Source organism: Tenebrio molitor, chromosome Y (assembly GCF_963966145.1).
Source record: "Tenebrio molitor chromosome Y, icTenMoli1.1, whole genome shotgun sequence".
NCBI classification, from domain to species: Eukaryota; Metazoa; Arthropoda; class Insecta; order Coleoptera; family Tenebrionidae; genus Tenebrio; species Tenebrio molitor.
The window spans coordinates 48,739-120,827 of record NC_091056.1 but is presented as its reverse complement, the minus strand read 5'-3'; the positions used below and the strand labels follow the sequence as shown (position 1 = coordinate 120,827).

Below are 72,089 nucleotides of genomic sequence, written 5' to 3'. Positions count from 1 at the left end.
AAAGATGTATGGTAACGAAATTGTTAACAATATGTTGCCACAATTTCAAGCTCCTATTGGTGATAGCACTGGTCCGCACAGAACACAACTGATTTTGGAAACGTTAGATTTGCACAGAATTCAACATTTTCAGCTACTTTCACGATCTCCGGACCTCAACCCCATTAAACACGCATTGGAATCTTTTTGGAAAAGCTCTGGTAGACCATTTGCCTTATCCAGAGAATATTCGGGAATATTCCCTATTTTATGGCAACAGATCTTAATTCGAAGTATGTCACGTCGTATTCGATAAGCTACACGGGTACGAGGTGGATTACCGTTATTAGAAATTAAAACAAAAATTATTTAATTTCCTTTTCATTTTAGTTAATTTCAAAAATTGTACTTTTTTTGGTTTCATTCTGTAATGATTTGGCTAAATATGAGTGGCATTAAACATTTGTATTAATTATGTTCCTTTTTCTTCATTTCTTGTTCACCAAACAACAATATCCTTAACTTTTTTGGAGCAGTGTATGTTTGTAGCTTCCTAAAATATTTAATACTCCAAAGAGGTTTGTTTTGAAAAAAGGAAAAAAACTAAAAGTTGAAGAAGTAAGAATGTTAATTTGTGTAATTCCTTTCAAGCAAATTATCGGAAATTTTTGTATTGTAAACCAAAAATGTTATATACTTTTAAGTAATAACTTTTAATTTTTTAGATGAAATTTAAAGAGTATGTCATTCATGATCATACATATTATAAGAATTTATCTTATGATGATTTGGTCAATGATATACATATCAAAATTGCAAAGCGAAGTAAAGGAACTAAGACAGGAAAACAAAAGATTAAAATTAACAATTGGTCGAAACGAAAAAACTAAAGAGCAACTAAAAAAGTTGCTGAAAAGCACTGGAAATCTCAGTAAATCTCAACAACAAAATTTGCGAAAAACCGTTGATGGTAAATACATATTTTAATGGTAATATTTATTAACCAAATGATTTTTAGGGATACCTTCTCAAATATTAAATCGAATTGAAAAAAAATTAAATAGCCAGACAATTACGAAAGTAAAATTTTCACCAGAGTTGCGAACATTTACTTTGACCCTGAACTTTCTTTCACCAAAGGTTTATCGTTATATTCAAAAGCAACTTAAATATTGTTTGCCTCATCCCAACAGCATTAGTTCCTGGTTTTGCAATATAAATGGAGATGTGGGTATTAATCAGGAAGCTCTTGACGCAATTTCTAGGCACATACACAAACAGCCAGATCTGCTGTTAAGTTGAACGTTTGATGAAATTTCTATAAGAAAACAGGTTGAATTTTACGGCAGAAAAAATAGAGGGTTTGTTAATTTGGAGAATGGCTATGACGTAAGTAATGAAATAGCAACAATTGCATTAGTTTTTATGGTAGGGGCCATCAATTCTAATTGGAAGATACCAGTGGCATTTTATTTTGTAAACCGTTTGTTAGCCGAAGATACAGCTAATTTATTAATTCAAGTCAGTTTCCATTATATGTATTAAATATTCATTAACGTATTTTATATTCTTGTAGGTATTAAACAAATTATCATCCACAAGAGCAAGAGTAATTTCAGTGACTTGTGACGGCCCGGCAACACATCTTAAAATGTTTGAATTGTTGGGTGTCTCGTACAAAATAGATAATTTTGTTTCTTCTTTTGATTTAAATAATCAAAAAGTATTTTTTATGCTAGATGGTTGCCATATGATGAAATTAATGCGAAACCTTCTATTTGATCTTGGAATATTGTATGACTCTAATGGACATGTAAATGACTAATAGGTAGCCATTATTTGTGTTAGGTATAGATAATTTGTTTTCAGAAAATCGACGTAATCTACAGGCTGTTTGAAAATTGCTAGTACAAAAAAAACCTGGTAATTGGTGATGGTGAGTTGAAGTCATCGGCAAAAGAAAATTCTAATAAAAATCCTCTAGTTTTCGAGATAAAAATTACTAAAAATTGGGTTAAAATTGTTAGTGCACCACTGAGTTAAGGTATTTTAAAAAGACACTTCACGTTGTTAAGCAATAACGAAATAAAAAATTTGATGTTCTTAAACTGTCAATCTGTGGTTGCCAAGATTTTGCAAAAAAATATAAATTTTTCATATTGTTGTATAGTCCTTCATTATCACTACGATCATCACGCTTGGTTACCAAGGTTTAAAAAATATTGCCCCGCCTGAGGCGTAGAATATGCAGGAATAGGGTTACTTTATCCCTTTTGTTTTAAAAAATTAAAAATTGGTTTCTTGGATTTCTTAGGGCTTCCAGATGCCACAGTTTTTTTTTGTACTAGCAATTTTCAAACACCCTGTATATACGAGTATAATATAAATGAATCGCCGTTCGTTAGTCTCGCTAAAACTCAAAAACGGCTTGACCGATTTGAATATTTATTTTTTTCTTTTGTTCGCTTTAATACAGGGGTGGTTTAAAAAGAAAAAAAATTGGAAAAGTTGCCTAGAAAATTGGAAAATTCGGGAAAAACTGAAAGTGCTTTTTTCTATGGGAACGGCTAGAACGATTTGACTAATTTTTTTTAAATGTTTGTAATAATCCGTATGAGGTTTTTATGTAGAGAAAAAATGGTAAAGTTGCCCGGAAAATTGGAAAATTCGGGAAAAACTGAAAGTGCCTTTTTGTGATGGATATGCATAATAACTATTTTTTTCTTTTGTTCGTTATAGTCGTGAAAAAGTTTTCAGGAAAAAAAAATCGGGACAATTACAAAGGAAAGTCGAAAAATTCGGGCAAACTGCAAAAATCATAATTTTTATATGCATTCTCGATCATAACTGACGATAAAAACGACATATTTGTTAATTCTTTTTCTTTTGTTCGATATGCCCCGGGGTGGAAATAACTCAATTGAATGTTTTCAATAGACAAAAAATTTGGAAGATTTGGAGAAAAATCTGGAAAAACTAAATAAAAATAATTCGGGGAAAACTGAAAGTGCTTTTTTGTATGAACTCAAGACCATAAACTCAGGATTCGAACGATGGTTATGCGTAATTTTTTTTGGTTTTGTTTGTTAGGGTTTTGGATAAGTTTTCGGAAAAAAAATCGGGACAATTACAAAGGAAAGTCGGAAAATTCGGACAAATTTCAAAAATAATTTTTGTATGCAGTCTCGATCATAACTGACAATAGGAGCTACTGTCGCGAGCAATATATTATGGTCGTCAATGTCATTTCAAAATTTGGTTAGATTGTCTCAAATTTTAAAAATTTCCCTGCCTGATTATGGCCATGTCAACAAAGTGTCAAAAAATGAGAAAAAAATGGCAATTAATGTCATACAACATGATGATAGGTTATCTAGGGTTATGTATGATATTTACGACTGTTTTACAATGGAGCATTTTCGATTGCGTCAAAGAATGACCTTGGCGACCAAAATTTATTTCTCGCGACTGTACATATTTGCTTGATGCTTTTTTTTTTGTTTTCAATTGAGAAAAAATCTGGAAGATTTAAAAAAAATCTGGAAAAACGCAATCCAGTAAATTAAAATAAAATTACATTTGCTTTTACTTTTGTGTTGTTTCGCGATCTGTTCAACAAATGTAGTGGTTGTTTTATTTCTATTCCAATTTATTTGCCTACATGCACAAATGTCATTTGACATCTGATTGTGAAATTGGGGATCAAACCAATCGCATTGTTTACTTGAACATCGATCTTGCAATCAAAATCGAAATGTACAGTCGCGAGCAATAAATTTGGTTCGTCAAGGTCATTCTTTGACGCAATCGAAAATGCTCCATCGTAAACCAGTCGTAAATGTCATAACCTATCATCATGTTGTATGACATTAATTGTCATTTTATTCTCATTTTTTTGACACTTTGTTGACATGGGCATAATCTAATCAGGCAGGGAAATTTTTTAAATTTGTGACAATCTAACCAAATTTTGAAATGACATTGATGACCAAAATTTATTGCTCGCGACAGTAAATATTGGGTGATTCAAAATAATTGTGGATAAATCTGGCAACTATGTACGAAAATTTATGTGGCAACTGTGTAGGGTAGGATAGAGTTGACATTTTTTTGACAGTTCATAGTCGCGCAATTTTGAAAGTTGTCAAATCAATGTGTAATGGAATTAAAAAAATCAAATGCACGTTTATGAAATGTCATACAAATGTCAACTGTATCCCATTCACACAGTTGCCACATACATTTTCGTACATAGTTGCAATACTTATTCACAATCATTTTGAATCACCCAATAGAACTGCTTGAGATTCATCGTGATTTAATGGAAGAAAATAAATCATTTGTTTGGACATGAAATTCTGACTTAATTTCTGGAACAAAACCGCATGGTTCCAACTCGATCACATTCCAGGTTACATCACACATTTCCAGCATTTCAGCAGTGTAGCTTTTCACAAATTCACAAAACGATCACAAACAAATTTAAGTATTGAAATTTGACAGGACAACGTCTGTCGGGTCAGCTAGTATATTATATAAAAGAATTATTTAAACTTCAGGAAAAAGAAAAGCTTGTGTTAGCAAATAAATTGACAAAATATTATATTGAATTTAAAAAACAAATAATGAAAGTTAAACTTGCTACACAAACTTTGTCATCAAGTGTGGCCGATGCAATCGATTTTTGTCGTGATATTTTAAAATGACCACAATTTGAACATTCTGAAGCTACTACAAAATTCATCCGATACTGCGATAGGTAAAATTTCTATCAAATATAGGTAATTTCTGTTGCAATGATTTTAGATTTTTTATTTTAGATTCTTCGCTTTGTCTAATTCTCGTAATCTAGTTGCCCGCAATTTCAAAGCACCTATCAAAGAAAATATTGAATCGTTTTGGTTGCCCTTTTTAGAAGACGTTTTTTTTTTATTTTTCACACATTAAAGTAACTTTTACCCTACTAGTCCAAATGATCCTGATGATGATGATGATGACCCCGAGGAACAAGAGGAAAATTCTCAAGAGGAATTCCCGAATTCATAAACTCTGATGGATTCAGCTCATCTATACCGATCGATCCAGATCATTTGGATCCGTCTACGTTACAAAGAGATCAAAAAGAGTAAAACAGTAAACTTCTACTGCATCGTGGACTATGACCACCGGGGACACTACGTAAAAAAAACGCAACCTATTGCTCTACCTTTGTGGTGGTGTGGAAAAGAATAAAAAGTACAAAAATAAAACAAATTCTCGATTTCCCCACGTTGTAACTACGAAACTATTGATCTGACAAAAAAACATAAAGTACAAAAAATGTAGAGAATTGCACGCTCTACATTTTCTATAATAACTTAGATAGAGGTATCTCGCACGGATAATGAAATAATCGCAGAAATGTGATTTTCCACCCCTATTCTCCAGTATGGCGGGGCGAGCGGCAACCCCCCAAGGTCGCAAACTCGGCAATATTACTAATATGCCTGATAGAAAATACCTGCCAAGTATAAACTTTTCTGTATCTTTTGCAAGGTGGAGCCATTTTTATGCCTCTATTGACTGGACTATACTGGCATAGGCGCAAAACGTCTTTCATTGGCTTTTTGACACTGATAACAAGTATTTCAGGAATCTACAAAAACTGTGTAAAAGCAGGGCCACTACAGTAAATTTGTATTTTGAAGTAAGAACAATTTATATTCAAATAACAGAAATTTCTTATACAGTATGTTATTGAAATGAGTGAAGAAAATTTAAACGGTGATAGAACTCATCAAAACAAATTACTTTTCTATTTACCATTTTTTCGAAAAATCTTTCTAAACCCAGGAAAATTTTAATTAGTTTGATCGTAAATTCTAGTACCCGCCAATGTTGCCGTGTGTACATTAAAAGCGAAAGAAGATAAGAACTTAGATAGTCAAGCAAAAACCAATTCTTTATTCGTAGTAAGTGAGAGTGACATTGAAGTTACGCACCACGCTTGATCAAGGACACTAACCTTTAAATTAAATGTTCGAAATGACGCCCTGCGTAATCGATGTACGTTCTTGTGTGCCCTTCGAGCCACAGAAGCTTGAGTTCTCATCAACATGTCAGAAGTTTATCGAATTGTCTCGGCGTCAACTGGACTCTCATACATAATCTGTTTTAAATGGCCCCATAAAAAAAGTCACAAGGGTTTAAGTCCGGTGAACGAGCTGGCGATAAAAATGGTCAATTACGAGCTATTGAAGAAGCCATTGACAAAATGCAATTCGACGTGGTGGATCTTCTGATTTTAAGTGTTGAACGTGTTGAAGATGATACAAATGTAATTCCTGTTCGGGCAGCGTTCTCCAAATTGTAAAACTGGAAATGTCAATTCCTAATGCAAGTCGTCGGCAACTGACCTTCGGTTCTTCGTCAACAGGACAGGACAGGATCCCTTAAATGCTGGACAGCATTCACAAAGGTACGTGGATAGGGAACTTGGCGACCGGGAAATCTCTTCATGTACGAGTACCTACATACAAAGGCCTGGTTGCATCAGCATTTGATAAAACTTCGCAGTAGATGAGCACCATGTCTGTTAACTCCGGATTAGTGAACTTCAAAATTTTTAACGATAATTACGGGAAATTCACTTTCTAATAAATTGTAAACACGGCCGCATGCAGGTGAAGGACGTGACTAAATTGTTTCAATAAGTTTTTGCAAGACCTATCCGCCTGGGATTTGCCATATTTACTTTTTTTGCGTTAACGTTTTTCGTATGAAGCCGTTGTTCTTTCACCGTCCCATCCATAAACGACTCGATGACACGGAATACGGTGAAAATAAATTCGAACATAAATTTGAGTTTTCGAAAAAAATGGTAAATAGAAAAGTCATTTGTTTTGATGAGTTCTATCACCGTTTAAATTTTCTTAACGCATTTCAATAACACGCTGTAGATATTTGCTAACGTACAAGATGAGTCAAGAGCACCTTGAGCTTTCTTTTTCAAGCATAAGAAGTAAAGGCGGATTTAACAATAATCCCAGTGCTAAGCAATTTATTGCAATTTTTAAATGCCTTTTAGTTCATCACAAATTGACTCATTTAAATAGTAATTGTGCTGATGACATAACGACACCAATTTTAAATGTAAACTCTAAAAGATTACGAACAACGCAGGAAAATTACTACGGTTTTTGTAGCAATGAAGAAATTGATTGCAGGGATATATCATTTTCGCCTTACATTGATAATATTATTGAGTACATTGCAGGTTTTGTTGTCCGCAAAGTAGCAAACCGTATGAGCTATGCAATTTGTAAAACTGCGTTGTATGGAGAAGAAAACTCGGTTGAAAGTTTAATTTCATACAAAAACAGAGGTGGTTTAAAATATCCATCTAAGACCATTTTCTCAATAAGCAAAACCGCTGAAAAGATCTGCAAAGAAATATTAAATTCACCACCAAAGTTTAATAATTTGATGCCGTATTTAATAAATAAATTATTGAATAATATGGATTAAGATTTATTTTCAGACTTGAAAGACCACATATAAGATGATGTAAATTTTGAAATCGATCATTACTATTGGTTAATAAAACAAATAGCTGAATTATACTTTAAAATTAGAATTCAACATGAAAATAAACTTTTTAGTATGAACTTAAAGGTAAGTAATTCTCGACATATATTAAGAAAAATAATATTGTTTAGAAACGAATAAGCATCATTGTAATTGTAACATTAATGTAGAAAATGAGTTAGTTTATAATAAATCATAATGAGCGATAAAACATTATTTTACACCATTTTTAAACCAATCCCCTCTAAAAACCTATATTTTTTTGTTAACTAAGGGCCAGTTCACCAACGTTTGGTAAATTTAATCATCGAATCAATCAGTAGCATTTAGCAACCATTGCTGTTATCGTAGTAACAATTATTTCTAACTATCCGTTAAATCTAACTAACGTTGGTGAAATTGGCTCTAAATTATTTTTTTACGGGCCAGTTTCACCAACGTTTGTTAAATTTAATCTCAGAATAAGTCGATAGCAACCACTGCTGTTATCGTAGTAATAATTATTTCTAACTATTAATTAAACTTAACTAACGTTGATGATAGTCGATAAAAAATAATATTTCACATTTAAAATCTGCAATTTTTCAATGTCGCGCAACTATCAGAGGGAAAAGAGTGGGGGCTATGCGGCACGGCTGACGGCAATACCATTGCGCATTGCCATCTAGAACACAAAGCCTTAAGGCAGCAATTGTTTTTGATCGTGACGTCACAGTAAAGGCTTCATCGAAAAGCACGTTAAACCTCCAGAATTTAATAAAAACAGTAACATTTTTGGTTTGCACTCTTTTTTTAAGCAGAAAAATGTGTTTAGGCTTTACAATTACTGTCTCGTGGAGTAAAATGCCATTAACGAGGCGAAAATTGTCATTTACAAGTGAGGTTAAGTTTGTGTATTTATTGTTTTTGCGTAATTTTTACTTTGTGAATCATTTAAATAACACCAAATCACAACAAATGTTTCTTACATCTTAATTATATGTGTAACAAATATTTTTTCAACTTAATTGTCCTTACAACGACTTGTAATCACGAAAATGTTGATAGGGTATAAAAATACGTCTTTTGCGACGTTGAATGAACAGTACACGAATATACTGGGTGAGTCAAGTTTTACCGCCCGAGCGAAAACACCCACTGCAGTACAATTTGTAAAAATTTCAAAATTTTTAATGAAACAGGTAAAGATTTCGTTTTAATTCAATAACCGCTATATTAATATACATAATTTTTCACTGAGAGTCCTTTCAAACATTTAGGAAAAATTTGGTGTCATTAAAATCATGAAAACATCACAGGTTTTTGAAATAAATGGAATTTGATATTAAAGTGCAAAATTTAGCTATGATTTTAGCTAAGTTTTAAGTATTTATACAAAGACGACCATATAATTTGTACGGCTAATATCACCACCCAACAGTGATTAATTGTTCATAATTTTGGTCCTTCGAGCCGGATGATTAAATCCATATCACACGACGGTCGTCTAGTGTAATAACAAGTGTAATACAACAACAATTCAAGAAGCAGTTTCGACACCCAGAGAGCAGCAACGATTTCGTCACCTTCAGCAAGGGCAAAAGGGCAGCACGAATAGTCATCGAATTGGGTAGCAGCGAAGCGATCATCACTCAAGACATCAACAAAGGTTAGTGGCTCTCAATCCATTCGATTTCCCTTCTAAACTACATTCCTACGTACGACCTTTTCAATTGTTCTTAATTTCGCAAATTTTCATCTCGATCACGTAAATCAAATCAATCATTATGCCCGAGACATCCTTATTAGATGAATCAATTGCCAAATCAGAGGCTCTAAAAAGGAAAAGAACCTCATTAAAAGCTAGAATTACGCGTATTCAGAACTTTGTGTCTAATTTTCAATCAAATGATAATGATGTGTCTCCACTAGAAACTAGAAAAACATTCATCGAACAAATATTCAAAGAATATGACGAGGTACAGACTGAAATTGAATCACTCGATCTTTCATCAGAGGCGATTGAGACGCAGACTCAGGACCGCGACGAAATTGATTTAAAGTATCTCGATGTATTATCATCAATTCAAACAAAAATTAGACAAACGACGCCTCCACCGCACACTGCGGCCACAGCGAATCCTAACGATAGTTGTTCCAGCGCTAATTCACATTGCTCTAATCGTGATCAATCAATCAAATTGAATCTGCCAACTTTAAATTTAAAATCTTTCACTGGTTGCTATAAGGAATGGTTGTCATTTCAAAATTCATTTAAATCCATTATTGAAGACGAAAACAATATGCTAAACAACTGTCAACGTTTCCAATATTTGCGATCATGTTTATCTGGTGAAGTTTTGCGAGCAGTCGAGTCATTAACGGTGTCATCAGAAAATTATAATGTAGCGTGGGGTATCTTAAAGAAACGGTTCTGCAACAAACGGCTGATCGTTCACGATCACATAATAGCCATCACAAAGGCACCCCAAGTAATTAAAGCCTCGCATTCGTCACTCAGGTGTTTTTTAGATACGTTGAATTCAAATGTTTCCGCGTTAAGACAGGTAGAAGTACCGATTGATACTTGGCACGCTCTTCTAGTCGTAATAATTGTGGACAAATTAGACGACAATCTTGCAAGAGAATGGCAGGCCACATTAACCGACGAGGTTCCAACTTACGGTCAAACGATCGAATTTTTAGAAAGGAAATGTCAGTTGTTGGAATCCTTAAATCTGTTGCACCCCAAATCGAACGTCAATCCGAACCACAATAATGCAAAAAACAATATGTCACAAAAACGAAGCACTACGTCTTATGTTGCCACAAACAAACTACATTGTACATTTTGTAAAAATGACGATCATACAATCTTCCAATGCAATGAATTTACAAAATTAAATGTAGAGGAAAGAAACGCTCAAGCTCGAAACCTGAAGTTATGTCTTAATTGTCTAAGAACCAATCATTTTGTTAATAACTGTCAGTCCAAATTCAAATGCCGTAAATGCAATCAAAGCCACAATACGCTGCTTCACAAGGAAAGACAAATCAGGCAAACCAATGAAACACCAGCACAGGTAGAAAGTTTAAACGCTCATTCTATGAGGTCCCAATCATCAATTATCTTGTTATCAACCGCGATCGTTCTCATAGAAGATCGTAATAATAAGTCACAGTAGAGCTCTCCTGGATGCAGGGTCCATGAACAGTTATATTACGTCATCATTTTCCAAAAAACTACGTCTACAGCAGAAAGCCGTAAATATAACTGTTGGTGGAATTGGTCAAATTTCGACGAACATCAAACAGGCCGTCCAGGTAAACATCAAATCTCGGTACAATAAGTTTTCAGCGAATTTAAGTTGTTTTGTTTTGGAAAAAATAACCGAAAATCTTCCACTGGTGACCATAAATATGTCTGCAATAAATATTCCAAAGGAATTACAGCTAGCCGATCCGAAATTCTTAGAAACTGCACCAGTAGACTTACTTATCGGGGCTGATTTGTTTTGGAAACTTTTATGTCAAGACCGCAAAGAAATAACACTTGAGAACCATAACAAACTAATGCTGCAAAATACCCATTTAGGTTTCATCGCAGGTGGGTCACTAAATATGAACAATAACAATAGCTCAAGCACCTGCTCACTTTCTCTAACGTCGGTAAGCGACATTTTAGAGAACCAGGTGCAAAAATTCTTCGAACTAGAACAATGCAGCAACCCTTCCGAACAAAAATGCTTTTCAAATGAAGAGATTATGTGCGACCAACATTTTATTCAAAATACGTGCAGACAAACAAACGGAAAGTTTCTTATTAAACTGCCATTAAAAAATGATCCTCCAATTCTCAAGTCAAACCGCGATAGTGCTGTAAAGTTTTTTAACAATCTGGAACGAAACCTAAACAAAAGGCCTACACTAAAATCAGATTATGTGCAATTCATGCGGGATTACATCACCTTGGGTCATATGGAGGAAGTTCCGGGTTGCGAATTAAATAAACTAAACTGTACATATTTGCCTCACCACGGGGTACTCAAGGATTCTACATCGACCAAGTTAAGAGTTGTTTTTAACGCGTCATTTCGCTCAGCTGATGCATTAAGTCTAAATGACAATCTTATGGCAGGACCTACAATCCAGCCAGAGCTTTTTGCAATTTTGTTGAGATTCAGAACTTTTAAATACGTCGTAAACGGGGACATAGCTAAAATGTATCGCATGATAGAAATACATCCCGATCACACTGACTATCAACGAATTGTTTGGCGCGAGAACACCGAAGATCCGCTAAAAACGTATAGATTAACCACTCTAACCTACGGTACAAAACCGGCCAGTTTTATAGCAACAAGATGTCTTAAAGAACTGGCTCTTCAAAACGTAAATCAGTACCCGGAACCCGCTAAAGCAATTCAACAGGATTTTTACGTAGACGATCTTCTGACGGGAGGAGACTCACTTGAAAACCTAATCACTTTACGAGATCAAATAATTCAAATTTTAGCTCATGGTGGTTTCTTATTACGTAAATGGGCCGCCAATCACCCTGCATTAATTCCAAATAGTCACGAGCCTAATCTCAACGTCAGTTTCGATAAGGATGCTTACACTAAAACGTTAGGGCTTTTTTGGAATCCTAATCACGATTCGTTACGGTATCAGGTAAAACAGTGTGACATTCCGAAAAGACTAACAAAACGCGAAATCCTTCAACAATGCTGGAGTTTGAAAATTGGATGGGACGATCTATTACCTGAAGGTATTTATTGTGCATGAACTCGCTCACTTAAACGAAATCTAAATTCCCAGAAACATAATAAAATCAAGTCCCGTACAGGTGCAGCTACATGGTTTTGGTGACGCATCACAAATCGCATATGGCGCTACTGTCTATCTAAGAACAACCGATCATAGTGGCAATCATCAAGTTCATTTAATTTGCGCTAAATCTCGTGTGGCTCCTCTTCGAGCTGTTACGTTACCACGCTTGGAGCTGTGTGCCGCCTTAATTTTGTCGCGATTATTTAATACAGTTTTACGAACGATAAATGTCAAAATTGATCAGCAATTTCTCTGGACAGATTCCACAGTCGTTCTGGCATGGATAAACTCTACATCTTCAAACTTACAAACATTTGTAGGAAATCGAGTTTCCGAAATTCAAACGCTAACGGATGCGAAAGATTGGTGTCATGTCAAAAGTGAAAGTAACCCTGCGGATGTACTAAGCCGAGGTGCTTTACCTGGTCAACTAATAAACTGTGGTGGAACGGTCCTGATTGGCTGTCAGAAAACAACGACACTTGGCCCGTATCTAACATAAACCTTTCGGATATTGAAATTCCAGAACGGCGAACTGTCACTCTGACTACTATTCATTCTCGCGAAAGACAACTACCCCTTCTTACAAAATTTTCAAATTACAAAAAAACTGAACGCGTAATGTCATGGGTATCACGGTTCATCAACAATTGTAGGAAGCCAAACCAAAGGCAAATCTCTAGTTCTTTAACATGTGAAGAATTAAAAGATTCCATGAAGGCCATTATGCGTTTAATTCAAGAAATTGCATTCAACGATGAATTAGCTTGTCTTAAACAAAACAAACCGATTAACAAGAAATCACGTTTACTGTGCTTAAATATTTTTCTCGACAAGAATGATAATTTAATTCGCGCGGGAGGTAGGTTGCAAAACTCATCCTTAATTTACGATGTCAAACATCCCATCGTGCTACCAAACGATCACCATTTGATTAAGACGTTAGTCAAACACGTGCACATTGAGCAACTGCACGCTGGTGTTCAGGGAACTTTAGCCGCGTTACGTCAAAATTTTTGGATAATTTCTCCACGCAGTGTGGTACGCAAGATTTTGCAACAGTGTTTGCAATGTTTTAAAGTCAAACCAAGCGTCATGTATCCTATTATGGGTAATTTGCCCAAATCCCGTGTCGAACCAACCAGACCATTTTCAATCAGTGGCGAAGATTATGCCGGGCCTATTTACATCAAGGAATGTCGTGGTCGCAGTAAGCGTACTGTGAAGGCATATATTTGCGTCTTTGTCTGTTTTTCAACTAAAGCCGTTCATTTAGAACTAGTTGGTGACCTAACAACTCAAACCTTTTTGAATGCGCTAAAACGCTTCATATCAAGACGTAACGATCCTAATGACCTTAACCCCATAACCCCTGGTCACTTCCTCATCGGAGAGCCACTAACTTCTATAAGTGAAAGAGATCTTACGACGACGAGGATCAACCGATTGACGCAATGGCAAAGAGTGGAACAGATGAGGCAGCACTTTTGGTATCGCTGGCAAAGGGAGTATCTTGTTCAAAACATCAATCGTTTCAAGCAGCTCCGTGGTTCCGGTTCCAGACCGTCCACCCCCGCCTTGGAAGTTGGCTCCATCGTGATTCTAGTTGAGGACAACACGCCGCCACTACAATGGAAATTGGGACGCATCGTAGAACTTCATCCCAGAAGTGACGGTGTTGTGCGCGTAGTGTCCGTAAAGACTGTCAATGGCATCTTCAAAAGAGCCACGCGAAAAGTGTGCGTTCTGCCAGCCCATGAGTAGACTATGTTTGTATCGTGTAAATATTTGTTACAATTATGTATTAACCCTTTTTTTATAATTGACTTCAATGTTTGTATTTTTTAATGTTTTTTTTTGTCATGTTTATGATGTAACAATCCTTTTTCTAATAACCATGTTCGATCTTTGTTAATTCCAATATTTTGAAGTCCGTGCCTTCAAGGGGGGCGGTATATGTAGAAAATAATGTAGTTTTGAACGTTATTGTTAGAAACAGGTACTGTAGCAGGTAGTCCTGCCTACTTTCTCTTGTGAGAGGGGTGAAATCACCCACCCTTATTTAAGTCGGGATATAGCGGTAAAAACCAGAGTCTACCACTATCCTTGGTACTTAACACTTGTACATCAACATTTTGTCATAAATTTATACATTAAAGTTTTAAGTATTTATACAAAGACGACCATATCATTTGTACGGCTAATATCACCACCCAACAGTGATTAATCGTTCAATTTTATTAAAAGATTTCCCAATTCGAAAGAAAAAAAAAAGACCCAGGGAAACAATTTTAAATTAAATTAAATGAAACATTTAGAACCTAAATTGTAAATTTTAAACTAAAAAAGTGGACAAATATTTTGCTGTTTTAAATGCTCAAACTGTTTACTAAAAACCTAATCGGTCTGGAAAATGGTAGAATAATAAAAGTAATAAAATTATGAATATCATAATAAATAAAAATGGTCCAGTAATATGAACTCCCAAAATTGCTGCGCATAAATTCACCTTTTGGGGCCATTGTGTGCATGTTTCTTGAAAAAAAAACCCACCAGAACCTGTAGAAAGTTAAGTAATCTACAAGTGCGCGAAAAATCATTTTGAAATTAGCAGTAGAAAAACCATTAACACGCAATAAAGTTTACACCATGTAAATCCCTCTGGTTCATCGATAAAAAAATTCACTGTATGACCCAAAGCGCCCCACCAGGTTCAGTAGCCGCGACAAATGAAAGCGGATGGACGACAGCTCCAAATTTCGAAAAGTACATTTTACATTTTTTGAAATATGTTAGATACATTCCCCATAGAAAATGCTTGTTGATTATTGATAATCATGATAGCCAATTACCGCCTTCAGTTATAAACATATTGTAACGGACCGAATAGGTTCGCTAAATTAAGAATTTTAATTTTTAAAATAATTTCTACGAAAAAGCCGTTCATTTTGAGGCGCAAATGATAGCCAGTTTTAAATTTTATTTTATTAAAGCCTTTGTCGGCAAAAGTGGTACCACATTCCTGAAGTGAAATCTGCTTTCTTTTGCTCTTACTTTTTTTTTGCTTTTACTCTCCTATGAGAAGACCCCACCCATAAGGTTTCTACGCCTTGGCCCTGAAAAGCCGAAAGCGGTGAAACTATGCTGAACACCTCTGCGTGGTGAGAGTTGGAAACTATTGGTGATGGTGCCAATAGGCCAAGCTTCAGCAGGGGAAAGTTGCTAGGGCTTGCCACCCAGCACTTCATTTGTCCGCAGCAAATTCTAACAACAGTGCCTCGGACTTGGGGAAGCATGGCCCCGCTTCTCCTCGAAGGCTTCGGCCTCGGCAGGGGGTCAGCCGTTACAACAACCCCGCAAGGAACGCGGGCGCAGGACCGAGTAACGACCCGGATTCTTCTAGTGACGACGCAGCCGTAGCTGCCGATGAACACCTACAAGTAGGTGATAATGAACCGCAAATTTTTAGGTAGCGTTGCCCTTTCACCGAAGGTCGTGCGGAGTATGTCTCAACTCCGGCAAGAGGAACTACCAAGCATTGAGCCTGGCTGATGAAATAAGGCATGTTTCAGAAAGACACCCATATACTCAAATCCTTTACAAGTGCACAAATTGCTTAAAAGAGTATAAAACGAAACATGCGACACTTTGCCATATGCCCAAGTGCACTGGGCGAGCACCGGCCCCACAAGGTAACGTTTTGAAATGTCAACAGTGTGGGCTGGTATGCACAAGTAAATCTGGTCTGACTCAACACACCAGACATAGACACCCTGCGTTAAGAAATGAACAAAGAGCGGCGGCGGAACTTGACAGGGCATTGAGGGCAGCCCGAAGTCGTACCCGGAACCCACACGTTCAGGTATTCACAGACGAGGAGGTACGACTAATCTTAGAGCTGGAAGTCAAGTTCCGGAAACGCAAGTTCGTTGCCAAAGATATGGAGCCATATTTCCCCAATAAAACGAACAAACAGCTCAGGGATAAACGGAATATGGCTTCATACAAACAGACAAGGGAGGAATACCTCGCGGGTTTGGGGATTCCGACCTTGTCAGACGTGGAAGAGTCCGAATCGTCTGAGGGCGAGGAGGACGACCCGGTCACAGAGAGTGTCCCACCGACAGGGGGTACTTTCACACTCTCAAGAGTATCTCGACGCCGAGGATGCTTATAAGTTGAGTAGTCCTGAGGTCCCGGCGGGCGAGATTGGCTCCTCAGGTTCCAACTCCATTGACAATGGGTGGAGTGAGAGAATCAAAACTGCCGCTCTAAAGCATAGTCTACCCGAGAAGGCCATCTCTCAGGAACCAGCACCTGTAATCCAGGAGCTGCAAGGCGCTCTTCGCGAGACTGCCAACGGCTTTTTGCCCCAGGCACGTCTCGACGAAATATACGAACAAATCCTTAACTACCTAGTTTCCAAAGACCGTAAAACTAAGGACAAACGCCAGAGGAATAGGGACCGCGGAAGACGTGCTATTCGGCGACACGTCTACCCGAGAACCCAGGATATCTTCAAAAGAAATCCAGGCCAATTGGCTCAACATGTGAGGGAAGATGTACGTTGGTTGGGGGACAGGCAGACGCAACTCCAGCGTGACGACATCGAAAGGCTATACCAAGCACTTTGAAAATGCAGATACGCGTCCGGTCCCAACGCAACACAAAAGTAACGGATTTTCATGGGAAAAGAAACATTGCAAAAAATTATTCGTACGACAATTTGGGGAGTCCAGTTAAAATCAGGGGATAATTGAATTAATGAATTTGATGTTAGCAGGTTTCAAATTGAGAGAACCACCAAATCAATGTTCATTAGGTTAATTTACTTTTTTAGCATTCTCAAATTTGTGGCATATTTGTAATTAAAGGGCAAGAATTACAAATTAGAAACAGAGCGCTTTATCGTAGAAAATAACTGGAATCGTTTGCACTTGTAGTTAGAAAATTAACAAAGCAAAGTAGAAAAGGAGTCGGTAGAAAACACAGACAACAGGGTAACGATAAAACCAGGTAGTCGTAGAAATCAAAGGTGTGAGTGAGAGAGAGAGAGAGAATGAAAATTACGAATTAATTAGAACAGTTTTGGGGCATCAAACCAATGTAGAACAATTTTTAGGGAGTACCAGATCAACGGAATTAAGTTGCATGACACGGCACTTGCGTAACAGCGTGTCTAGCCCAATTTAGGTTTCAAAATAATGTTAATTTGTTTCATTTTTAATCCTGTTTGTTTCTTGATGCTGATGTTTATTATTGTATAGAGTCAGTGATTTAGTGTCCTTTTTCAGACTTCTAATTCAACTACAAATTATATACATTCGGTCTGGTCCTAGCAAAAGTCTAACTTTAAACATTTAAAATTATGTTGGCAACCGGAAACTGTTATTTCAAAAGTTCTAGAGATATCAAAAGGTGTCGCGATTGGCGTAAGTAACAAGTAAAGTAGAACCGAGCTGATTGGTCACTTTGGCCAAGTAGGGGTTGCGAAAGTGGGGTGCGCCAAAAATGATAAAACCGAATGCGGGACGGAAAACGGGGCTTTTTTGATTCACTCGGGGTTTGAACTCTAAAGTAGCCGGAGGTACGTTCAGTACCGCCAGCAGCCATTTTGTGACCACGTGCTTTACATTTACAAGGTAAATTATTCCCGCCTTACGGTTTAGCAATAGGCAATACATAATCCATTGCACAGATATCTTGGTGGAAATTATTTATTTTTTAAAATAAGAAACATAGTTGGCCAAAGTGAAACATTTAATATGCCACAAAGTGACATAACGCATAACCTAATAGTTTAAACTAGAGTTCCTCTATTTCCAAATTTTTGAAGTATTTGATGACTGATGTCATCCATGACGGTAATATTCAAGGCAACCTTTTGAAAATTTTCAAAAATATATTTTTTTAAACGCAGCAATCTCCGAAAAGTAAATTGTGTTGCCTATTTTGTAGTTTTAAGGCGGGAACCGATAAAATGGGCACACTGTAAATATAGTAAATTTAAGTGAAGTGTGTTCAATCGCTTTAATTTCATTTTTGAAAACCTTCCGAAGGTATAGTCCTACAGAAACTCTAGTAGAATTCGACTTTGGTTATAAATTTAACAACAACAACGGAAGAATAAGATTTTATCAAGTACATTTGTCATAAATACCACTACCACTACCTGTAACATCCCTGCCTGAAGCTGGCATTGCGAACCCAAAACCGACGACCCTCATTAGAATTTATTAGTAGGATTATTGCTGCAGCATAAAATCTATTTTTCCAGTGACAAACATAAATTTACAACCAAAGTCGAATTCCACTAGAGTTTCTGTAGGACTATACGGCCTCTCGTTAGAACCTAGTTAAGCTAAATGATAAACAAATCACAACGTAGGGCAAATAAACATTTCTTTTCTCATTATTTTTGTTTCGTATTTTTCCGCAAAAATTTCATCCGAGGGAATGCGGCAACCAACAATACACCAAATAAGGGAGGAAAGTTTCATGGAGGAAGAGTCCAGGAAGTCGAAACGTTTCAATATGTGTGCAAAAGCAATGGAACTGTAGTGCTGACAATGCCACCACACAGCAGTCAACGTTTTGGATAAGTTTTTGGAAAAAAAATTCTGGACAATTACAAAGGAAAGTCGGAAAAGTCGGACAAATTTCAAAAATTATAACTCTCGATCATAACTGACAATAAGAGCTACATATTTGCTTGATGCTTTTTTTTTGTTTTCAATTGAAAAAAAATCTGGAAGATTTGAAGAAAAATGTGGAAAAACGCAATCCAGTAAATTAAAATAAAATTACATTTGCTTTTACTTTTGTGTTGCTTCGCGATCTGTCCAACGAATGTAGTTGTTTGATTTCTATTCCAATTTATTTGCCTACATGCACAAATGTCATTTGACATCTGATTGTGAAATTGGGAATCAAACCAATCGGATTGTTTACTTGAACATCGATCTTGCAATCGAAATGGAAATGTAAATAGTGGGTGATTCAAAATAATTGTGGATAAATGTGGCAACTATGTACGGAAATTTATATGGCAACTGTGTGGGTAGGATAGAGTTGACATTTCTTTGACAGTTCATAGTCGCGCAATTTTGAAAGTTGTCAAATCAATGTGTAATGGAATTAAAAAAAACAAATGCACGTTTATGAAATGTCATACAAATGTCCACTCTATCACAGTCACACAGTTGCCACATAAATTTTCGTACATAGTTGCAATACTTATTCACAATCATTTTGAATCACCCAATAAAACTGCTTGATATTCATTGTGACTTCAAATTTAATGGAAGAAAATAAATCATTTGTTTGGACATGAAATTCTGACTTAATTAAATTGTGACTTAAATTCTGGAACAAAACCGCATTGTTCCAACTCGATTACATTTCCAGCAATGTAGAATACTGCCGATAGAATTCATCTCCCATGTAAAATTCCTCATTTTTACTTTGTTTACACATTTCCAATAGCTTTTCACAAATTCACAAAACGATCACAAACAAACGTCTGTTGGGTCAGCTAGTGGTAAATAATCCTGGACAAACAACAAGTCTTAAACGCATTCCAAAACTTGTTGGACGTGCATATCGACGAGTATTTGTGCCCAAAAACATCATTAGTGGGTTTGCTACAACCGCAATTTGTCCCTATTACCCACATGTTTTTGATGATAGTGATTTCGCTAGTGCAGAAGTTACTAATCGTCCAAAAGAAGTTCAGAAAAGACTATCAACAAGTTGCCAAACGTAAGATGCTGAAATTTTTGAATCAATAGAACCCACACCAGAGCAACATCTTTGGTGCCGGAGAGTTATAATTCACCATCTGGTAAATCAGTTAGATCCATCTTACAAAAAACTCCAGAAGAAGTACGACCCTATCCAAAAACAAGACCTCGGAAACTAAAAAATAGGCAGAAAACCTGGCAAACTAGAATTCTGACAGACACTTCTGAAAAATTAGCATTAGAGGAGGAATACGAAAAAAGAAACAGTTCCCAAGAAGAGTGTAGCAAAAAAATCTAATTGTTCACTTTAGTTATCGTTCACTTTAGTTAGGGCGTCATCCTATATCCGTCACACTAAAGGGACAGTCGAGTGAATAGAGGTGCTGGGTGGGTAATAAACTGAACGAAAATGATGTTAAAAAGGTGCGAAATACGTTAATTTCAAGGTCGTTGTAAGGTCAGTTGAAGGCTATCTTGCGGATGTCTCCAATTTCATCCATTGAAAAATCTATGGAAAAAAGGAGTTCTTGAGTGGTGTCGATAAAATCCATTTTGTAAGTTGGGCAAAATACATTTTGCTCTTATCCTCTACTGAAGCCTGAAACCGTCGCCAACGGATTTGAAGCTTGCGGATGATATCCTTGGGATCCAAGTGCCATTGATTATACGAAATGTCTGGGGAAGAAATATGAACATACGGCAGAAGCAGATGGACTATCGACGAAAGAAATTAAATTACAAAAACTTAACTTCGAAACATTTTTGACTTGCTCAGAAAACTGCCCAAATTTGGCCATTTTGAAAGACGTTCATGGTTTCTTCCTGAAATCTAGTGATGAAAACCTTACAATCGACGAAGAGCACAATCAAAATGCTATAATAATTGAAGAAGGAAACTTCACGATCCAGACGATTGACAACAAACCAATATTACATGGAAGACGAGATTCAACTTACGCCAATCAGTTTTCAAGATGAGAATGAAAATAAACACGCAATAAATCCCAATATTACGGAAGCAAATCAAGATATCGTGATCTTGGAAAATAAATTACTCCCGCCTGCTGATTGTGTTAAAATAACTGAGAGTGTATCTTGGGCAAAATCACAATTCACAATTTTCAGTAAAACGATCGATGAAAAATCTGTGGCTGCTCTTCACGACCAAAAGCCAATTTATCACGAAGAAGACTGCGAACAGGAACCAATAGTTATTGAAGATAATAAAACATCAATAACTAATACAGGGTTATTCTAAATGATTGTAGTTTTGTTGCTGTCACTGTCATTTTTTAGGTGAAAAGTTCGGTGATGAGATTTTTATTTATTTTTGTTACATTAACGATTGAATCCAGAAAAATTGAGTTGTTTTGCAATCAATTTTAAGAATATTGAGTTGTTTGGCACCCAATTTAACTCCTGTGTGTGAACAGTGTGTACTCACTTATTCACATCATTTTGATGTTTTTTTTTTATATGGAGCGGCAACCATAAATTTTACATTCAGTTTTCACGCCTACTTCGACTACAATCAATCATTTAGAATAACCCTGTAATATAACTACATACTTGTTACATTTGCAAACTCCCGAGAGAAAAGGAACGTTTTAGTCAGAAGGATCATCTTTCCTGATCATTTCAACGCAATATAAAAAGATTTGGAACAAAAAGAAAAAGCTAAAGAAGAAAAGGAAAGAAAAAAAAAGAGTAAAGTAGGGAAAAAAAGGTTGAACAAACAAGCAGAAAAAAAAACGAAACTGCAGCTAGGAAAAACAAAGCTGCAGCTAAGAGAAACAAAGCTGCTGCTAATAAAATACAGCTACAGCTAAGAAAAGTGCAGCTGAAGCTAAAAAACGCAGCTGCAAAAAAAAAAAAAAATTAAACTTACAACGAATATGAAAGAAATACACCTGAAAGTATGGAGGTCCTTCTAAAAAATTCTTCAGAATTGTTCGATAACAGCAAAGATCAAGAGAACTACAATAAACCTGAGAAAAAAAAACAAACCGATAAGAGTTTTGTTTGAAAATGGTGACTTGCCTCCAACGTCTTATTGTTTATTGTCCTCACCACCAAAGAACAATATTGTCCAACGTAGGAGACTTTGTTTTATTTGTACCCACAACATTTACTTGACAAATATTGGGATTAAGTGCCAAAAATGCAAAAGAAGTTACCATGTACAATGTCTTTTAAGAACCAAAAATACAAAGAAAATTTTGTAGTTATTTTTTAATTTATTTCTAATTGCTGATACCAGATTTCTTGAGGTGAGATACCTAGGTAAGTTAGGTAGGTAGATACCTAGATCCTAACCTAGATTATTGCAGCTAGGTTACGTGAAACTTAACTGATGAAAGTGTGCCAATGACTGGAAAAACTCAAGTGCCAATCATTGGCAATATCGTGTCAATAACTAGCGAAATAAACAAATCTCAAAATTTGAATACAAAGTCGACATAAATATTTGATTAAGAAATGAACTTCAACATCAAAATTAGGAACAAACATCCCTGATTGTGACAAACAGACAAAATTTTGATTTTACAGTGGTAGGTATTAAATCAACGGCTTTATTAGTTTCTGTGACCTTACCAATCGTTGAGAGATTTACCCTAAGATGTATCCAGGAGATACAGCGCGACTAAGTACCTACGTTACGAAACGCATAACTAGGGTTAACTAACGGAAATTTAACTTTCCTAAACCGGAACTACGAAGACACAAAAATAAACTTTTGGGACAATAAGTAAAATCATTACTGTTAGAAGATAGGTACATTTACTTACCGATGGAAAAATGCCTGCTCCAGAAACTTGCTTTTCGTATCTTCTGACTAAATCGGGTCTACATCTCAGCACTATTGAATAGTTGCACATGAAAAGTTACCAAACTTCCCCCTTCGTCAGGGATCGGTTGAATCACGTTTAATTTACGAAAAAATCGGCTCTTTCTCGCGTCTTCACGACGAAGATGCAAAAAACCGGCAATTTCTTGCGTCGATTTTTATTCGTGGAATTCTTGAAATACATCATACCGAATTTTAAAACCTTTCGCTTTAACTTAACCATACTAAAAGACATATTTCCGATCACCACAACCGCCACTAACAACCACACAACTGCAGGTGACGATAATATCGATAATGCATCGATTGTATCGATAGTGGGAAAAAAATTAGACTATCGATACTATCGATAATTCGGGCGATAGTTCTTCGATATCCTAATGATTATGATTCCCCGAAATTATTAAGCAATTTAATCGTGTTTTTTCAGTTTTCGCTAGATTTTACTGGTGGAACTGGAGGTATGGCGCACATGATATACACTTATACTACATATATTATGTGGTATAGTGTGACTACGCGAGTGAGCGTGCGCAATGCGCATATGACGAATGTTGTTTATATGATACATGATTGTATTCGGTATTCCAAATCCCAAGACAAGTCAAATCAAGTCAAATCGCACACCACACCAGATTTTACAAGTTTTAGCAGTCTTGGTGAAATAGGTTAAACCTCCTGAAAACCAAAAACTAGAAGTAGGTAGGTACTTGGTAGAAGTAAAGTAATTATTTTATTTTAAGCCTGTTAGTGGTTAATAATTGTATAGTATAGTATAGTATAGTATAGTATAAGGGAGTCCGTTTCGGCTTAGGGACGCGAGGGTCGCGGGTTCGATTCCGACCCAGGGCGAAATTAAAAAAATTAAAGAAAAAGGCTATATTCTGTCTCGTGATTCGGAAGTCACGTTAAGCCATTGGTCCCGGTCTATTGAGTTGGTCATCATGCCCCTCATAGATTTGTAAAAACCAGTCCTAGACTGTGCAACAAATTTTTTATTTAAATTTTTTATTGTTCTTCAACATGACTTCAAACCCTTTTATTTGGGAACATTTTGACAAGGAGGAGGCTTCCACTGGAGTAGCTTAATGTTTCAGATGCAGTAAAAAATACAAACTTCAAATTTACGAGATCATTTAAAAAGAGCTCAGAACACCAAATTTGGGTAAAAAAAACTCGAGCTGCCAATAAAAGGGTTGGATACAGTGGTGATGCTGCAACGAGTGATAACGATGATGACACTTTATCTTCACCCTACCAAAAGAAGAGGTTGAGGAGTCAAACTTTGGAAAAGTGTATTTCCTATAAAAACTTATATACGATGATCAAAGAAAGATAGAATTAAATACATTTTTTATAGACATCATAGCAATAGATATGCAACCATTAAGTGTCGTGTCCGATTCAGGTTTCAAATTGTTTGTAAATAGATTTGATAAACGTTATAAGCTACCTGCAGCAAGTACTTTGAAATCAAATTTATTGCCACAGCGATACACAGCCATAAAGTAAATCTGATTATCATAAATTAAAATCTGCAAATTATGTACCTATCCTTAACAATTGATTCATGGACATCACCTTATTCAACAGATTCATATATTACTGTGACCTATCATTTTATAGAGTGGTTTCGACTAAATTCCTTTGTATTAGAAACTGGAAAACTAGCAGAAAGCCATACAGCAGTTAATCTTCACGTCAGTATTTTAAATTTCCAGTTAGTGAGAGTGTTTTATGTAGGTACTATTTTTTTTCAGTCTGTTATTAACAACACAATCACAACACAACAACCATTACACACAGAGCATCCCAACACCTAGGCTACAACTACTGAGCACTCATCTGAGTAGGATCGCCCTGGTTCACGAGGAGATGGAGAAGAATTTTTTGATCTGCGAAATGCTGCAACAAAAAATATCGATGTGGGCCTCGACACTCTGGTAATTTCGCAGCATTCGAGTGACAGGTGACTTGAGCCCGATGTCCGTGTGGCGCTGACCGATGTGGAAAACACTCCTTACCCTAGATCCCGACCGGCCAACCCTCAAACTGATCCTCTCCAGAACGTGAGACATTCCTGCAGCCCTCTGAACAATTTGAACAAAAAGATCACCGAATGCTCCATGCGTCTATCGAGCAGAGACTGCAGACCAACCTCACCGAGCAGAAGACCTTGCGGACACCCACGAGGCGGATATGCACCATTCAACATGAAGACTACATTCTTCAGGAATTTGCGTTGCACTCGCTCCAGGAGAGAAGAGTGAACATTATATATCGGTGACCATACAAGGGAAGCATACTCGAGCCGGGATCGCACATAGGTGATATTCAGAAGCTTCAGGGTCGCGACATCAGAGAATTCCCTGCCAGCGCGCAAAACAAAACCCAGTGCCCTGAAGGCAGTCCCCGCAATGATCCGAATGTGTTCGCCGAAGGACAGTTTGGAGTCGAAGATGACACCCAGATCTCTAATTGACTCACGTCTTGTAAGAATGGAGCCGTTGATTTTATAGTCAAATAGGAGAGGCTTGGTTTTCCTTGTGAATGTGATTATGCTACACTTAAGATGGTTTAGAACAAGGTTATTTAACTTACACCTTCTAGAGATCTCCTCAATACATCTTTGAAGTCAAAGAGCATCATCAATCGAGTCTATCGTAAGGTAAATCTTCATGTCATCAGCAAACAAGAGATGCGGTACGTCCAGATCATCCACCAGATCGTTTATGAAGATATTAAAAAACAGCAGACCCAAAACCGAGCCCTGCGAAACACCGGACTCCTGCTTAAAGGACTTCATCATCATTTGTTGGTAAATTGTCCTTTAGATATTTAGCAACGTGATGCAGTACAAAACAACTTATAATAACAGACGTATAGGATGCTGCAAGGCGGGAAATCGACGCTTGAGCTGTCCAAAACACCGCTCAATAATGACGCGTTCTGTTTTATGTAGGTTATTGTAGGCCACTTCTGCAGGAGTGGCAGGTTCTTTATGTGGTGTCAACAACTAGGGAGTAATTCCGTAACCCACATCTCCCAAAAGTAGTTCATGATGGTGCTGGTGCCGACGATTGTTCATCGCGAGGTATATAGATGATCTTCTCAATATGCGGCTGTCATGTACCTATCCAGGCCATTGTGCATCAACGCTGGTAAATTATTCTTCTTTAACTTGCACATGTATGCTGCAGTAACCTATCCGATTTACATATTCGTCAATGTTACGACGGTGCCAGTCTCGTGAGTGGCAAAAGTGGAGGTGTTGCCGCATAATCCAGAAGAAATTAAAGAGGAATGTGCCGTACATGCATTGTGCTAATCACAGATTGCACCTAGTTGATATTAAAATGGTCTTAGATGTGGCCAAGATCAAACATTTTTTCGACAATATATACTGTTACACACATTCTTCTAACACGGAAAAATTACGGCGATATATGAAGGTAAAAGTATTGTTAGAATTCTTGATCAACGCTGCTCAGGTCATCTGGGAATTGTCAATGTTATTTCTTCCAACTCTAAAGAGATCTTAAAAACACTGGATGCCATCATAAGAAATGATACATTTACTGGAGAAGATGTTGCTAAATGCATTGGATTGAAAAGTGTCATGCTTGGAATAGAATTTAGTTTATGCTCATGAGAAATATCTTGCGAATTTTAGAACCTGCAGATGCCATTTTGCAAAACCGTTTAAGTAGTTTGAAAGATGCTTTGTCGGTTATAAAATCTGTAAAGCAACGCATCGCAAAACTAAGAGAAGTGGATATATTTTCTGAAATTTTTGCGGAGTCAGAAGTATTGGTGGGCAATAGTAAGGCATCAACATCAGAAATTAATTTTGTTTCTAAAAAACGGGAAAAGAGAGTTCCTGTGTCTATGAAACACTATGAAGTTTTCGAAAAATTACCGTGTAACACAAGTAATAATGATAATGAACCATCGCAAATGAGACAATTACATTTCGAAGTAATTGATTTAGTAATAACACAATTGGATGAGCGATTCTGTGAGAACGAAGAACTTTTAAATTTCATCAACAGCATAGAAGAATTCATTTACGAAAAACTGGTAGTTTTGGAGAAACTAGGTACATAATATACAAAACCTAGTAGGTATTTCTTTTACTTTTTGTAAAGAAATGATTTCATTTTAATTCAGACCAATAAATTATATCTTTCTTTAAGGTGCCACCATTCCTTACAAAAGAGAACTCTCAGTGGTAAAATGTTTCTTTGAAGAAATTCCATCAGATACTGACAAATTTGAACATCTGGATAAGCTACCAGAAGCTTTCAGGAAAACGTACGACCTCTTCGCCACCGCTGCCACTTTTGGATGCAGTACAGCTGCGAATCTTCATTTTCGATAGTAACTGCTATTAACCGTCCTCAAAGAATCGCAATGACATATCAGCGTACGACTGACTTGGTCTACAGAGCGCCCAGAAATGTGGTAGCAAGTTTCTCGATTGGTTCCGCAAGATGACACTTTTTTACAGAGACCTTTTTTATGCATGGCAACGCCGCTATCTAAATTGAGATAAATAAATGTCAACAATTGTCAAACGTAAAACATTCAAATTTAAATTTTATTGAAAATGTTCAAATTGACCACCATTATGCTCAATGCATAACTGAACCCTTCGAGCAACATCTCGACAAATTTTAGTCCACAAATCGGGGGTAAAAATTGTTCGGAAAACCGACTTAACATATTCTTTTGAAAAAATTCAAAAATTGAATGTTGCAAGAAGATTGAACAAATTTGGCTTTTCGAAAGTGCCCTCTCGTGACACTTTGTGTAAAAGTTGCTACCACATTTCTGGGCGCTCTGTATTTAGCTTTTGAGAAAAAATGAACGCAGGAAATTGATTTCGATTTGTTTTTGTCAAAATTTAATAACAAGCGTGACAGAAAGTTACAGCTTTATTAATTAGGTACTCATCGCAAAGGTGTATTTAAACATACCACTACATTTTTGTTCTTTCATAAACTTTTATATCCCTAATAAATCACCTTTAACCTTTACGTTTACATTTTTTAGCACTTCCATGAAAATCGGCTGCCCTTGCTGCAGCCAAAGGCTGGCTACGACCCTGCCGCAGACTCATTCACAAATTAGAATATAACGGGATAAAGGGAATGTTACTTGCCTGGATTGAATCCTTCTTATCTAACAGGTCCTTCAAAGTTAAAGTAGGTAATGCTTATTCTGGCAAATGCCCAGTTGTGTCTGTCCAGGGATCGGTTTTGGGTTCCTTGTTGCTCTTGCTGTACATAAAGGATCTACGATATTTGCTGCAATCTAATTATTCTCTCTACGCAATGATTGTAAAATTTTTAGTAATCTTTGTAATCTTTGCGAGTCTTCTTTGATTTTACAAAATGACATCGACACCCTGTCTGATTGGTCAAAAAAAATGGCCAATACCACTGAATATTAATAAATGCTCCGTTTTGCACATGGGCAAAAAAACTCTTTTCTTACTTATTAAATAGAGTCACACGAACTACAGCTAGTGAAAGAAGGATGTAGGTTTTGCAATCACAAGTGATCTGTCATGGTCCCCCCACATCGACAAAATTGTAAAAAGGGCTAATACAATTATTTATCTTTTATTTAAGGGTGACCGATACTGGCAAAGTGTTTCCGTTTTGCCACCTTTATAACGCAGCCACTAATACACAGTAGAGTATAGTCCTACAGAAACTCTAGTGGAATTCGGCTTTGGTTGTAAATTTAACAACAACAACCGAAGAATAAGATTTTATTATCAAGTAATAATCGTTGTCATAAATGCAACCACCACTACCTGTAACATCCCTGCCTGAAGCTAACATTGTGAACCCCAAACTGACAAACTTCATTAGCATTTATCAGTAGGATTATTGCTGCAGCCTAAAATTCTATTTTTCAAGTGACAAACATAAATTTACAACCAAAGTCGAATTCCACTAGAGTTTCTGTAGGACTATATACCGGGTGATTCAGTTTGGTATTCGCGGCCCTACATCTTTTTTGTTTTAAGAAAAAAGTATAGCAAACCATATACAGGGTGGTCCCGATATAACCTGCCAGAAGAAATCCAGTAATAGGTGACGATGAGTGGAACTCATACACAAAAAATGTTTCTAATAAAAGTCTTTTCGTTTTCGAAATAAAAATAATTGAATATTTGGTCAAAATTTGCTGTGCGCTAATGAATTAATCGGTTTTGAAAAAGGTAATTCTGGTTACTTGGCTGCAATTTCTTTAGCAACGCTACCTGTAACACCTATGACATTTGTCAAGTTTAATTTTAAATTTGCGAATCCTTCAAAAAGTTATGAAATTCACAAAACAAGAATACGCCGATTTGCATTTACTCTATGGCGAAACACGTGGTAATTCAAGACCGGAAAGGCGATCATATGGCGAGCGTTTTCCTGAAGGAGTCCTTCCGTCCCGTTGTACTTTTGTGAAACTACATCTGCATTTATGTGAGGTTGGTTCTGACTGATTCCAATACGATGGCGTCCCCGATCCTTCATTTAACCCCTCTGGATTTTAATTTTTTGGACCACACGAAAGATTTGGTATACGAAATTGAAATAAATACAAAAGGCCAACTCCAGAAACGCGTAACAGACGCCGCGAACCAGATTCGTAAAACGCAGAAATGCTGAATTCTGTTTATGAAAATTGGTACCCGCGTACTCAAATGTGCTTAAATGCCAACGGAAGGCGCACAGAACATTTATTATAAAATAAATTTTCTAGTCTGGGTTACCTTTCATTAGGTAGTAGATTTTCTCAGTTAGAGTTGAAGGTACGAATATGTTAAGTGTAAATAAATTTATTCAATACATTATTTTGGCTATTTAACCACAATTAAGACAATAATCTTATTAGACAGTTCTTCCACAATTTTGCACACACTACCTCTAGATTTATTTACACATTGAGGAACACCACTTTATTTATTACTCATTCATCTCAGTCTACAAAATGAGCTTTTGTACCTAAATAAGCTGGTGAATTAACGCACACAGTTTACAGCGTTTTCAATAAATGTCATTAATTTGATTTAGATTGTCAGATTTGAGATTTGTCATAAACGATTCAGGTACCTATGTTGCTTAGATACTGTCATCCTTACAAACACCAACAATTAATTCCTGAGTAGGTACGTATTTTTGTGGTCAGCAGCGTCGAATGGGTGTGGATAGGGGTTAGTTTATCCCCATTATTTTCGACCTAGTGAAAAGGGGTTTTTTGGACTTGTTAGATCCTTCTAATCACCCAGAATTTTTTGGCAGGTTATGTCGGGACCACCCTGTATATTGGTAAATCGCTTGTGAAATTACAATAGATGATGTTGTCAAATCTTCCCTACGATGACATATGTCAAAGTTAAGACAGTCAACTTTTTTTTTAAATAGTACACTAGACATTTCTTAGCTTATTCTTGTTAAGCTTTTTTTTTTAATTATAATAAATTAAAATGGTCCAATAATATGAAGTCCCAAAATTCATGGCCATAAATAAATGTCTTTTTACTATTTTGAATGAATATCACGACATTTTGTCATGATTTTGAGTGCTAAAATGAGCTACTTTTGCGCACTAGTGCTAACATGGACTGTCATTTTGCAACGATTTTTATATGTACAACAATTTTATTTAGAATTAAAATAAAAATTACAATTGGTTAAATTCGAAAAACAAATACCAGAAGTTACACGCAATTCGTCAGATATGTGAACATTCGAAGCTCCCGAAGACGATGAAGCAGTAACAGTTTCATTAAATTTCATTTTTTTTCAATCTGGGTGTTTTCCTGATCTTCTCCACCTACTAGCAACTTGCAGATCTTCTTTTTATTATCTAAAGAATCATCTACGTATCCTTCAGCTACATTTGAGGATTTCCAGGCTCCATGTCTTTTTATAACCGACATATCAGCTCCTGCATTAGCTAATAAAGACGCTGAAGTTCTTCTAAAGCAATGTCCAGTATATTCTTTTGCACTTGGGAGTTCCAAAAAATTTGCAATTTTACTTGGGAGACCACCGAAGGTATTGATGCCCACTGGTTGCACGGTACATCTTCCCTTTTTATAATTTATAAAAAATCTGGCATGAGGAGTGTGAGATGGGCCCAGTGTTGCATATTTGCGAACCATATCCACCAAGTTTAGGTCTTTGAAATTTCCTTTTGTTACTGTGAACTCACGAGGCACTTTTGTTTTAGTGATCGGCAACATAATTTTCATAAATTCTCCTAAATCTTATACATTATTTACTTTTAAATTGAGTAATTCTTGCCTCCGACAAGCTCCCGTAATTCCTATTATCAAAACCACCTGAAAACAAAAAATAAATAGTAACCAAACTTATACGACAAAAAAACTCTTACTTTTTGCATTAAGTAATCTTCGTCAATTGCTGCTGTAAGAAACTTTTCAATATTTTCCTTACTGAAGATTTTGGATTTCTTAGCGCGATATCCTTCACTTTGTCGTTTCAAAAATGCGATCAAATTTGTGTATTTACTCAAATCAAGGTTTTTGTTGATTGAAATCATGGTTCTTAACATGGAATATACACTCCACAACGTTGAGGGCTTCACAATTTTTGATTTTTCAAGGAAGTACGGCAACATCACTTTCTCATTAATGCAATTTACTTTTTGTTTAGACCTCCATTCTTCGAAACGGCTGTTTTGTGTGCAACGATTTGGATGGTACGAATTTTCGAAGGGACCCCTGCACTATCTAGGGTGCTATCTTAAAATCACTAAAATAATGAAATGTTTAATTGTTAAACACTGTTTTGTTGGTTGATTCATCTTTATGGAGTGACCATATTGTGTGATTATCTTTTGTTAGGCCTACTAGATTTTTGTATTGTCTTTTTAACGGAAAAATTGCACCAAATTTAGCGATTTTAGGATAGCACCCTAGATTTTCAGATTCGACTATACAAACCTTATATTGTTCAAAAGCTTGTCAAAAAAGCTTTCGACCAGTGCAATAATAAATACGGGGTGCCATTTGAAAAAAATTAGTTTTTGACATTTTTAATTCGTTATGTTTAAAAAATCGCAGTAGGCATATGCGACTAAGCAGGTTATTGAGTAAACACTCAGCAGATGCAGCAAACATTCAGAAATCAAACAGCGTCAATTATTTTAATTTATGTGCAACGATTTGGAAGGTACGAATTTTCGAAGGGACCCCTGCAATTCGAAATTCTGGTAAAAAAAGCGCCACTGATTAAAAACGATGGCAGATAAGTAAAAACGACCTGTATAAATTTGATTTATAATTTAGCATAGAGTTCAAAAATAAAATCAAACTGGGTAGTTTCCATTAAAAAAAAAAACTTTAGTGTTTTTATAATATTGGGACACTCTGTATATATACCGCAATATTTTCGGAATATAAAGTAGAAGCGTAGCTATCATCTAGAATAAAGAAAAAGTTGATATATTTAATATCAAACAAGTTATGGAGCTTTTTCGCAACTCTGGGACACTTGTATATTTACAGGGTCTTTCACAACTCGCGCCCTAGAGAAAAAGAGGAAACAAGAGATCGCATTTGGATGTGTAATTTTGAAGAAAAAAAAATCTAGCTTAAAAGATATTCGAGAAAAGACAACTTAAAGTTAACCAATCAGAGATCTACGAGTACACCTCCAAGGTGTGTTTGCCGTAATTTTACGTTGCTAGGATTTCATTTAAGAAAAAACATCTTTAAAATATTTGGGCGATTAGAGTTGTTTTTGAAAGATGTCACTGTCAAATTAAATTTGTAATAAAAAAGCCAAAACCTTTGTTTATTGGGTTACAATTAGGGCCCGGATTTTAGGCAATTAAAAAGTCGGAAATAGGTGCCTAAAATAGTCCCTTAAACTACTGCAAATAGTCCCTTAAAAACTGAAAATAAGCCATACTAGGTCCTTAAAGTTGTGGTTAATTAAATTAAAAAATGTGTTTTTAAAGTTTTAAGTAGGTACACACAACAAGATATTTACTAATTATTTTTTATTAATTAATATACAATACTACAAGTTTGTTAGTTATTTACATTGTTACGTATTTACATTGCATACAAGATATTGCTCTAAATTTTCTACTTTAAAACATTGTCGGTTATCCACCAAAATGGACTTATATTTTGAAAAACTTCTTTCTACCTCGCAAGAGGTAATGGGCGCAAATTTGTAATAAATTTCTTCCATTTTGGTGTCATGTTCCGGCACATCTTCACCTCTAAAAATTCTTGCCAATTCTAGAAGAAATTTGTATCCAGGATTTTTTTCAGTAACATCTTCAAGTTTTTTTAATGCTACTGCTGCTACAGGGCCTGGAGATTTTTTTAGGGAGGTAAATACGTTTTCAACAATTTTGATTGAATCGGTTAAAGGTAACCCATTTTTTTCCAATTGAGTAATACTTTCGCAGATTATTTTAAAATTACTGCGAACATAAATTAATTGGTTTTTTATTCCGGGTTTCTTCATTATAGACTGTGCTTTTTGAATAGCAACAGCAGAACTTCCATCAAAGGACATGACAACCTGTGAGTAGTTAAAAACAGTTTAACAATCAATTAATTTGCTTATCTTTTATATACTTACTTCTTTAATGGAATCAAAGTGTTCGCTGTAAAACATAGCAGCCTGAAGCCATGTTCCCCATCGTGTTAAAATTGGCTGTGGAGGCAGTGGCATTTCTTTTAGTTTTTCTTTGTACATTTCAACTCTCAAAGGTGCCTTAACGAAAATTTTTTTCACGTTCGAAATTAAATTATCCACATCTTCATATTGATAGCGAATTTTTTCAGCCACTAGATTTAAAGCATGCGCTAAGCATGTGACATGCACAATTTTTGGATAAAACACCTTAAGGTGTCTACCAGATTTTATCATATATGGTGCTCCATCCGTTACAAACAAAAGAAACTTTTCAGCAACAACTCTGGTACTCCACAAGATTTCTACGCATAGAAATTTTAAATCAAAATAAATTTAAAAAAGTGAAAAACCCTTACCTAAAGATTGATTTACGAATCTAGCTATTGTCTCATGATTTGTTCTTTCTAATTGTTTAGACGCCAAAAGATAAGATTTTCCAGGTTCATCTTCTGAAAGTTTCCCAACCAGACAATTCGCCACATATCGCCCAAGTGCATCTGTTGTTTCGTCAACTGAAACCCATATGTTAAAAGGATCCAGCTCATTCCGAATGCGGTCAATAGTCTAAAAGTGAAAATAATTTTAAATTAAATATTAAAAGATAGTATGTTCATACATTTTGGTAAATAATTTTTCCGTAAAGTAGACTCATCCGGAATTTTTCTACCACAATATTTTGTCAGAAAATTCTGAAACGCAGGATTTTGTAGTTTGTGCCATGGTATATTGGCAGCTAAAAAGACGTTACAAAGTTCCATATTGAATGTACTATTTGCCGATTCCTCCAAGTTCTGTGTCAGCAACGTTTGCCGAAGCGGTGTCATAATGTTCTCTTTATGGATGGCCGTTTGCTCATGCTGTTGCAAGTGACATTTTTTTTCGCATATAAACTACAAAAAATAAAATTTTCAAATAAGTAAAAAATATAAAATGACATATTTTTAATTATGCTTAACTTACCAGTTTACCACAAGCTTTACAAAACATTTCTCGGGTTGATTTTATTTCATATAAATCTTTCTTGCTTGTCCACTGTAATATTTTTTCGCGTAAACTAATTTTTTGTTTCGGCATTATGTTCACTTTAAACAGGTTCACAAGAAACACGACCACTGCACGGAGATAAAGTAAACGAGAAATGACAAATTTGTAATGCTTATATTTACGTCTCCCACCAAATTTCAGAGGAGATGGTTAATTTTATATTTCTTAAATTTTTAGAAAATGACACCCTTAAGGTTTCTCTTATTGTTTCACTTCGGGATTTTAATTTTCGTTTTTATGGCAAGGACCATTTTATAAACGTTAAAGCTTCTAACAATACCTAAGTATCAGAAAACATTAGACCGCGTATACCTGCACCCCTTCGAACAGAGGCAAACAGATAAACTCTGTAATTTATGCCAGTCCAGTCTAATGGTTTGTGGTACTTAGGTATTGTCGGAGTATTTACCGCTGACATCATGGTCCCAACCGTAAAAGCGAAAAAGTAATTCCTGTATTGTACTGCACTTTGTACATTTCAGTAATTACATCTCCTTAAATTTTAAAATCATAAAGCATTGTAAATTTTATTGAGGTACCACTTTTACATTTTCAATACCGTAAACTTCCCAGAATTCGAAAATTGGGAAAAAACCGCAAAAATGAAATTGATTTTTGGTCATTTTAGGCATGTTCAGGCAGTTAAAAGGTAAAATAGGTATTTAAAGGGCATTTTAGGCCGAATAGGCAGAATCAAATATGGCTCTAATTACTCTAATTAAGCCAGAAATCATTTATAGACAAGTTTCATACATGTGCCTTAAAAAATAAAAATAGTCCATTTTGCCTAAAATCCGGGCCCTAGTTACAATCATGTATTCAGTCGCTGATTATTTAGAAATGATAATAATTTTTGGGGAATGTGAGCGTAACGCTAGGGATCCAGCAAGAGTCTTCGAAGAATGTTTTCCGGGCAGAAATGACAATTATTTTTTCGCTTGCAACACATTTTTTTTATTTTTTGCTACAATACGTTGTAATAATAATTGAAATGACCTAGAATGTCATTTAGTTGCGACTATCAAGTATCAACCACTACCCCACGAGTCCGAGGCCCGCGGCCCGTCCAAGACAAAACTTGAGAGCGCGTCCGACCAGGTCATGTCAGCCAAAAATCATGGGTAGGTTTTGAGCATCAGAGCCTCTGTAACCGATTTATTGTCAGATCCGACACTGGTGGCTCAGCTCAGTTCCATGGAGTCGCTACACTCCAAGCATCTCCTAGAATCGCCCATAGGCTTTGCAGTAGACATCTGAACTTGCAATGTAATGACAGCTCTAACATTTCAGATTGTTAACCTAAATTTGTTGAGAATGAAAAGTCAAATCTAATAGTGTCAAAATTACAGTAACCCAAACATTTTTTGTAGCTGATGGTATTATTTTTGAAACCTAGTAACTGGCTTTATTTGATTGAAATAACATCACACCTCGAGATGCCCTTCTGGGATTGGTAGAATTACAAGTCGTGTAACTCAGTTATGAAAGCAGTAGTAAATTCTTTGTTTCTATTTTTTGACAACTTATTGTCGTCGGCAGGTGCCCTTTTCCTATAGGGCGCGAGTTGTGAAAGGCCCTGTATAATGTTAATGACGTTGACGTAATAATGTGCGGACTAAATTAGACAACAATTTATTTATTATTTTTATACGTACATATTTTCAAAAAAACCTAATATTTAATTCCAAAAATTAGTTTTCATAAAAAAAGCAAAATATTAATTAGCTCTGTACGGTCACAGTTTATATTGAAATTTCTGAAGAAATTCGAATAATACCGGGACAGGGTATTATCTGTAGTCATAAAATTTTCTGGTTGAAAACTGATCGGCGGCCCAAACTAACCCCCGGGTTTGTCCCGTTTCAGGTAGGTAGTTTTGAAATCGGAGAAAAGATGTGCCTCTACTGCCTCTGGTGGCATGAACTAAAACCGTTTTTATTCGCAAATTTATAAATGAATAACTTCCACAACTTCTGTTTTTTTTTCATTATTATTTAATGTAGTAGGTAAAGGTAAATATATTGTATAGAATTACAAAATATTTTAACGAAATGTTCGCCTCGAAGACGAAAAATTTAACTTTTACATTAAGAGGAGTAGATACCAATGTTGACCTTGAAATTTCCACACCGGTTCGGCTGTCAGAGTAAGCAATAAACCCGGTAAACCAACCCCTGCTTATTGTAATGGACATATGCGAGTTGTCTCCCGTGCTTCAGGTAAAGGCATTAGGATTACGACTAAGTACACTAATTGCAGTTGGATTCATTGAAATAGCTGATAGATAATTTTTAAGGAGGAACAAACAAATAAAAATTCTAGAAAACACGCTGTATATTTCAAAGTTATAATTATAATAAAAAAAAATACAACTTGAAGAATACAAATATACATATAAAAATGTAGGTACTCCAGATATTTATAAATAATATTTATTTGTTCATTATAACGGAAATACTAGGACATCTTTTTCACAAAATCAAAGAAACCATAACTTCCATTACTATTTTTATGTTTATTAATTTTTGTTTGATATACTCGGAAGTGTCTTTTTGAAAATTAATGAGGATATCGATTATCTATAAATAGAAAAATATTTGTTAGCGAAACAAAGAAAATTGCATTAAATTTTGAAAAAACACTTCATATCTTCACTTGGAAATACGAAGATTATCACCGCATAGGGTTAATTTGAGTGGGAGACAATTCGCCTCTTGTTGGGAGACAACTCACCTCTTGGTAAAACTACCTGCGCCGTTCTGGGAGACAACTCGCCTCGTCCGATTGTAATGATGATTTACATGATTTACAATAGGGTCTTTCACAGGCATGTATTATTTTGACGCTTTGGGTAGTGGTTCAAATAAAAGTATCGATATTTTCTTGTTAGATATTTAAAAATGAAACACATTTTTTTATTTAGTTATATTTGCTTTGATCGTAAATCTAATAAAGCAATCTATTACAAAAAAAAAAAACACAGAACTTTCAATTATTTTTAGATATTTAATTTAATATCTCTTATTGGCATATTTCTTGATGTTCTAGGATCAATTAATTCAGGTAGATAACACTTCATATAAAATTGTTCCAGTTTATTTTTCATTTTTTTGTACCAAAAGTCGTCATTTTTTTCTATTACTTGCGTTTTTAGTTTGTTTTTTCCTGTCCACACTGCCAATATACATTTTTGTTTATTTATTATATGAAGTTGGCCTTGTATCTGATAATACCAGTCCTGGTTGGTATTAATTTCATAATTACTAGGGCCCGGATTTTAGGCAAAATGGACTATTTTTATTTTTTAAGGCACATGTATGAAACTTGTCTATAAATGAGATCTGGCTTAATTAGAGTAATTAGAGCCATATTTGATTCTGCCTATTCGGCCTAAAATGCCCTTTAAATACCTATTTTACCTTTTAACTGCCTGAACATGCCTAAAATGACCAAAAATCAATTTCATTTTTGCGGTTTTTTCCCAATTTTCGAATTCTGGGAAGTTTACGGTATTGAAAATGTAAAAGTGGTACCTCAATAAAATTTACAATGCTTTATGATTTTAAAATTTAAGGAGATGTAATTACTGAAATGTACAAAGTGCAGTACAATACAGGAATTACTTTTTCGCTTTTACGGTTGGGACCATGATGTCAGCGGTAAATACTCCGACAATACCTAAGTACCACAAACCATTAGACTGGACTGGCATAAATTACAGAGTTTATCTGTTTGCCTCTGTTCGAAGGGGTGCAGGTATACGCGGTCTAATGTTTTCTGATACTTAGGTATTGTTAGAAGCTTTAACGTTTATAAAATGGTCCTTGCCATAAAAACGAAAATTAAAATCCCGAAGTGAAACAATAAGAGAAACCTTAAGGGTGTCATTTTCTAAAAATTTAAGAAATATAAAATTAACCATCTCCTCTGAAATTTGGTGGGAGACGTAAATATAAGCATTACAAATTTGTCATTTCTCGTTTACTTTATCTCCGTGCAGTGGTCGTGTTTCTTGTGAACCTGTTTAAAGTGAACATAATGCCGAAACAAAAAATTAGTTTACGCGAAAAAATATTACAGTGGACAAGCAAGAAAGATTTATATGAAATAAAATCAACCCGAGAAATGTTTTGTAAAGCTTGTGGTAAACTGGTAAGTTAAGCATAATTAAAAATATGTCATTTTATATTTTTTACTTATTTGAAAATTTTATTTTTTGTAGTTTATATGCGAAAAAAAATGTCACTTGCAACAGCATGAGCAAACGGCCATCCATAAAGAGAACATTATGACACCGCTTCGGCAAACGTTGCTGACACAGAACTTGGAGGAATCGGCAAATAGTACATTCAATATGGAACTTTGTAACGTCTTTTTAGCTGCCAATATACCATGGCACAAACTACAAAATCCTGCGTTTCAGAATTTTCTGACAAAATATTGTGGTAGAAAAATTCCGGATGAGTCTACTTTACGGAAAAATTATTTACCAAAATGTATGAACATACTATCTTTTAATATTTAATTTAAAATTATTTTCACTTTTAGACTATTGACCGCATTCGGAATGAGCTGGATCCTTTTAACATATGGGTTTCAGTTGACGAAACAACAGATGCACTTGGGCGATATGTGGCGAATTGTCTGGTTGGGAAACTTTCAGAAGATGAACCTGGAAAATCTTATCTTTTGGCGTCTAAACAATTAGAAAGAACAAATCATGAGACAATAGCTAGATTCGTAAATCAATCTTTAGGTAAGGGTTTTTCACTTTTTTAAATTTATTTTGATTTAAAATTTCTATGCGTAGAAATCTTGTGGAGTACCAGAGTTGTTGCTGAAAAGTTTCTTTTGTTTGTAACGGATGGAGCACCATATATGATAAAATCTGGTAGACACCTTAAGGTGTTTTATCCAAAAATTGTGCATGTCACATGCTTAGCGCATGCTTTAAATCTAGTGGCTGAAAAAATTCGCTATCAATATGAAGATGTGGATAATTTAATTTCGAACGTGAAAAAAATTTTCGTTAAGGCACCTTTGAGAGTTGAAATGTACAAAGAAAAACTAAAAGAAATGCCACTGCCTCCACAGCCAATTTTAACACGATGGGGAACATGGCTTCAGGCTGCTATGTTTTACAGCGAACACTTTGATTCCATTAAAGAAGTAAGTATATAAAAGATAAGCAAATTAATTGATTGTTAAACTGTTTTTAACTACTCACAGGTTGTCATGTCCTTTGATGGAAGTTCTGCTGTTGCTATTCAAAAAGCACAGTCTATAATGAAGAAACCCGGAATAAAAAACCAATTAATTTATGTTCGCAGTAATTTTAAAATAATCTGCGAAAGTATTACTCAATTGGAAAAAAATGGGTTACCTTTAACCGATTCAATCAAAATTGTTGAAAACGTATTTACCTCCCTAAAAAAATCTCCAGGCCCTGTAGCAGCAGTAGCATTAAAAAAACTTGAAGATGTTACTGAAAAAAATCCTGGATACAAATTTCTTCTAGAATTGGCAAGAATTTTTAGAGGTGAAGATGTGCCGGAACATGACACCAAAATGGAAGAAATTTATTACAAATTTGCGCCCATTACCTCTTGCGAGGTAGAAAGAAGTTTTTCAAAATATAAGTCCATTTTGGTGGATAACCGACAATGTTTTAAAGTAGAAAATTTAGAGCAATATCTTGTATGCAATGTAAATACGTAACAATGTAAATAACTAACAAACTTGTAGTATTGTATATTAATTAATAAAAAATAATTAGTAAATATCTTGTTGTGTGTACCTACTTAAAACTTTAAAAACACATTTTTTAATTTAATTAACCACAACTTTAAGGACCTAGTATGGCTTATTTTCAGTTTTTAAGGGACTATTTGCAGTAGTTTAAGGGACTATTTTAGGCACCTATTTCCGACTTTTTAATTGCCTAAAATCCGGGCCCTAATAATTACCATCATTTTTAATTTTCCAAAATGGGATTAATTTCTTCATAATGGCTTCGTCGGGTGTTAAATTTTGTTTATACGCAGTATAAGGGCATTTTATTTCAACCAGGCTATCGATCTTTTCTACGAAACCATCTGGGGATGCTCCCAAGAAATAAACGCTCTTATCAATAAAAAGACCACAGGAAATTATTTCAATGTTGTCGTTATATTCTTCTGTTAGTTTTTTTCCCAGTTCTTTCTTGGCGTCAATTTCATGTATTTTTCCATGATTTAAAGAATGAATTTTTGTTGAAATGACATGGTACAATATAGATTTTATAGTTCCGGCAGTATTTGTAGTTTTCCTTAACTTACAAATTTTGCCAAAATTTGAGGCAGTTATTTATTACCGGCGTCTCGCCTCCACATTTTGACTTTGTTGTGTTTTATTATGTTCTGTGTCAATGTTAAGGAACTTCCTTATGATGTAACATGAGTATAATAATATACCTTTTTGAATTTCAACTACCAATGTGTTATCTAAATCCAGAATTTTTTAATTTTTAAAAAGAGATTGCGGTACTATTCCCGTTGCTGAAATTACAAGTGGTAAAATCGAAATTTTTTCTAAACACCAAAGATTTCTCATAGCAACGGAGAGCTCTAAATATTTATTAATTTTTGTGTTATATGTCTGTGTTATATTATGTGAATTTGGAACAGCTATATCTAAAAGATATGCTTGCTTTTGTTGTTTATTTAAAATTATAATGTCTGGTCTATTATGCTTAATATGAATGTCAGTTAAAACTGTTCTATCAAAATATAACTTGTAACTGTCATTTTCCAAACAACTTTCTAGTGTATAACTATAATGTGGTTGTGTATTCTTTAATAAATTGAATTTAACAGCTAAATTCATGTGTATAATTTTAGCGAATATATCGTGACGTTTTTTATATTCGCTTTGAGCCAAAACGGTGCAAGAAGAAATGATGTGTTCAATTGTTTCCCCTTCAGTTCCGCAAATCCTACATTTATCAATTATCGATTGTAAACCGCATATGTGTTTTTTATAATTTCTTGTATTTATAACACGATCTTGTATTGCAAATATAAAAACCTCCGTCTCAGGGTGAATATTTGATTTCTTAAGCCATGCATGAGAGGCCTGAATATTAACTTCTGGTTGTTCCAATTCTTTAAAGTATCTCCCATGTAAAGACTTCTGTTTTATATTTGCTATAGTGTCAGGTATATTTGGCTTAACAATATCTGAAATTATATTATCACTTAAATTTAAAGGTTTAAGTTATTACTTACGGCTCATAAGTCTCAAGTGATTAATTAATTACTTATGAATTTGAATGTTACTATGTCGGGCAAATTATCTTTCATAGTTCATATCTTTAATCAACATACAGGTTAATTCACGTAGCCCATTCATTAGACACTTTCTGATTTCCCAAAACCGGACGAGGCGAATTGTCTTCCAGAACGGTACAGGTAGTTTTTCCAAGAGGTAAGTTGTCTCCCAACAAGAGGCGAATTGTCTCCCACTCAAATTAACCCTATGCGGTAATAATCTTCGTATTTCTAAGTGAAGATATTAAGTGTTTTTTCCAAATTTAATGCAAGTTTCTTTGTTTCGCTAACAAAATATTTTTCTATTTATAGATAATCGATATCTCATTAATTTTCAAAAAGACACTTCCAAGTACATATATCAAACAAAAATTAATAAACACAAAAATAGTAATGGAAGTTATAGTTTCTTTGATTTCGTGAAAAAGATGTCCTATTATTTCCGTTATAATGAACAAATAAATATTATTTATAATTATAAATACATATTTGGTGTACCTACATTTTTATACAGTGAGTTTTTTTTAAGACTGGCCATAGGGTTTTACATGCTAATTTTTCAACCCCCTGTTAACTTTTGTTCTGATGAAAATATTCAAACCATTTTTGGAACAAAGTTGAAAGATTTTTCAAACTATCGGATAGCTTACAGTTCAATATCCCAAACTTTCGAAAAAGTTGTGAAAAAAATATTTTTTAGCGCGCCGAAAGCGTCCAAAAGTGGAGATCGTCAGGTGCTGGTTGAGCCGACAATGGCGCTACTCTGGCGGCCGCTCGACGTACTATTATTTCGGCGCCCTGAAAATATTTTTTTCACAACTTTTTCGACAGTTTGGGATATTGAATTGTAATCTATCTGATAGTTTAAAAAATCTTCCAACTTTATTCCAAAAATGGTTTGAATATTTTCATCGGAACAAAAGTTAACAGGGGGTTGAAAAATTAGCATGTAAAACCCTATGGCCAGTCTTAAAAAAAACTCACTGTATGTATATTTGTATTATACAGCGTGTTTTCTAGAATTTTTATTTGTTTGTTCCTCCTTAAAAATTATCTATCAGCTATTTCAATGCATCCAACAGCAATTAGTGTACCTAGTCGTAATCCTAATGCCTTTACCTGAAGCACGGGAGACAACTCGCCTTTAACCCTTTTGCAAGATTTAGGAAAAAAGGATTAACGGGAGACAACTCGCATATGCCCCCCAAAACCACATTAATATGAAAATTGGTAATCCACTATAATCGACTACTCCAAGTTCAAATAAAATATTTTCAAAATGGCGACACTTCTGGAAATACCGGAAATTGACGCCATCTTTGTTTTTTCGGAAATCATTTTACAATAGGACAGCAAAGCGCCTTATAACAACCATAAATAATTTCTAATTTTATTGCCCCTTTGTCGTGCAGTGCCAACTCAAAGAAGGGCAAGCATCAGGTATATTTAGCAACCCCTACTTAGAGAAAGTCTACATAAAGCATTTGTTCAAGAAATTTTGTCTTCAGATGTCGATTGATTTTCGTACACTGCGAATAGAAATATTTTGAATTCCCCGCAATAAAAAGAGTGTATTTTTCAACTTATAACCTGTGTTTAAATATGTGGCGTCGTTTTGGAGAGAACTACGACGGGGAGGAGATGGTCGACGTTGAAACAATTTTTGATAATAACGAGGAAAATGAAGGTAAAAAAATATAGATAAGGGTGTATATTTTAATGCCAAATTATAACAGCGGTACCTGTAATTTTTACAGCAGGACTGAAAAAGAAACATAGGAAGCATTACTCTAACGATGCTAAAGAAATTATAAGAAATGTCAACAAACATTTATTAGAATCGGGATGTAAAGCTGTAAAGAAACAGTCCGATTAACGGGAATCAACGAAACCACGGTTTCAAAAATTTGGAACCGAAACCCGGAAAATTTGGAAAGGAAAAAAAAAGGGAATCAAAAGATAGCAATTATTCTGCAGCTGAATTGGATGCAATTAGGGATATCATACGAGTATATCAAGTAATTCCGAAATTATTATTTAAAAATAATAAGAAAGTGAGTGTGAGAACACAGCAAAAAGCAATATTTAGCTGATGTTTGTCCTTCCTTGAGTCGGCACTGCACAACAAAAGGGCAATAAAATTAGAGGGTATAATGGAATAATTTATGGTAGTTATAAGATGGTTGGCTGTCCTATTGTAAAATGATTTACAATTTAAGTCAAAATTGACTATTTCTTGAGGAGGACTTTACATCATCTTCTCTTGTAATGGTATTGTCTTTCCTTTCTTTGTAAAATTTACGGTTTCTTGGCACTTGGAACATACTTTTATGGTGCTTTAACAGCCGATTTATAACTACTAGTACGTCACGAAGAAGAATGTCATTTATCCTAGCAATTGCTTACTATTTCAAGTAAATGCTAAACTTTATTAATAGTAAAAGAAGCAAATCCTAATATCGTCAAGCAAATGCTTTCTAAAACGAGCAAAAGCATTTGCTAGCCAGGTCTCACTAGCATTTACTACACTTTTATTAATATCACTTAAAGCAATTGCTTATAAAAAAGCTAGCAAAAGCATTTGCTACCTTTTGTTAATACTGCCCATTGACACAGAACATAATATAAAAACCTCGCTACTTACTGTCACTAGTCTGCATAACCTAACTAAACCGCAATGTTTAACAACAACATTAAATTTCAACTTCTGTTCGAAGTCGAGCTGAAGGAACGGAAGCATGGGCATGATTCACGCACGCGCCGCTTCCAAACTTTTTCGACAAAACCATTGTATCCGTTAATCGCTCATAGTCACAATAATCATAATATATATGTAATAAAATTTTACGACTACAATGAAAACTACAATGAAACTACAGAGGCATTGCCTCGAGTTGCACTCTGCTAACACGCAGGAACCAATAACAGTGTATGACAGGTTGATGGTATTCAGTTCTTAATTCTTATTCTACCAACCACATCGCTTAGGCGGAAAAATGAAGTGGCAAATTTTACGGTGCCTCTACGGTCTACGCTCTGCAATCCGAAGCGAAGGCGCCGAATGCAAAACGCGCCAAATACAAATACATAATCAAATTAACACATGCAACAGTTATGCTTCGATAATAATCAATTCAAAGTAGGTACAAAATAAAAGTACACAGACATAAAAATATTTTTATACTTACTAAAAAAAAATAAAAAATAATCTATTAAAAATGATTTTGGTTAGTAAAGTATTTGGTGAAGCACTGCCTTACCTGCCTACCCAGAGAAGCCGCCCCTGATGTGGTTATAAGGTCTTATCCAAGCAGCCGGAAATAAATTATTATTAGGTAACTACATTAATTTTGTAGAAAAGTAATTTATTTTATAGACTGAGCGTACTTTCACACGTATATTTTATTTTTATTTTGTACCTACTGGTTTCGGATTTTCCGTCCTCAGGCTACCTTCAAGAACGACTTCATTTGTGAACTGGCATAGAGTTGGTATTAATAGTTTTAAACCAGTTGTTTCTTGTTTCTTTGTAGATTTGTGAATCATGGGGTACTACGATACAGTAAGGAGGTACATTACAAACTGGAATGGCAATCCTGATGAACTGGTCAACATAGATGATGCACTGATGATGTCTCCCAAAACACATAGGGAAGAAAGAAGAATTGTTAATATGGACTTGGTATTCAATGAAACAGTCTTCAAGAATTGCATTGTCTCAAATATCCATCAGCAGCATCGGTTTAGTCAAGCAGACCTTAAGCTTAGTACATGGTGGAAAATATTGGAGTTCCTAGACAAGGACTTCCAAAGTGGCTCAGTTACACTTAAAATTTATCTTCAAGTTTTGCTTCATTTTAGTAAAGTAGCAATAGCTGAACAGGTACTTGACAAGAGCAAGTACTATGATGAATTGATGAATAAGGTTCAGATTTTATGTAAAAAACATCTTTTTTGTTAATAGGAATATCAACCCTATATTTTAAATATATCCATTCTACACTGAAATAATGAGATTAACAATAAAAAAAAATTACATATTTTACATAAAACATGGTTTCCGTACATATTTTTAGATTTTGTACATAAAGTGAATATTGACAGGATAAGAAATGCAACTTATTTTAGTTTCTGTGAATTCTATTGATTTACAAGTAAAATTATATTTTACAAGCCGACGGTCCATTGTAGTGTAGGTAAACGAGCTACTGTAATGATTTGAATACATTACTTTTTCCGCCAAATATTTGAACCTGCGCAAAACGGTAACAAATGTAGTCGTGATCGTCATCGAATCGGAGGAGCCCTACGTTGTGATTTTCTTTTGGCGGAAAAGGTTCGGAATGCAAACGGTGAGGGTTCCAGTTGGAAGAGTGCCGCAAATAAAACACACAAGTGAGGGACGCAAAATACCTTTTATTAAAAATGTCTGTAATAACTTTGATGAAAAAGAAATTGGAACGAATACAAAGGACAGAAATTAAGTTTAACGAAGTACAAGAAATTAACTAGTTGAACACATCACAAAGATAAACGACAAGATGACTGCAACAATATTTACAATAACAGAAAAACGGGCACATGACAGGCAAAATGACAGTTTAAAGCTTGCAAAACAAGTAAACAAATTATAAGGCAGTTATTACAGACAGGGACGGATGAAAAACCCTCTTCAAAAACCGTATCCCAGGTATTACTCATATTTTACAATTCGATTAATTACAAAAACAATGTTTAACTCGGAACTACGCGGTCAAGGTACGCCTTCGGGAGCTTAGAGCTAGAGGTAACAAACTTTCGGTCGCGAGGGGACTCAGAAGAATAATCTGAATCATCTTGAGAGCAAGCGACGTTTATAGATATTCGTGGTATTAATGAACGTCAGACTATTTCGCCGACCAAGTAAGAGTGACAGAGCGTCTCGGGGTTGTACGATTAGCATCACTAAACAGCATCAGCGAATATTTAGCTCCACCGTCCCCAACCAACCGTTTCCGGACAAAACCCCGAAATCTCTATAACCTCGACGGAAGCTTCACGAAAACATCCCGCCGCCGCATATGCGAAGACCTAGGTCCGCCTCCGCTAATGGCTTTAAATAACCGTAGCTTCCACAGAAATTTACTAAACAAACCCCACGACTTCCTGATTGTCACCTAGTTCCCATAGGGGCGCACTTACAACATTTTACTTTAACCTTTCCGAAATCTAGCAACAACACAAAGAAAAAAAACCGAGTTTAATTCAATCGAACCAGCGTAACATGTAAACGATGAGAACATTCAGCAAAACAAAGCGTAACATTAAACAATGACAAATAAACAAAACAAAACGCAACATTAAACCATGCGCAAATAAAAGGGGACAAAACGCGAAGTAAAATAACGATAAAATAAAAAAACGCTTTAACTGGCACAAATATCGGTAAGCAGCATAAATAACGAATACAATAATCGTTGGTAATGTTAAACAAAAAGAAAATGGCGGGTCGAGTGCCGTTAGAAAATGCTAGAAAAAAAAAAACAAAATGGACGCTCGCGGTTCGGACGACGGCTCCTAATTTCCGAAATTACCTGATTACCAAAAAAATGAACCTCCCGGGAGAAACTTAGGGATAACGCTTAAAATTAACAAATGGGCGCTTCTTAAAGAAACAGCATGCAACAAAATGAAATCTACAACATATCCTTACCACGTGGTCCTGGTCCCAAAAACAAAACACAAAAAAAAAAACGTAACGAAAGTGGGATAAATTACCCAGGTGAATTAAAAAAACGCCGGATTCTTCACGGGGACACAAAATCTACTCGGAACGGTAGTGTAATCGGTTCAGATGTAACTTCTCTTCGCAAGGTCTGTTCGTTTCGAAAAACCAAACAAAAGTCACCACCCGCGCGAGAGAGCTTCAACCCCCCGCTATATTTCCGCTCGCAGTTCCTAGTCTAGCCGCTAGTACCTTCACATTTGGCGCGCTGTTGTGGCGGTACCGGAAATTTAAATTTAAATTTTAAACTGGGTCACTACACTACTTTACTTGCAGTTGTGTCGGATTTCTATTAAAAGCCTTTGAACCCTTTTACCGCCTTTACTTACTTACTTGTTATCGGTCCGAATTTTTTTCTTGTTTACATTTGTCTAATGCTATTTTAACTGTTCCAAAAATTACTAACAACCCTATATTGCCATTGGTTGAAATATGTCCCACTCTCTTTGTACCTACTGTTTAAAAGATTTTGCAAACATTTTAATAATTATATTTGTCATCTGACTCATTTGAGGTCTGATCGTGCGAAAATAAAATTCAATAAAATTCAAAATGCCGAAAGCGAATCGTTGTCTTGTGCCTGTGTGGATCAAAAATCATCCAGAGCTAACTTTGAAAAAAGGAAAAGTATTCTGTAAGGCCTGTGGAAATGTAATAAGTTCTCATTAATTATATAATTACCTATATAAAACTTAGTTTAATAACGACTTATTTTTAATACATAATTTTTTGAATAATTTTTAAAACCAAATATAGCAATTTATTATTTGGATTATAATGTTCAACTAATAGAAGTAGGAATTTATTTTTAAAGTAACATGTGAGGAAAAATCACAGATAGACCAGCACGTCGCCACCGGGAAACATAAGAGTGCATGTGAGAGAAATAAAGAAGATGAAAATTTTGCAGACTTCTTTACAAAAATGTATTTCGTCGGCATCTTCAAGAACAGCCGATCAAGAGGACTTCAATTTGCGGTTATGCGAAGCGCTGTTAAGTGCAAAACCCTTAAATAAGGTACAAAATCATAAATTTAAACAGTTTTTGGAAACATTTTGCAAGAAAAATATACCCCACGAAAGTACATTAAGAAAAAATGATGTATGTTCCATTTACAATAATGTCATTAGGGAGATAAAAAGTCACATTAAAGATCAATTTCTCTACATTATTGTTGATAAAACGGCTGATGTTCGTGGCCGCTATATTGCAAATTTATTAGTTGGTGTTCTAAATCTAAATGAAAATATTTTGCCAAAATCTTTTTTGATCAGTACAAAAGAGTTAAAAAAAAACTAATAGTGTAGAGATTGTCCGCTTTGTTAATGAAAGCTGAATGGCTTTTTTTGCCCCAGATATACTGCCGACTGAGAAAATTCTTCTTTTAATCACAGACGCAGCAGCGTACATGATCAAAGCAGGTGCAAATTTAAAAAAATTTACAAGAATTTAATTCACGTGACTTGTTTAGCACATGGAATAAATAGAGTTGCCGAGGAAATTATATGTCAGTTTCCATTAGTTAATTCTTTAATTTTAAACGTAAAAAAAATCTTTATCAAAGCACCGCTTCGAGTCCAAGTGTATAAAGAAAAGCTGCCGAACGTCCCCTTGCCTCCAGAACCAGTAATTACAAGATGGGGAACCTGGTTAGATGCAGCAATATTCCACGCCAATCACTATAGAGATATAAAAAACATTGTGTTAGATTTTTCAGATTCAGTTGAATCAATTAAAAATTCCAAAAAATTATTCGAAAACCGTGAGCTTATAGACCAGTTGGCGTACATTAAAGCTCACTATGGTTTTTTAAGTACCTTAATTAAAAAATTAGAGACAGATCAAATGTCTTTATGCGAATAAATTTCTGTTGTAAGACACTGCGAAAATTTATTGAAAAAATAAACAAATTTAATAGTGTTTTAGCAAAGAATGATGGATTTCAAAAGTTAAAGGAAATATCAAACATTTTATCATTAGATGCTACTGATAAAGATAATAATGATTTAGATCCAGAATATATTTCATCGTTAAAATACGCACCAAACACTTCAGTCGACGTTGAAAGAACATTTTCGACATATAAAAATATATTAAGTGATAGAAGGCAAAAATTTAGTGTTCAAAATTTAGAAAAACATTTAATTATCAACTGGTATATTAATAAGTTAAGCAAATCAGATTGTGAAATTGAAGACTTTTTGAGTGATACCCATAGTACTTAGGTTTAATTATTATTACATTATGTAATTATTATTGTTTGTTATTGTTATTGTCGAAATAGTATGTTTTAATTACATTTTGTTGTTTTATTACTTTTTCCTTGATTTCCAATTAACGAAGTACCATCGAAATAAAATACATAAAAATACATAAATTGTTGAGAGGAAGAATATATTTGACATATTTCTTGGAAAAACGTGACATATTTATGCGAATATTTGAAGCATTTTTTGTACATAAAAATCCGAAGTTTATTGATGAATATATTTGTAATCTTGCTTTGAAATCCTTGGAGTAGGTATTCTACAGTAACAGAAATGTCAGAAGAAGATGCTTCATCACTTAAAAAGAGAGTGAATTCAAAGCCAATCGTCCAGGCAATACTATCGAACATTTCTTCCTTGGAGACTTCAATCACAATACCGACTGTCGACGCTGATTATGTCCGAAGTAAAATCATGTCTGCAAGGATTTTCCAAGTATTACTTTTTGAACCGTACAAAACTTTTAGAGGTGTTTGTCTTAAAGATGGTCTACTCATCTGCTTGAACAATGTTGTTGGGTTTCCCAACACACCCGAATATTTTGCTGATCTGTTGACCTCAGCGGCACATGAATTTTCCCATTATCTTGTCCGCATTCTTGTTAAGGATATGAATTTTTCAAATCCTTGGACGGTCAGGATTACTAATGAGTCACGATTCGACTTCGCCAGTACACAGCCATTGGAAATTGAAAGGAACACTGAGCTAATATTATTTGATGGTATGCAACCTAATTGGTTTCTCTCCATGGATAAGGCAGTCTCTGCATTTCTGGAACACATCGATTCTAACGTCTCATCACTACCAATTATTACGAAGAAAGAACAAGCTGACTTAAGACTGTTGGAGCGCTTTCCGTCCTCATTTTTTGGGATAGACATTAAGCCAGAACAGGTGATGTGTTAATTTCATTTGTACTCTGAATTTGCTTTTTTTTACTCCTATTTTTTTCTTCTTAGTTTATATCTTCTTAATTTATATCATGGTAAGCAACCCAGTTATTGGCACTTTTAGCATGGTCATATTTTCATTTGCCAATTTTTAATATTAAAGTAAAGCTGCGTTTATTATCCTGTTTTATCACAGATCATTGTTATTAAGTTGTTTTACATTTTACATATGTGTAATTACTATAGTTATTTTTGTATTAAGTGCGCAAAGTGATTGTTTTTTGTTGGAGCATGACAATGAGTTTTTGGTCGAGACTTCAAACTCATTCGAATGCGCCAACAAAACAATCATCTTTCGCACGAAATACACACTATTTTTTCTACAACCACATTTTAAAATTTTTGTAAAATAGTTATCAAATATTTTAGCATCCAAGGAAACTTTTTGACAAATATCTTTTCACTATCAAAAATGACACTTTTCGACTTGATAACGATGCATAAATGTCACGTTTTTTTGACGGTTGTAGAAAAAAATTATTATTAGAATTTTCTGTAACCAAATTTCAGTTATTGGCACTCCTAAGCTAATGACATGACATGATGACATGGTGTGTAGGACCAGTTATGGTCCCCCTAACTTATAATGTTTAGTTTTCATTTCTTTTTTTTAATTAATGTAACAAACCAAATTTGTAAATAAACAAGAACACAATAAATATTTACTTTTAAACATGTTTGGCACTTAAAATAATTTTGGTGCAAATTTCTTTTCATAATGCAAGTCTTGTGGTATGTTCTTTGGCATAATTGACATTTAACATAAAACCCTCTAGTTAAAGTAATATTTTCGTCTGCATTTTCAGATACTTCTGTATTTTCTTCAAAATTATTTTTTTTTAATATGAGTACTAGGTTTTCCACATTCATAATTAATAAACGAATTTTCCTCTATTTCTTCCTCGGCGCACCGGAGGAACCGTTATCTGACTGACCGACGTTTGCCGAAGATCGTGTGGATTGAATATGGCTAACGTTTTTATTTTTCCTGGAGTATATGACAATCATGAAAGCCATGTCTCGATTGAGGTAATCAACTTCGCCAGGGAGAAGAACATAATAATTTTAACACAACCTCCACATTGTAGCCACAAATTACAACCGCTAGACGTGGGAATGCTCCATAGTTTCAAAGTGTTTATTGGCTACGAGCGTGACAAATGGCTATTGAATAATCCTGTAAAAACAATAACCATTTACGAAATAGGTGAGTTTGTGAAGAACGCATACTCTGCATCGTTATGTTTTATTGGAATTATGTCACAAACGTTAAAATTAAAATAAATTTAATTGGTGGTACCCATCTTAACTGTGTCCCTTTGTGCTGTGCGTAACATACCACATAAAGGTACGTTACGAACAAAGTGTAAATGTCACAAAAACAATTAATTTAACAACAAAATCATGATGCCAATAACTTAAAATATTGAAAGAAAGAAAGAAAGAAAGAAAGAAAGAAGAAGTTTATTTAGCAAATTGCTACAAAATTACAATAAAAATCAAATTAACCATAGTTAAACAATCACAAAAAATACAAATTTAAAAACAAATTTACTATTTCTAACACATAACAATATTCTCTTTAAAATACTGTCTGAGATGCACTATAAATCCAAGTAAGTTGTTACATTCTTTAAGCTGTAACGGTAACATGTACATAGACATACCCCTAAAAAATATTGTGTTGTATGTCTTATGTGTTCTACATCTGTTAATTTTGAACTTAAATGGGTCTCTTAAATTATAATTGTGTGTCTCTTTGTTCTGTGAGATTTTATTAAGTAAAAATTCTGGCAAGAGGTGATTATTTATTTTAAATATGGTAATCATTATATTAAAATTAATTCTAGTTCAGATTATGCATAAAATAATCCAAAATGGCAGTAACAAGTCCACGTCATGAATAAGTCAACATTATTAATTTAAAAAAATATTTAGGTCAAAGTGTCCGAACGGTCCCTACCCTCCTCTAATCATTAGTGTTCGCGGGCGGTATTTTGGTGATAATAATCTAACCTAACCTACAAGAGTTTGACTTATTGTCTGTAATCAGTTGCTCACGAGACACGAGTTATGATTTTTTATCAATTTGATTTGTAATTTTTATTTAATCAAGTAAGCACTATGACTAAGATGAGTTCTTGTTTTCTTTATTCTCTTGTACTTATTTTATTTTCAGTTCGGTTTTGGTGATGGTTAGGTTAATTAAGATGTAGAGAGTACCCCTCCAGGAGCTGTGAGACCTTGTCGTTGGTGGAGGGGTTTAAGTAACCGGAGGGATGCTCGGGGCGATGCCGGCGGGACGGCTCGACCCTCATGCCGGCGGGACGGCTCGACCCTCAGGATCCACCACGGAAGTCGTGGCACATCGTCTTAATTCTTTGGCCACTATTATATCGATCCAAAAAACAACAGCTTGCTAACTCGATCTGAATAAAGTAATTGACCGTTTTGTAACCGAACAAGTGAGAAAACAACAATTTTAAAGGTTTTCATATGAAATATAATATAGTAGGTACATGTTATTAAGTACTCCTAACTGCAAAAAAGCCATGGATTTAATTAATGTCATCGGAAACCGACTTATTACGGAATCAGGCGATTCAAAATCAAAGAAATTCCTTTTCGAGAGTATTTCCTTCGCCATTCAACGTGGAAACGCTGCAAGCATTCGGGGGACTTCCAGATTTCGCATTATTGTAGGAAATTTTTGTTTTGTAAAACAAACATATTATGTAGGTACTTTATAAAATTGATTATCTTATTGTTGAAATGTTGTTATTTTTTAACGAGAAAGGGGGGGTCGCTGGGATTTAACTTGCTCCAAGGCGCTGAATGTGTAGCTACGCCACTGGTGGTAGTGAATAGGAACTTAGTGAAAGTGAAGAAAGTGACGTGGGGATCATGTAGAAGAAAAAAAACATATTCCTGATGAAGTTGAAACTGAACAGTATGACGAAAGTGCTGAGCTGCCTTATATTTCCCGAATTGTTTATAAATCAAAAACTGGGTTTGAATGGAATTCTACACCGCCTGCAAATACAAGACATATCGCGCATAATATTGTGAATGCACGTGTTGGTTTGCAAAATCATAGGTAAAATATGTGATTGTTGAAAAGTATGTGTTACTTTTCTAACAATATTTTTTAGTTTACAGATTATTTCAGTCTTAGAGGCTTTCAAGATTTTTATAACTTCTGACATGCTTACAGACACATGTATTCAAACAAATAGACACGGAGACAAATATATTTCAAAGTGGAATGAAGAGCATCGTGAACAACAACAGCAATGGAAAAATGTTACAATAGGAGAAATACAAGCTTTTATTGGCGTTCTTATTGCTGATGATAGAAACCGTGGAAATAACCTGCACATTTCTGAAATGTGGACTGAAAATGAATTATTTAAGCAACCCTACTTTACTGCTGTTTTGTCAAGGAACAGATTCAAAGAAATTTATAGGCATATCATATTTGATGATCCAACAACTAGAAATGACAGAATTGAAGCAAGTGGAGACAAATTGGAAGCAGTACGACAAATATATGATAGCTTTGTCAAGAACTGAATTGCTAATTTTTCTCCAGGCACAAATATTACAGTAGATGAACGTTTGGCAACATTTCGTGGGAAATGCCCGTTTAGAATCTACATACATTAAAAGTAAAGCTGGTCGATATGGGACAAAAATTTGGATTTGCACGGATTCTGAAACAGCCTATACAAGGTGTTTGGTGTTTAAGGTAACAACTTTTTCTGAGATGCACAGCTGGGTTAAATGAACAACTTTTCTTAGTGACATTTTTTTCAATTTGCTTTTTTTGTTACGCTGAACTAAACTCTCTTTCCACTGTTTGAGGGCCACTATTCATATCTGTAAACACGTACAAGCTAATACAGGTTTGTAAAGGAAAATGCCTTAGCTTGCGGCCTTTATAATTTAGAATTCCGGTGAATCTCAAATAGTGGTTCTTCAAATTGAAAAAATGATTACTAGAAAAGTAAACATATTAAAAAATGTTACTAGAATAAAAGTTGTATTTTGTCCATTTCTTTACACGGGAAAAGTTTGTTATCTTATACCCCAAACACCCTGTATATTAAACAGTCAAGTCTACACTGGAATGATAATAAATCAAAGGGAGATAAATCAAGGACAAAGAATTGTTTTAGACATGGTAAGACCTTATTTTGGTTCATGGAAAGGAGTTACTACAGACAATTTTTTACATCTCTTCCTTTGGCTCAAGAGCTCTTCAACCAACATCTTACAATTACAGGAACATTGCGGACAAATAAACGTGAAATTCCTAATGAATTTTTGCCAAATACATCGCGTTCAGAAAATTCTAGTATGTTTGGCTTTTCTGATCAATTAACACTTGTGTCGTATGTACCCAAAAAAAGCTGTTCTCTTGCTCTCCACTCAGTTTCATGGTAATGACACAACTTGTGATGAGAAGAACAAACCAGAAATAAATATTCATTATAACAAGACCAAAGGTGCTGTTGATACCGGGGATATACCTGTGTTCGTGCGACAAGACGATGGTCACTCAGAATTTTCATGGATATAGTTGATATGGCAGCGCTAAACGCATATATAATTTTCACACAAAAAAATTCAGTTGCATGTCAAGACAAAAGCTACTGTAGAAAATGTCTTCAAACATTAGCGCAAGAAATTGCACTGCCTAATGTACAACAGAGAAAATTGAATTGGGTCAATTTTCATAACCCAGTAAAATCTGCTACTGACTTGTTTTTGCAGCAAAATGCCGAATCACCAGAAGAGCGTATACGAGGAAATGTTCCTCTAAATTAAAAAAGCTTAATATGCTCATTTTGTCCTCGGAAACATGACCGAAAATCCAGAATATCATGTCAGACATGCGGAAAAGCCATCTGCAATATTCATAGAAAAGAAATAAAAAAATATTTTTGTATTGACTGTGAAGAGTCTTAACTCATTTACTTAAGAGTTCGTATCCGTCTTTGTTATTTGCATTGTCAATGAATAAAATATTTACGAAAAATGTTTTATTGCATTCATTTTCTTATAAAGTATCTTTAAAATAAATATGAAACGAGTGAAACATCAAAAAATTGAAAGAAAACATGGGGTAACTGTGTTACCACCCCGCATGGTCTGCACAGTGAATTCTACTAGCACGGCCATGCAAGGGTTAAATATGACGGACTAAACTCGCAATTTTCTCAACTAAATCCGTCATCCGCATTATTGCAGTATAGGAATCCAGTTATTTATCGGAAGATGTTAGATATCGTTGGCACTATCGTGATGACAAAAGTCATAGAACAATTAAAGAAAACCGATTGCTTTTTTTTACAAGTTGATGGTTCTGTAGTTAAATATGGAGTTGATAACAAATTCTTCACCGCCCGTTTTATAACGGACGTTCAAGAGATAACATCAGTGTTCTTAGGAGAAAGTAAGGCTGATAAGCGAGGTGCGGAAGGACTCCTGGATTCAGTTATAATGATTTTCCAAAATCTTGGCATTGAAGGTCTTATGAAAGAAAAATTAACCGGTGTAACCACTGACGGGGAAAATGCGAACACTGGCAGAAAAAGTGGACTGTGAATTCGTATGAAGCAGTACTTAGAACAAGATACACTTTGTGTTTGGTGCATTGCCCATACATCAGATTTGGCATTATCTGATTTAGAGTCGACCCTGATAGAAGTAGCACACTGGAAGATAAATATAAAGGCTGTTGCCACCTTTTATCGAGGACCTGCTCTTCGATATGAAGAGTTCAAAAAAATGTGTGTGACCAAGAAAAGTTTTTAGTAAGTATATCGATTTTCAGCTTACTTTGAAGTTCTATTTGTCGAGCATCTCGTAAACTTGTCCACAGCCGTTTGGAAAAACCTACCATGCATGCAAAAGCACTGGGAATCGATTATAGAAAGAACTGATACGACCAAAGTTGAAAAAGCCACTGCTCCTGACCAGCACCTGACAAGTATAATAATGGATCTTTTGAGACAATTTGAAAAGGTTCAAAAATATTGTCAGAAATTTATGATCACATCTATGTATAGAGCTCTCAAAAAAAAAGAGTCGCAGATGAGATTACCTTGATGGTAAACGATTCGTATCCCGGAGGACATGAAGAAAATTTGTGGAATACGCTTGCAGCTGCAGAAGCACCAGAGACTGATCCAGAAATTCCAACAAGACGCGTCACCAATTCTCTGATTTCTACTAAAAGATGTTGGCCTACAGTGAGAAATGAAGTATGTAGTTCTAAGCTGCAAAGAATTTCTTTGTCAAAGAGTAGGTCAAGATCAAAAAAATATATTAGATCGCTTCAATGAGTTTATTGACGCAAGAATTGCAAAGAAAGTGATTCAAGCAGCACGCATCGGTATAGAAAACCTATTTGGAAAAAACGCAGTTTCCTCTTTCAGTGATGATGTCATAGGTTTATATGCCGCTGACAAACTCCCACCTCCCTCAGAGATCAACACTTCCGCAGCAAAATTGTTTCATTATTTGAAGATTGCCACACGACATTCACTGTTTTCCAAACTGCTACAGTCATACAGGGTGCGTCCTAAAAAAGGCCGCAAGCCATATCTCCGTTATTTATGACTTGATTTATATAAAACAAAAACTGGAATAAATTATTTTAAAAGCACTATAAGCACAACTTAGACAATTTTTTTTTCCAAAAAGTAATTCAAGATCAGATGATAATCAACTTTGTTTTTTTAAAAAGCTTGGTATATTTTTTACACCCATTTTGAAAGAGATTATTTTTCTGAATCCAACGATATGCCGCATGTTAAAATGCATTTAACAGTTACCGCGAAAATAAATAAATAAAATAGCATTATTGGAAAGTTTTTCTTCGAAAAAAATCAGGAATACTATGGAAAACAATCCTAAGAGATACAAGTTCCAACAACCAAAAGCGCGCGAATAATGTATCTGTCACAATAGTGTTAATCGTAATGTTAATGTTAGTGTTAGTTAGAATGTTAATCTTCAGAACATTGGTGAAACGTTCAACCGTTCACAATAATGGTGATGGTGATGTTAATGTTAGAAACGATGTTAAGAAATCCAGAAAATGTCTGGTTCTTTAATATCTACCAATCACCATCGAGAATTTCACGCACGCGCATGCGCAGTGACAGTTCACATCACGTTGACAACTGTAAGAGTAACATTCCGTTAACATTATTGTGAACACTGGACTACTAACATCACCATTGCCATCTCCACTAACATTATAACATTACCACTAACATTAACACTATTGTGACAGACCCATAATTCCGCTAAAAATGATCATATGTATTTACTTTTAGGTCACTGCTGTCTCTTAAACTATAACAGATAAACATATGCTTCCCGGTACTTTTTTGTAGGAAATTTCATGCTCCACAAAAAAGGTCTAGTGCATTTTTCTCGTATCTAGTACCATTTGAGCTACGTTCTCGGGGAAAGGAAAAAAAATCAGTTCTGAAAGTTTTTATAATGTTTTCTGATTGTAATATTTAATAGTATGTAGATATATTAAAGAACAAGTTTGATAAGGGTTGATTTGGCGCACGAGTCCCAGGTGTAGAAAACGAGCCATAGGCAAGTTTTCTATGGGACAAGTACGCCAATGCCCTTATAAAACGAATTTTTTATATTATGTTCTCGAATTTGCACCCTTTTTTTAATTTTTAAATAAAAAAATTAAATTTTCAAATTCTAGGTAATTTTGTATTAATTGGTAATGGTTTTGTAACCACAACCAGCCATTTGATTTTCAAATTTAATTTAAAGTTCTTGTTTCACAATTTTTGAGTAAAACCCAATCAACAACGACAATAATACACTGAAATCTATACAGCTTGTGCATTCTCAAACTCGAACATTGGCAATCAACGTTGTATTGAACATTTTTGGTGATTCCTGTTCGCCAATTGAACTTACAGCTAAGTTAATGGTATCAATAGAAAGATTAAATTATTGCGCTTCAAATGATACTAATAATAAGATTGAAGATGTATTTTTATCTTAAAATACTAATTTTATCTACACCTATTTAATTATATTACAATAATTAGCACTTTTCTCGTAAAATTATAGTAGTCCAATCCAATGACTCTTTCTGCGACTGACAATCGACGCGCGTTTACAGTCAAGTGCGTCGCCATATTGCTTGTTTACGTTTTTCAAAAGCCGAGCGGTTGGAAGGTACCGGTTAATTTTCCTCCAGTTTGTGATAGAAATTAATTGAAAAGGTAGTACATGTACAGGGAGATTCTGAAATAAGTTTGTGATATCCTTCACACAAATTAATTCTGCGTAAATTACTTTTGGAGGTGAAATTCAATGGAAATAGATGGAGGGAAATTACCCTATATTTTTGTATTTTCAATGCCTATGAATAGGGAAAATTTGTCCGAATTTGTTTACTTCATTAGTAACCATTGTTACATCAACTCCACAATAAAGTCGTAGGTGCAAGCACATTGCTTTATAAATGTTTCTATGGGAATGATCGAGAGGAGTTTGTGACTGACGGGCCCCTTTTACCTTTGATTATTATTATTGTTGCTAAACTACCAAGATAATGAGGTAATCATCTTTAACTCAGCAGCGTACTAGCAGTTTTGACCAAATTTTCAATCATTTGTATCTCGAAAACGAAAAACTTTTTTTGTCTATAACTTCTTTTCATTATCACCAATTACCGGTTTTTTTCAAAATTATTTCAGAATCACCCTTCTATGTACTATTAAAGTTATCAAGTTTGAATCTAATTTATTTTTTTAACGTCCCTCAAAAAAGTGCAAGTTTTTTCATTCATTCGCGTTCATAATAGTAGTTTATTAAACGAGTTCGCATGTAAAAACAATTTGGCATGAATGGGCTAATTTAAAACGCGAGTGAAACGAGCGTTTTAAAGGCCCACGAATTTACACAGGAGAAAATTCTCAAATTTTGACAGTGTCGAAAAAAATTTTTATTGAAACTTACGGGCGCCAAAAAAAATTTGTATGCAAGTGACAAATTTTCCTTCTCGTAAAAAAAAGTAGTACTTTACTCACTTGTTACATAAATAACTATTTCAGGTGTAGAAAAAAAAATAAAAAAAAATTAAGCAAAAAATGTATTAGGTGTAGATAAAGCATAGTATGTATTACATTACATTACATTTGCGATTATGGCCCTTATTTATTCAGATGATTTACTTCACTTGCCTATGGCTCGTTTCGTAAACTTAATCTTCGTGAATAATGGCTATCATAATCGCTCAAATAATAGTATACTATAAATATTGGCGATTTTTAAATATGACATGCCATGATTTTCAATTTGGACAGCATTTGTCAAAAAATTTGGTAATTTTTAGGATTAAGTCAGCGGGTTTCGGTAAATTACTGTGAAAATTATTTACGGAAAAATGAATAGTTACTCCAATGAAGAATGAATTTTTATGGTAAAACCCTTTTACAGTTGTATTACTTTGCGGAAAGTTAGAAATTTGTTTAGATAGAAATTTAAATTCAGCAACTTATTTAGATTTATTAGTAACTAAGGTAGGAACTGCATTGGAAGAAATTGCAAGAGAAAATCAGGAAATCAGCATTTCAGCTTAGAAGTTAGAAATTTTTTAAACGATTCATTTCCAAATTGTTGGACTGGTAGAGGTGGTGCTATAAATTGCGTGTTAATTACTGAGAGGCAGTTGGCCAGTGTAAGTCACAATATTAATGTAAAATTTGTCATTTTTTCCCAAGCATTGTTATGTAAGTTATCAATTTTTTTTCATTCATCGTTTAGCTAGTACGAAGGCTTATCACAAAAAGAAGATAAAAGTGGGGGTTATCATTTTAAAAATTATTGATGATGTCATAATTAGAAGATGAAGAGCTGTCAACATAAGCAAAGGACTGAAGAATATGCACTTTTTAAAAACAAAGTTAACTTGTTCGAGGATTTTTCTAGAAATTAAAAGTTACAGTTTTATCGAATTTATTCCGAACTTTACGAACGCACTGTATATTCGCTTCCTTAATTCGTTTAGCCATCAAGTAAGCAACATTTGTAATTCGTTTTTTTGTGTTTGGTGTTGCTATTTTTAAAATTGTAATAAACAGTGTTCATTATAAAATATATAGCGTGTTTGTTTTCAACACCCCCGATGGTTGCAAGCATTGCGAGATCTGTGAGTTTTTGCAACGGGTACCACTCTATAATTTTGAATTTTATATTTATTAAATATAATAAAATAGAAGCGTTAAAATGGCATTTTTTAAATAAACCCCGCCGCGTCACCACATTTACGTTGTAGACCATTTGGTCTCATTTCTCAAACCCCAGTGAAAACTGTTTAAAATATGCTTTGTTAAAATTAGATTGGCAACACCGTTGACACCTTGATTTGAATTGTCAAAGTGACGCTCAAAATTCAATACAAAATATGAAACGGCGAGTTAACGGTTGTATCCAAGCCGGGTGTTGGAACAGATTTGCTTCATTGAGTGTACCGTACCCACAACCCTAGTCATATCTTTGTCTTACAGACACTCTCTCGTTTCCTCTTCTGCGCATCTCATCCGCCAAAGTATTCTGGTCAAGCAGTACTGTACTTATCCGTAAGGCGCTAAAGGGATTCTACCACCTCAATCTAACTTTCGTGCTTTTGGAGGTTTGTACTTTATTTTAGTATATTGCATGAAGAAAGTTTTCACTTTAAAAACGGAAAGAAGGTTTTATTATAAGGTGTTTATCCGAAACTTTTACAAGTAGATTCAGATTTGTGTAGAGACACAAAAAAGTCTTACGTTGTCCTGCGTTGCAATAATATGTAGAAAATACCTTAGACATTCGTTTATAACATACATAAAAATTGTAAGCACCTTTTCGAAATTTTGGATTTTGTACAACGTGCGACGACGCGTATTCCGCGAGCAGCATCGATCAATTTATTGACGCAAGAGAATGCAGAATCAATAATTGTTAATTTTTTATCTATATGATATCCTTTGAAGTTGTAATTAGTATTTATTACCAATACAAATTGAGCTGTTCGAGGAATGTTTCGAAAAAATTCAGGTCTATACAGGATGTAACCGAATTAGACCGACAAACTTCTAGTACATACTTGTCTGATAAGAATAAGCTTTTTTCATTTATTACATTACATGTTGAATTATTTTACAAAGCATCAATTTTTCAATTAACAAATTACAAGTTAGTAGCCATGACTACTATTACTGTACTTGATGTTTCTGTGGTTGTAACCATCTAATTAAATTTACAGGTCGACCAGAACAGCTTGGCGAGTGACGCAGTGGACTGAAATCCCTCCCACTAGCGGAGCGCACTTGTCTGTTGGGTCTGGAATCATCAGGATCATGTACAAACGGGCTAAAATCAGCGCTTCAAGCTTCAAGCAAAGAGTAAGGAATAGTTCCTTAAGCTTGTTTGACACGATGCTAAATTTTGTAGAAAATTTGTTAGAAAATGAGAGAGACCCTCGATCAGGACCAATGAACGATCAGGATCATAGTCTGTCTTTGTCAGATCCTGATCGTTCATTGGTCCTCTCTCATTTTCTAACAAATTTTCTACAAAATTTAGCATCGTGTCATACAGCCTTTACTCTTTGCTTCAAGTGAACAGCATGTCCGGGCTGTTTTGAGCAGATTTGCTTCGTTGAGTGTACCGTACTGTGACGATTTTATCGGTCGGTAAAACCACCCGCAAATTCGTCCCCACTAATTAGTGAAGAGCGCCGACGCAAAACCTGCAACGGAAGAACTCGTTCTCTTTTCCGTGCAAAGGTCCACCGAACAGCACATAGTACCGTTTCGCAGTGTTAAGATTTACTGTCCGAGCGTTGAAGGAAATAACGTCCCGGAGGCGAAGATCAAAGGACCGATAAAATTTATCCGGCGAAGGGATAGGCTCGCGATCCAGTTAGGGATCGGAACCGGAATCGTCAAAAGACGGATAAATCGCGGTACTAGCGTCGCAAGTAAGTACCACCTCAAAACCAAAATGGCGGCTCTCGCAGCTAGATAAATTTTATTGTTCAGCAAGGCGACCAGCAGGACTCAAGAGGACTCAATAGGATTCTCCCATTCTCCAATTCTTCAATTCTTCAAGATTCAATTCAATTCAAGATTTTCCCGTTTATCGTTTTACCATCACCCAGCCACACCACCTCGTGGAGGCACCAACCCGGTAGAGCCCGGCCAGGGAGGAAGCGAGCCCCGGCTCCGGAGGAGCTCCGCCGGCGACACAAATTTCTCTCGGAAACCAGGACGGTCTTCCTCGAGCCACACCCTCAAGGTCCCACTGAACCACGAAAGCGATCATCAAGTACCGGAAACGAGGAGTGACCAGTCCTGCGCGACATCGCACCCTGCGAGGTGCAGGAACCGGGCAAATCGCCCCTGTATATTACCGGGCAGAAAATAAATGTTGTGTTGTCCCTCAAAGTTGTATCTCTCTCCCTTCCGCGCCCCAATCTGGACACCTGATTTGTGTTTTGTGGCCGGCCCGACCTTCCTGGTCATTTGGGTCGTAATACTTGGTGCATCGGCCAATTGGTCGATCTGGTGTCCTGATCGGAAAACGGAGGGAGAGGAGTCGAGACTTGCTCGTCTGACTCAATTGTGCTTCCAGCCAACTGTAAGCGGAGTTCACCCGGAGGCGAAATCTTCCCCGGATCGGAACTTTGCCCCGTGTCCCTGCGAGCTGGTGCTGGACTGCGGAAAATTTTCTCGGAGGAGAGAGAGTCCTGCTGGAAACGCCATCACTCAGCGTCAGACCTTGGTGAGAGTCATTTTGGTTGCGAGGTCAAATTCTTTTGATTGTCGTTTTTTCGGATCTTCGCGAACCATATCTCTCCATTTCTTTTCATTGTGGTTTTTTCGTTTTGTTGACAATTCGGTCGGACCTTGTCGCGCCGCAATTATGGAGCACCGGATCGAGTGTTTGAGCCGCCAAGAACTCGAGTATGAGGCGACTCTGCGCGATTCGTCGGTCGCTCCGGACGACACGGTCGAGGACCTGGCGAATAATTTACGTGGTCTAATCATTTTGGATTAACAGAATCCGTGCACGCCCCTGGAAAATACGCTTAACGTCGCGACGGAGCTAGAAGCTTGCGCTGCGGGACTGGCCGAACTGTCGAGTTTGGTCAGATCTATGATCAGGCAATCGGCCGTGCCCCTGATTGAGGTCACTATGAGCACTATGAGCGACGTCTAGGCTACATTCCGCGTCCCGACGACACCTCTCGGAAGTCGATTACGGATCTCGTGGCCCAACTGACGAACCTGGGCCGCATCTTTGACGCGAAAACGGAGTTCATCCGAAATCCGCGCGACACGTCGTTACAGAGTGCCTGCACTCTCATGAACGAAACGTCACCATCAGCGGTACAGATCGTCCGGGTTCATGAACCGGAAAGCTTCCCCATTTTCAAGTGGAAAATTTATTTTGACGGGACAAGGGACGAAACAAGCGTGTTTCGATTCCTGCAAGGCATCCAGGATCAGATGGAGCTGACAAATACGCCCGAAATCGACGTGGTTCGAGGTATGAAGATCTTGTTGACCGGTGAGGCGCGCGAATGGTTTCGACTCGTTGCGCCGGACACGAACACATGGTCCGATTTTTGCGAACGGTTGAAGCGGGAATTCCTCCCGAGAGACTTCGCGGAAACGGCCCTGGACCGGCTCAAAGCGTTCAAACAATCGGAACAGAAGTCGATTGCCTTGTACGTCGCGCGTTTTAACCAACGTGCGAAGTTTTTACCCGACGAACTACCGGTCTCGGACAAACTGACAATCATCAAACGAAACATCCGCCCGTATTACCAAGACAAAATATGGGACAAAGAAGTCAACTCTATCGATCGACTCCTCGAGCTGTGCGACAGCATCGACAAAACCCGGTTGAACATTGAAAAGTTCCAACCCAAATCGGTAACAGCACCGGAACCGAAGTTGGTAAAGTGTTTCTCATGTAAACGTCCCGGCCATCTGTCGAAAAATTGTCCCGAAGCGAAATCGGTCAAATGCTTCAGGTGCGGAAAAAGCGGCTACACAGTCCGAACATGCCCCTCCTGCAAGTCACCGGAAAACTCCGGGAAGGCACCGGAAAAGTCCGGGAAGACGGCGGAAAACTCCGGGCGAAGGTAGGAGATCGGCGGATCTTACCTTCCGGACGTCACTTGACCGCCGACGACGCGTTTGAGGTGACACTCGATTACGTTTTGGCGACACTGCACAACAACGACGCCGTCTACATGAACGTCACCGTTCTGGGACTCCAGATGTTAGGTTTTTAGATTCTGGCGCCTCTCATGTCTTTGTAAACACGACCGGCTGCGACAAACTCCTAACGTTAGGATTGACATTAAAAAAGACCCCTGTAAATTCTTGTTCGCTCGCCAACGACACCCTCGTTGAGTGTCTAGGTGCAATTTCAGTACCGTTTCGGGTGCACGACAAGATTTGTCTGATCGACGCCTTAGTTCTGCCCTCTGTCAAATTTGAACTCGTGCTAGGGCGAGAGTTTTGGCGGAAATTCGGCCTCATTCCGAATTTCAAAAATTTGAGGTACTCGATCGCAGACGACGCGGAAAGAAATCGCTCGCCGCGCGCATGCGATCTGAACAACCTTCACGGTGTTGATGATCTCGGTCCGCGACAACGCGCAGAACTCGAAAAAATCGTTTCCGATTATTTCAATTCCATCAAAGGAATCGAGTTAGGTTGCACGAACCTCATCGAACACCGGATCGAACTAATCGACGGTGCTAGGCCGATAAACTGCAAAAATTATCTAGTCAGCCCGTACATTCAAAACGAATTGGACGAACAGTGGAAGGACATGCTTCGGTTAGGCGTGATACGTAGAAGCGACAGCGAATGGAACAGTCCAGCGTTCATGGTACCGAAACCTGACGGTACGCGTCGTTTTGTCGTGAACTACCAACAGTTAAACGCCCTTTCGAAACGTCCAGCATATCCTCTTCCGATCATGACGGACATCTTAGATAAGTTAGGAAACGCGCGATATCTGACGAGTCTCGACATTCGCAGCGCTTATTGGGAAGTTCCGGTCGAAGAGTCCTCGAGGAAATATACTGCGTTCAGTATCCCGGGTCGAGGCAGTTTCGAATTTTGCCGGATGCCATTCGGATTTCATGGAGCTCCCGGAACCTTCCAGGCTTTGGCCGATAAGCTGATAAATATCGAGCTCGCGCCGTACGCATTTTCTACTTAGACGACATTATCATTGCCACGCCAACGTTCGAGCTACACGTGGAAATTTTGAGCAAGGTCTTACGCCGAATTCGCGAAGCCGGATTGACGCTGAAGGAGAGCAAATGCGAGTTCTGCAAGTCAGAGCTCAAGTATCTCGGCTACGTCGTCAACAGGCAAGGCCTGAACATCGATTCGGACAAGGTCAAAGCCATCATAGACTTACCGCGCCCCAAAAACGTCCGTGGAGTTAGGCGTCTACTCGGGACAGTCTCGTGGTTCCGGAAATTTGTGAAAGATTTCTCCACCATCGTGGAACCGATCACCGGATTGACTCGGAAAAACGCCAGCTTCAAGTGGACACCGGATTGCGAGAGAGCTTTCGCAAAGATTAAAAGCGCCCTCGTGAGCGCGCCGATTCTGACTTGTCCAGACTTCAACCGTCCATTCAAACTACACACGGACGCCAGTAATGTCGGTTTAGGCGGTATCCTAACACAGGAGTTCGACGGAGACGAGCGTGTGATTTGCTACGTCTCGAAGGCTTTGAGCAGCGCCGAGCTCAAGTACAGCGCGACCGAGAAAGAATGCTTAGCCGTGATCTTCGCCGTCGAAAAGCTCCGGTGTTATCTTGAATTCACCAAGTTCACCGTCGTCACCGACTGCTACGCGCTCAAATGGCTCCACTCGCTCAAGAATTCGCTCGGCAGACTGGGCCGATGGGTTCTGCGGTTACAAAATTTTGATTTCGAAGTCGTTCACCGACCCGGAAAAGATAACGTCGTCCCAGATTTTCTTAGTAGAGCCGTACCGGAAGCCAACGTTCTCGACGCGAATCCGTTCGACGACATCGAACGCGGACGAGACCCGTGGTTCGACCGGTTGAAACAACGAATAGCGCAAGAACCGCTACGCTTTCCAAATTTTCGCATTGAAAACGGTAAGCTCTACAAGAGAGTCCGCGAACGGGACGCCACGATCCGCCCCGGCGACGACTGGAAACTGGTCGTACCCCTACATCTACGACGCGATCTGCTGCGCCGATATCACGACCACCCGAGAACCGGTGCACACCTCGGAATCTACAAGACCTACAACAGAGTCAAACAGTTGTACACGTGGCAGAAGATGAAATCGGACATAGCTCGATATATCGCGAGATGTCGAGTCTGCTCAACCGTGAAACCGGAACAACGTTTTCCACCAGGCACGATGGGGACAAGACCCGACATCCAGCGACCTTGGCAAATGATAAGTTGCGATCTGTTTGGGCCGCTGCCCAGATCCGGATACGGAAATGAATACGTCCTCGTGATCACCGATTATTTCAGCAAGTTCCCGTTCTTCATACCGCTTCGTCAAGCTACCGCGCGCAAGGTCATAGCGGAAATCGAGGAAAAGGTGTTCCTCGTATTCGGCGTCCCGGAATACTGCATCGTGGACAACGGAGTCCAATTCGGTGGAAGTCGTGAGTTTAACGAGTTCTTGAACAACTATGGGGTTAGACCGTACTACAATTCGCTGTACACTCCACAGAATAACCCCACCGAACGCGTTAACCGAACGATGAAAACCGTCATCATGTCTTACATCCGCGACGACCAGAGACGATGGGACGAACACCTGAGCCGTGTGGCCTGCGCTCTGAGAACTGCGAAACACGAAGCGACGCGAAAAACACCGTACTTTGTGAATTTCGGTCACGAAATGATCGACGACGGACGTCAATACGCTCGAATCCGCGAACAGGCACGTTTTGCGTCCAGCTCCGACAGCGAGGACGATGACAACAACGACCATTTAACTAGACTGGCGCGCATCCGGTACGAGGTTCGACAAAAGCTCCAACGAGCTCGCGAACGGGCTAAATTGTTCTACGACCGGAAACGCAGACCCCTCAGCTTCGAGGAAGGCGACCTAGTCTGGAAACGCGAATATCCGACCACGGATTCGACCAAGCATTTCACTGTCAAGCTGGCAAAACGGTTCAAAGGACCATTCACCGTGGCCCAGAAAATCGGTTCAAATGTCTACGCGCTGAACGACCCCGCTGGTGGTCCCGGAGGAAAGTGGCATGTCAAAGATCTGAAAATTTACCACCTCTCCGACAGAGAGTCCAGCTCCGGTAGCGAATCAGATCGTCGTCAGAGCGTCACGAACTCGACCGATTCTGTGGACAGCGATTGACTTCCAAATTTTTCGCCCTTTAGGCGGGGCTGTGCGAAATAACAACCGTTCAGCACACAGCAGAATACGTCTAAGCCCTCGTCCGGCATCGGTAAAAGCCCGATATCGAACCGTGTTTCCATTTTTTCGCCCTTTAGGCGGGGCTGTGCGAAATAACATCCTTTCGGCACGGAATAGAATACGTCTAAGCCCTCGTCCGGCGTCGGTAAAAGCCCGACATCGAACCGTGTCTCCATTCTGAGAAGCCGCGCTTCGACTGAGTTGCGTGACGGGATGGCCCTGCGAAAATTTTCGTTCTCACCTCGGTAGAGAATTCGGTTTGATCGAATGATTTGTCACTCTCCCCGTGGTGGAGAGATTTTTGACGGTTTGAATAAATCGTGTGACGTCCAGTGTGACATCGTTTCATCGCAGCGGCGGACCCCGAGCAATCTCAGCCGACGTAAGGAAAAACCGATTTTGACGTTCATTTTTTTTCGACTCCTGACTGTGAGGCCCTTGAGGTCGAAACCCCAGCACTTGGCGTGGGCGGTTTGGGATCGTATCGGGAGCGGAGGTGTGCTAAAACCAATGTAGTCCTTGTTCTTTCTTCCTCTTTCTTCTTTGTGATGGCCCACGAATTGCGATGGAGCCTGCGTGATCGGTCTAACGGGGCCGTTCTCCTCTCTCCGTCTTCAGGTGGAGCACGTGTAGGTTTTGCGGAACACTCCGCTGTGATACCCTCCTGAATCGATATATTTTGTTTTAGTCACCTGTCGGGAAAGGCGCGTTTGGGTCGCTCCGCTCGTTCCCCGACAACTCGCGACCGGTAGAGCTCCAGGACAGCTGGCACAGTCCGAAATTGTAGTAGGGGTTGTCCTGTAGCCCGTGGGGCCGCCGGCCCGGCGACCCGAGCATCGCCCACGATGACCAGTCGTCCACGACGCGACTTAACATCTTACGCGAGGAGACCGCTCATCGGGTGCTCCTGCCGCCGAGCCCTCGGCACCGCCAGTCGGTGGGGTCCGGGTGCGAAACGTTCGACCCCAACGTGTCCGGAACCGTCAGTTTCAGTCCGAGCGACTATACAGCTCAAAAATTTCATTTTTCGTGTTCGTAATGAGCAATTCCTCGGACGGGCGGAGTTGCGAACGTATTACCGTCCAAAAATTTTTATTTTCACGGTGCATTGCGTCACTGCAGCGAGTCCTTGTGGAACGCCATCGCACAGCACCAAGCCTGGTCCTCGACGCGTTTAAAAATTTTCTCGCAAGCTCCAAAATTTTTAAAAATCTTTAGAGGGGGCGAGTGTGACGATTTTATCGGTCGGTAAAACCACCCGCAATTTCGTCCCCACTAATTAGTGAAGAGCGCCGACGCAAAACCTGCAACGGAAGAACTCGTTCTCTTTTCCGTGCAAAGGTCCACCGAACAGCACATAGCACCGTTTCGCCGTGTTAAGATTTAGTGTCCGAGCGTTGAAGGAAATAACGTCCCGGAGGCGAAGGTCAAAGGACCGATAAAATTTAACCGGCGAAGGGATAGGCTCGCGATCCAGTTAGGGATCGGAACCGGAATCGTCAAAAGACGGATAAATCGCGGTACTAGCGTCGCAAGTAAGTACGACCTCAAAACCAAAATGGCGGCTCTCGCAGCTAGATAAATTTTACTGTTCAGCAAGGCGACCAGCAGGACTCAAGAGAACTCAGCAGGACTCAATAGGATTCTCCCATTCTCCAATTCTTCAATTCTTCAAGATTCAATTCAATTCAAGATTTTCCCGTTCATCGTGTTACCATCACCCGGCCACACCACCTCGTGGAGGCACTAACCCGGTAGAGCCCGGCCAGGGAGGAAGCGAGCCCCGGCTCCGGAGGAGCTCCGCCGGCGACACAAATTTCTCTCGGAAACCAGGACGGTCTTCCTCGAGCCACACCCTCAAGGTCCCACTGAACCACGAAAGCGATCATCAAGTACCGGAAACGAGGAGTGACCAGTCCTGCGCGACATCGCACCCTGCGAGGTGCAGGAACCGGGCAAATCGCCCCTGTATATTACCGGGCAGAAAATAAATGTTGTGTTGTCCCTCAAAGTTGTATCTCTCTCCCTTCCGCGCCCCAATCTGGACACCTGATTTGTGTTTTGTGGCCGGCCCGACCTTCCTGGTCGTTTGGGTCGTAATAGTACCTACAACCATAGCCATATCCTTGTCGTACAGAGACTCGCTCGTTTCCTCTTGTACGCATCTCACTCGCCAAGCTATCTGGTCAAGCTGTATGTTGCTATTAGAAAAGTATACCACAACACTTTTTTTTAATTTTCTCTCAGATCTGTACATAATTTGGAAGACATTCGTTAAAATACATATGTTGGTGGATGACAGAAGCGAGAGGAATGCGCTAAAGGCCTCATAGTGTAGCCAGCAGTGGCGGCTGGTCAGGGGCGGCAAATACGGCAGTGCCGACACAGAAATTTATTTGAAAAGAACACAATTTAAAACAGTTCATTTATACTTTTTTTTCAACAAGTTTCATCATTCATAGAAAAAGAATGAAACTAAAATAATATAATTTAACTGAAAATGTAAGTTGATTGGCATTTTGCTTTGGCATAAAAATATTATATAGGAATTAGTTAGGAAGTATTGGGTGGCGACAGCAATTCAGTTTCTGGGTACGGCAGCGCCGTACCTCATTAACGCAGAGTAAGGGTTTTTGTTTATTTCGTTTCGAACCACAATAGCACTCAACGGTTTGACGTTTAAATTGTGTTACTTTAAATTTTATTGTTCAGTGTTAATAATGGCAAATGTTCGACAAGTGGTGAGTAATTATAATAATTCAGATACTCTAGATTTTTTACTGAGAAATAAATTCTCTTCATTATTTTGCGATGACAAGCTATTTGTTAAGGATTTGAAACGGCCTCGTCCTGCCATATCAAGTTTAGTAATTAGTAAAGCGGACAGCTCCAATCGTGGTTTTTGTGTTTCATGCTATGAAAAGTGCGAGTGGATTACAGGTAGCGAAATTAGGAATAGATTGTTTTGTTGGCCGTGCTTACTTTTTTCTGAGCAACGTCCAGGTCCGTGGAACGATACAGGCTTTAACAATCGTAAAGAGATCGGTAGGGCACTGCAAAAACACGGTATTTCAAAAGGTCACACACAAAGCCTACTAAAATTTAAATTATTTGGAAGAAAACAACAAAATATTGCAAACGTCTTAGACAATGTACATCGCCAAAGTGTTATTGAATATAATCCTAAAGTCACCGAAAATCGCGAAACCCTTGGACGATTAATTGACATCATTATATAAGACTAGACGCGTGAACGCTTCAATGAGCTTTCTTCGTAATCTGATACATTACCGTATAGATTGTAGTAATCTTTTGAGCAAGCTCTACTTTCTGGTTCCCCGCCTGACCTCCCGAAACCATGTATGCTTTTACCTACCTACTCCGCGTATTGATGTTCAGAAACATTCTCCTTTATATACCATGTGCGAAAATTATAACGTACATCAACATGCGTTTGACATCTTTCGGTAATGTTTTCTGTATGTATTTCTTTTCTCTTGCTATTCTCCTATCCCTTAATTGGACTCGTTCTGTGGGATAGACGTATTCTAATAATAATAATAATTATTATTATTAGGCAGAATATAGCCTAAGGGAGTCCG

At 36.9% G+C, this 72,089-nt stretch overlaps 2 long non-coding RNA genes across 2 annotated transcripts; one reads left to right on the top strand and one right to left on the bottom strand.

The window, feature by feature from the left end:
* Positions 1-32,799: 32,799 nt before the first annotated feature.
* Positions 32,800-35,500, bottom strand: LOC138140625 (uncharacterized). Its single transcript, XR_011162650.1, has 3 exons — positions 33,998-35,500; positions 33,585-33,943; positions 32,800-33,524 (listed from the first exon to the last, which is right to left on the bottom strand). It is a non-coding gene; the product is annotated as an uncharacterized lncRNA (long non-coding RNA).
* Positions 35,501-37,816: 2,316 nt separating this feature from the next.
* On the top strand, positions 37,817-40,653 carry LOC138140630 (uncharacterized). The gene is made up of 4 exons (XR_011162655.1): positions 37,817-38,837; positions 38,908-39,441; positions 39,496-39,854; positions 39,915-40,653. It is a non-coding gene; the product is annotated as an uncharacterized lncRNA (long non-coding RNA).
* Positions 40,654-72,089: the final 31,436 nt, after the last annotated feature.